We start from the raw sequence: 72,089 nt of genomic DNA on the forward strand, positions 1-72,089 counted from the left end.
GACAAGTGGCCTAGGTTTGTCAAACGACTGAGATTTTGTCTAAAGACAATAAATGAAGAACCAGAACAAGTAAATGAAATAACAAATCAAGCTGAACAATCTACAGTACAACCAAGAAGGAGAAGCCCACGACTGAAAAGACTGAATAACAAATTCAGAGGCCCTAAATGGACTTACGTCATCCTTGAGAAATAAGTGACAAAAGTGTTGACAAATTAATTGCTGATCAGACTGCTGGAGAAGTGAGACCCACTTGAAACATTTCACAGGTTAAAAGACTGTGTAAAAGCTATAAAGAGGGGCTAAGACTCCTTGGTCAGAAATGGCTGATCATACTGTTAATAGAAGACCGAAAAGAAACTGTTTGAAAATATGCTGTAGAATATGCACATGTAGTATAGTGATAGTACTCGTAGTATGGTTAGGACTGAAAATAGCCATTCCTTACATAATGAGCAGAGACATGAAGAATAACACTAGTGAGCCTGAAACTATAGATACACTTAGAAGAATAGATACACAAGAGAAAGCACTTAGCATTAAACAACAGAAGGTAGGTTTAGAAGCATCAGATGAGGAAGGATTATATTATACTAGAATTAAAAACAGAACTCACTTAAATGTATTTGCAAATCTATTAGTACAATATGTAGAAGCTATGGAAATAGAAGATTGCTATGTGTGTATGAAATTACCTACAACAGTTGCTGAAGGAGTTACGTATCATCATTTACACCTAACATATGGCATTTCATGTAGTATTTTAGCTAGTTTATTCTATAAGAAAGGACCTTTGCAGTATTATTATTCTAATTCAGAAGTGATATTTTCTGAACTTCCTATACGTAGTAACCTGAATCCTGTACATACTAAGAGTGGTGTAAAACGTCATATGGGTTAATACTTTCTAACTATAGGTACAATAGATATAGCTGAAGCACACAAGAATAATTTAACATGCTTATTACGTGAAAAAGAGAACATATTTTTGAATATGGTTGCGAAAAGGAGAGAGAATTTCCAAAGAAAGGCAAATGATAAGAATCATAAAATTCCTAAATGGGCTGAAAATATAGGGTTCACCCCAAATGGCAAGACTCATGCTGCTATGTTGCTGGATTTTGAAAAGAAAGGGAAACTTTGTCTCCACAGGGAAAGAACTAGTTCTTATAACAATATATTCATTGGTTCCAGTGAATGTGAACACAATCATAGGTAATTGGGGGTTGAGGTTTCAAAGATGGAACTGAACCTGTGTTTCCTGGAATTTATTTTATATGCGGAAACAAGGCTTATTACAAACTGCCAGATCATTGGTATGGGAGCTGTTATTTTGGAATAGTCTTCCCAAAGATATATCATGTAAACAAAATCACTGGAAACAATGAAGAAACTAATGGATTAATATGTAGCAAAAGAGCTAGTTTTGGAGAAATAGTAGGTGATATATTTAGTGCATTGATACCTACAGTGGGAGTGGCTCTGAATACACAAAGAATTTGCAAATTGTCAACAGTAGTGGTTCGTTTATCGACTGATACTGCTGGAGGGTTCTTAATGGTCAATACCGAATTGGTTGCGATCAAATCAATGGTTTTATAAAATCGACTTGCTCTTGATACATTATTAGCAAAAGAAGGCGGAGCCTGTAGAATGTTGAAAGCGCAACATTGTTGCCCTTACATACCTGACAAAAGTGTTGAAATTAAGAGGTATGTAAGAAATATTACTAATTTGTAAAAAAAAGTTTAAACCACTGGAGGTTGATAGTGCATGGAAAGACTTACCGATGGTCTCTCCTCTATAGGTAGTTGGCTTTCTACTGCAGGGAAAAGTTTTGTAGGTAGAATACTGATGCCAATGGTGGGAATAGGCCTACTGATTTTAAGGATAATAATTTGTTGCAAATGTCTTAAGCACAAACAGACATATACAGTAAAGAGGGAAAAAGAGAAATATTGATTAACTTGAGTTAGAATAACTGAATGAAAACATATACAAGAAAGTGAAAAACTTTCACATGAATAATGAAAAGAAACAAAACAGAAAGTTTGAAGAAATTGAGCTGGGAGAAATGTGAAAGTTGCCATCTGTTTAATTAATTAGTGATGATATAAAATATCATCAAAGAGAGGATTGATGGAGCAAGGTTGCGCATGTAAAGCGTCTTGCTTGTATTCAACCCTCTCTAATACCTCTCTAATACCTCATAATCTACTAACTAACATGTTTGTCTTATTAATATTGCATTTCACTACATGTTAGGTATCTAGAAGAAGCTTGCTTATGTGTTTCTACTAACAATAATCCGCTTGCACTAAAATGGCTGCTGCTACGCGGGAGTTTTAATCTTTACTGAGTTTGTGGTTATTATAGGAGTGCAAATGTTATTTTTCTACCTATTTTCTGGCTAACTCCCTGATCCAATCGGTCTCTAGATACCGGGGACTAGGATTGGAAAGTCAAATGGTATAGGACCTAAAATGGTTAAACAAAATCTTGATCAAGCGTAGGTTTACCTGTTCAAAGTGTGTGTATGCTGATTTCTGGGCCCAGGTGAGTATGGTAATAAAAATCTCGGGCAGGTGAGCCCGCGCTCCATCATGAGTATGCAGCTACCACTAGGGTCTCGATTAATTTGTCAGAAGTAGAGGAGGCTATCAAACAGAGTCTGGGCTGCAAAGCCCCAGGCCCTGACAGTTTGCCCATCGACCTTATTAAAAATCAACCAGATTTTTGGGCTCCCTTATTGTTGAATGTTTTTAATAATTTAACAGTTTCCACTATACCTAACACGTGGTCCACCGGTATTATTGTGCCGATTTTTAAAAAGAGTGATCGCTCCAACCCAAGCTGTTATAGGCCGATTTCCCTGATCGATAACACTGAAAATCCTGGGGATGGTCCTGTACAATTAGATTAGGTTGTGGGCAGAGGAAGACCAGATTTTTCATCCTTGTCAGTTGGGGTTCTTTAATATTGCCACTGTTGAGAAGTGCCTCAACCGTAACTTGATTAAAGCTAAAAAATCATCTTTATACTTAGCCTTCATGGATCTTACCTCGGCCTTCGACTTTGTCAACAGGTCTTGGCTTCGGACTATCCTTTTAAATTACGACTTGGACGAGTCCCTTGCACATTTTTTAGCTTATTTACATAAATACCTGCATGCCCTGGTGCGTATCAGCAGGGGCGGTGAGGTATCGAAAGATATTGAGGTAGGTAGAGGGCTCAGGCAGGGTTGTGCCCTGGCCCCTCTTCTTTTTATCCTTTATATTAATGATCTGAATAAGACATTGGTATCACTCACCCATGATGTCCCTAGAATTTATGGCAACAAACTTCCCGCTCTATTGTATGCTGATGATGCAGTGCTAATGGGCCGCACCCCAAAAGCTCTTCGCATCTTGGTGAGGGGCTTTGTTGATTTTATGGCTAGTCTGGACCTATGCACCAATTTTAAAAAATCCTTTTTAATGGCGCGTGGGTCGAAGAAGTATTTTAACACGTCAATTGTTTTAGACTCAGACAGTTTACAGCGCACTCGCACTTTCCCCTATTTAGAGTTGGTGTTCGCTTCTAATGGACTGTGGGTTGATCATGTGGCGTACAGCAGGAGAAAGTTTTCCAATTCCACTAATATAATACTTGGTTTGCCCCCGCCTAGGAATTCGGAGGTCGTATCTGCCATTGTTAAGACTTTTAAACTTCAATACATTCCAACTGCCACCTATGGTGCAGAAGTCTGGGGCATTACCAACTGTGGTAGCATCCAGGGGGAAGAGAACAGATTTTGCAGTAAAAACCTGGGTGCTCCTATCTCCTCTTCACAGTATGCCTGCTACAGTGAACTTAATTTGCCATACATTTAAGATTATATCAAGGCTTGTCCGGCAGTATGCTGGCTCACAGTCTGGAAGAATCCCCTGAAAAACTTACCAGGGAGATTATATCAGACTGCTTAAAATGCGATAAGAATGCCAGAAACCGGTCCTCGGAAGCTTGTTTCCGGTCCAGGGAAGACATGGCTTGGCAGTTCGGGCTGGACTGTTCCCATGAGGCACAGGGTCAGACTGATTTGCATATAGCCATGTCTGAACTGGGGTGGCAGAGTGGGTTAAAGAACGGTGAGGGATTAAACCCAGATCTTTTGACTGGGTGTGAGTGTTTGATTGATTCAGATGCTCCGTCCATCACCACCCCTTTTGTACCGCTAAAATGCAATAGGGGCATGGAAATACCTTGGCTATCCAATGTTCGTAAAAGCCTAACTAGCCTGAACTATGAGTATTTATTTGCAAATCCTTCTGATTTTGGTATTATAAGTAAGAAAATCCTCCAGAAGGCTTTATACGCATCATACAGAAAAGCTAGATACGACAAAGAGATTCAGAACACCTCTGTTGCTAGATATATGCATATTGAAAACATTTCCCATGTTCCATCTAGCTATCTCCTAAAACCTATTGGTTGTTGGGAAAGGGGTTTGCTTTTTCAGCTGAGGATTGACACAATTACATTTTTGCTTTGCTTTCCTATGGGGTACAACTCTAACCTTAATTTTTTGCCATGCCCCTGTAATAGCCAATATAAACAATCGATGCTGCATTTTTTATTCTTTTGTAGTTACTATTTAAAATACACCAAAAGGTTTTTGATACCATATGTTAAGGCTATACCTGTGATTGATTATAAGGCAGCCTATGGGAAAGTTATTGCCTTGGAAGATGAAGAGCTAACCTTTCGGGTCGGATCCTTTTTTAAAGTTGCAGTGCGCACTCGCAACTCAATGTGCACTCCTTGAAGTCTGTTTAGTTTTACCTTGGCTTTTAATTGTATTTTAACTTTATAAAACAAACTTCTTGATGAATTTGTGTCTTGCATCTGTACCTTTTTTAATGTGCATTGTAATATCGGAGGACCTGTTTTAATTGGAAACTCTTTTAAAAGCTGTTTCTCTATGTATTTGTGATCCCTCTGTTGTGGGATTATTTTTATTGTAATATGTTGTTATTTGACTGTACTTGTATGGATATATTAATTTATCTGAATAAAGATTTTGAATCTGAATCTAGTCCAATGCACTATACACCTCTGTTCTCTATGCTACTCTACTCTGCACCACTCTACTCTATGCCACTGCGCTCGACGCCACTGTACTATACACAACTGCACTCTACTACACTACTTCTATGCCATTGTACTCTGCCCCACTGCACTCTACTCTGCGCCACTTTACTCCACGCCAGTGCATTCTATGCCACCCTACTCTATGCTGTCCTACTCTACTCTATTCCACTCTACTCTACTCTACAATAATGCACCCTGTGCTACTCTGCTCTACTCTACATCACTCTATGACACTGCAATCTACACCACTCTGCTCTTTGCCACTGCACTTTATGAAACTCTACTCTGCAATACTCTATGCAACTGCACTCCATGCCACTTTACTCTACTTCACTCTACGCCACTTCACTCTTCACCACTGCGCTCCACTCTGCACCACTGCACTCTATGCTACTCTACTCTGCACCACTGCACTCTATGCTATTGCACTCTATTCTACACAACTCTACACCATGAACTCTATGCCACTATACTCGACTCCACTCTACTCAATGCCACTGGGCTCTACGTCAGTGTACTTTACTCTGTACCACTTTACTCTCTGCCACTCTACTCTACGTTTTACCACTGCACTCTACACCACTTTACACTATGCCACTGTACTCTGTGACACTACTCTACGCCACTTCACTCTACGTCAGTGCACAATATGCCACTCTACTCTGCACCACTCTATTCCACTGTATTCTACATCACTGCACTCTACCCCACTCTACTCTACTCTGCACCACTCTACGCCACTGCACTCTATGCCACACCACTCAACTGTATGCCACTGTACGCTACTCTACACCCCTCCATTCCACGCCCCTCCAGTCTACACCATTCCAGACCACTCTACCCCACATCAATTCTACTTCACACCACTCTACACCATGCCAGCAGTAGTGGCTGCTAACAGGAAAAAGTGGTGGGGAACAAAAAAAACTCACTTGCGGTCTGCCCCCTCTTCAGCTCCAGACAAAGTACACATAGACTCCCAGACACCCCTGCGATAATCCAGATACTGCTCTCCTGATGATATTACTCAGCATGATATAAGCGCCAGGATTGGGCGGAGGGGGCTGGTTTCATGCTCCAGCAGGGACAAGGAGCCTGTACTTCTGAGCCCTGCTGGTATCTCCAGGCAACAGCCTGGAGATATCCAAATGTGCATGTCAGTTTGGTCGTCCTAAACCTGCCAGACAAATCCACATGCGCACTTGCAGTGTCCTGTACTCTGTGCCCACCACTCCTTCTGCTGCTGTCCATCAGAGGATGGCCCCACCCTCAAGACTCCGCTGTGGCGTAAAATAAAATGATCATAAAGCAGTTTTATTAGTTGCTTTATTATTATTTTATTTTACATGTTTCTGCTGGTTCCAGCAGAGGGGCGACACTTTTCTGCCATAGCGAAGGAGCCGCCCCGGCCAATCCACTATACTCTATCCATTCCAAGCTGCTTGGCAGAACCAATAGCTGTCAGGTAAGCCAAACCCATTGGCTTTGCCCAGGGCTTTAAGTGGGCCGGGTCTCACTGGGTCTGAGCACCGGCATTTTTTTTAAGGGGGCCTCGAAACGGGTCTCTATCGGGCTCTGTTTTGTGCCCCGGCACAGGCGGTCCGTTTTTTTTTCCAGACTGCAGTGGCATCCATGTACGCGTGGTGAGCGTTGCAGGGGGGGGGGAATCCTTTAAAAAGAGTCATTTTCTTTCTGGATTTCCCTTCTCTTTTTGAATCTCAGGAGCAGCACCACTGTCGTGGTGTCACCACCAGGGCTTTCAGTGGAAGTGTTTTCAATATTATATACAAGCCATAGTTGCTGCTTATTGATCTTATGCAACTAACAACCATTGACAAAGCCAATAGTCCTGACTTATTGTAGGTATGACGTGACTTGTATCATATATATCTGGATGCAATGACAGGAACAGCAACATACAAGTTGGGCGGCACACTATGCTAAACACAGATTTTTAGCTTACGTGCTTTTAAGCCACGCCCTTAATTACATTGACTACGCCCCTTTGAGAGACCCACCCAGTTTTTTCAGCCCACTTAAAGCCCTGGCTTTGCCAATGCTTGTTTATTACTATTGATGCTGAGCTCTGGCAGGACACGTCCACTTAAAGCCTTCTCTCTATCCCTACCTATTCCATCTTCCAATGCACACCATACCTACGTTAATGCCTGCAATCATTCCTGTCAGTGCCACCTACAACTAGGGTGACCAACCGTCCGTAAATTTCACGGACAGTCCGTAATTTCGTCCGTCTGTCCGTTGTCCGTGAAGGATTCTTTAACGGACGCCATTTGTCCGTAATTTTAACCGTGCACGGTCGCACATCCCTTAAGCAGCCACAGCTTCCACTCACCTCCCTTCTTGACGTGACATGACGCATTCAGGGCTGTTTGCATCTGAATAGATGCCCCTGCTCTTGAAGCTGCAGCCCCCACCCTTCACACCTCCAGCCCTTGATGAGCTGTTAACAGGCCCGGACTGGCCGTTGCGGGCACCGGGCAATCCCCTGGTGGGCCGCATGGTTGGTGGCCGGTTTTGGGCCCCTGGGGCCGTTTTTGTTACAGGGCCGTTTTTGCTGCAAAAACGGCCCTGTAACAAAAACGGCCGAAAACCGGCCCTGGCACAGAGTGCGGTTGCGCCCCCCCCCCCCCCCCCCCTCCCTCCCTGGGGGGGGGGGGAGTAGGGGGGCCGGCCGAGCACTTTGCCAGGGCCGGTTCTGGTTCCCAGTCCGGCCCTGGCTGTTAAGAGGTGCTCGAAGGTGACTGAGAGGGGGGTGGCTGCAGCTTCAGGAGCAGGGGGCATCTATTCAGATGCAAACAGCCCTGAATGCATCATGGCTCTGCAATTTGTGTGAGACATTCCCTTTCAGATGCAAACAGCCCAGAATGCATCATGGCTCTGCAATTTGTGTGAGACATTCCCTTTCTGCTCAGGGCCCCAAACATCCTACAACCGGTCTGGATTACACAGAGGCAGCACGTGGTTCTCTTCACAGCACAGAGCTTAATTACGTCACTAAATTGTAAACATACATGGATTCTTCAAACATGAAGTATTTAATATAATAAAATTAAGAAATGGGACAATCGCACCCACACTAACAAAGTATGGAGAACAATCGGTTAAATTAGTTCTCTTGGAGTATCTCCTTTAAGTACTGTACATCACAGTGGGGGATGGCAAAAGTAACACTTTGGAAAGAGAGACTGACTTCTCATTGTCTTGTCCAGGAGGGAGTGAGGAGCCCTACCACACCCTGGAAGAGACCAAGATGATACTAGAATACCGCATGCCCACCCCTGTGCCCACCCTGGTGGATCCTGGTCCCCCTCCTGCCTACCCTCCCCCAGTGATGGCTCCTGTCCCTCGCCCCCCCCCCATCTGTGGTGGATCCTGTCTCTGCCCTGGGTGGCTTCTGTCCCAGTCCAGGAATGGCTCTTGCAGCTCAAAAAGGCTCAGCTCAAAATTAATATGAAAAGGTGGGCGAGTGAGTAAGTGAAGGGATGGGTGGATGGCTGGATGAATTAATAAGAGGGTGAATGGATGAATGAAAGATTGAATAGATGGATAATAAAAGAGGATGGGTGGATTGATGAGTGAATGGTGGAAGGATGGAAGGGAGAAAGGGTAAATAGCTGGATGTATGGGTGGAAGGGTAGCTGGATGGGTAAAAGGGTGGATGGATGAGTAAAAAGGTGGATGAGTGAGTGGGTGGGTGAATGGATGAGTGAAAAGATGGATGGATTGATGAATTGTTAAGTGCAAGGGTGAATGGATGGATGGATGAGTGACAGGGTGTATGTAAGGATGGATGAGTGAGTGAAAGGGATGGTAGATGGACTAAAGGATGAATAGATGAGTGAAGGAGTGAAAGGATAAATGGATGAGAGAAAGGATGGATGAGTGATTGGGTAAATGGATGTATTCATGAGTGGATGAGTAGATGGATCGGTGGGTGGATGGATGGAAAGAAGGATGGCTAAGTGAAAGGGTCGATGGAGAGAGAAAGGGAGGATGGATGGATGACTGAAAGGGTGGATGGGGGGAGGATGAGTAACTGAGTGGATGGATGAGTAAGTGAAAGGATGGCTGGATGGGTGAAAGGGTAAATGGCTGGATGGATGAGTGAATGGATGATGGGTAGAAGAGTGGATGAAGGAGTGTACAGATGGATAGGGTGAAAGGGTGGATGGATGGATAATGGATGGATGAGTGAAAGGGTGGATGGAGGGATGGATGAGTGAATGGATGGATGGGTAGAAGAGTGGATGTATGAGTGTACAGATGGCTAGGGTGAAAGGGTGGATGATCGGATAAAGGTTAGATGAAGGGATGGATGAGAGAAAGGATAGATGGAAGGATACATGATGGATAGGTTTGCAAATGGTTGAATATGTTTGGATATGGCTGGGCTTACTTATATACTATTGCGCGACCTCTGATGTATCTGTAAAACTTATCCAATTGTCCTGAAGTTTTGTCCTGAATTTTGGCCTCCTGTCCTGAATTTGTGTCCTGAATTTTGACCCTTTGTCCTGAATTTGTACACTCACCGTCCTGAATTTGCACCAATGCCAGTTGGTCACCCTACCTATAACGCCTCTCTTCTGCTCTCTTATCTTCTGGTTCAGGGCCCTCCATCATCATTGCTTCCATTTCCTTAGCTTTCAAGCTGCCCCTTGTCGTGACTGACACTCTCAGGCAGCCCCAGCGATTCAGCCAACAACATTTTAAATGCTGGTATGTTCAGCTAATGCTTACAATGTAGAAAGTGGAACTACTACTTCCAGAATGCTATGTGATCTTATCTAACAAGCCCCACGCTGCGAAAAGTGTCACGCTTCGGTAATTCCCACTTAGCAGCTCTGCATGTCCTAAGGCGTGTTCTCTCTAGATGTAATGATGAATCCACGTGTTGCTCGGCTGCCTTTTGCTGTGGTTACAGTGTTTGCAGTGTTGAATACGGTATGCATGCTAGTGTTTATCTTTTGTTTGCAGCCTCGCTGTGATTGGCTGAATGGTGGAGACTCCTCCCATACCGGAAGTGCATTCCTGGCATGCTCTGTGAGCGCGCTTTTTGCACGCAGACGCTGGGTCCTCACTCTCTTGCCTCGCGCATCCTTTCCTGTGCTCCAGGCAGGTCCCCTGCAGAGTGAGTATGCGACCCCCAGGATACCACGGGAGCGGGTAGGACAGGGGCGGTGTGCAGTATGAGCAAAATGGGAGGGGTGGGAGCAGGACAGTCCCACTAGACTATTTAATTATTCGTTTTCGTATAGCGCGAACTTTAGCCGGTGTCAGAAGAGTACAGAAAGTTACAAGGCAGATGCATAGATGGAAAATTGCTCTCGGGTGATTAGGAGGCTTCAGGCCCCTACCCTTTCCGTTTGTACAACAGATCGCAACCGCCCCCTTAAAACCTGATTAAACGCCGGCCCTGCAGGCAGCTACCAGCATCAACCCCCTCACCTCTTTCTTCCTCCCTCCCTCCCTCTTCCTTCCCTTCTTCCCTCCCTCCCTCCCTCCCTTCTTCCCTCCTTCCCTCCCTCCAGCAGCATCATCCCTCTCTCCAGGCCCGCGGTCCCTGTAGGCAGTAGTGTTTAGTCCTCCCATCTGCATCACTACAGTAGTCACAAGAGGCCAGGTAGGTCAGTGTCATGAAGCCTTTGACCCAGTGTAGTATGTGGAGTGTTTCTATAAACTTTGCTCACAAGCAACAAGAAAATAAAACGTGATAAACTGTTCTGACTATACATTTTCCACAACAACCTTTACAATAGTTAAGGTGTTCAGCCAGGCAGTCTCTGGACTTGGGGTGTAGTTCATGAAACGGCGGGTGCAGTCTGCCGTGCAGCAGGACTGGCTTTAACACTGGTGGCGCCCTGTGCGACAATGTCTGTTGCCCCTTCCCCACAATGACCACCTCTGCCACGTATTCCCTCACTAGCCCTTCAACAGTGCCCCTCAAGTCTCCATAACAACTGTCTCTAAGATTTATTTAGTTTTATAGCACCACTCAGACCCGTGTAAGGTGTCAGAGCACTTTATATCACACACACATTGCACAGAGACAATCGTATGTGTGTAAATCAGTGTATAGTAAATGTTACATCCGACAGGACTACAAGGTGTAGTGTAGGAGTGACGTGTCATCAATATTGGTAGACAATATAGTTTGAGTCCTTATTCTGGAAAAGCACAAATTCAGATTTTAAAAAAATGAAACATCATTGTAAGGGGTTCTCCTTAATAATATGAATTGTTTTGTACCCAAATGAACCCTTTTCGCAAGATTAGGATAATGAGACAGGGCAAAAAAACATATAGCTCTAACATATATCTTGCAGTTTGCATGCAGCTCTTTGATGTCAGTTAATAGCTCAATGTTCTGTATTAGGATTTTGACTTATAAAAGATAATTTACCAAAGAAGTTCCCTTTAGAAGCCGTAACCCACTGACCTGTTTACATTATATGCACTTTGCTATCTGCATAGTACACGTTCTTAGCAGCAGGCATTTTAACCCTTTGCATTACCTTAGGATGAGCAAAACTTTCCACTAGGCAAACCTCCGGGATGATTAATCTCCAGAGTTATCTTGACATTTTAATTGATGCCTGAAAATTGCTGAAGGCCATGAACTTGGCAGCAGATGCTTCAATGATGATATGCTTGCACCAATCGCACTGCCCTAGAAGTGCAGCAGTCTATCAGAATTTCACTGTAACTTGTAAACTGCAGGTTACACAAGGGCAGTGGTCAAAGTGGGGGACAAAAAGTAGGGGAACTGTGGGCGGAGAATCAGAGCCAGAATAACCAGTGAATTTGATGAGTTGGCGGAGTCAGAAGTTTGACCAGAATGCGCAAAAAATCACAATTGTTAGTATTTGCTTGTCATTTCACTAACCAGTTACAGCTTAATGTTATTTAATTCAACCAATTGATACACATGATTAAGGTTTAATATGGTTTATTGACGTTAAAATACATTCACAAAGTGGGATATATTTTCAAACACAGAATGTCCCAAATATGCTTTAAAGTGTAAGCACAAGCCATTTGTCTCCAAGCCATAGAGTTTCTGTCATAAACTCTTCTCCCTTTTTCCACAAGAGCAGTTCAAACATGTATGGCAAAATATCCTGGTTTCCAAATGCTTTCTATATAATTATGGCTCTGCCATATTTTCCACATAATACATCTGCATAATCTGAAAATTTTAACTAATAAATTGTAGCTCAAACTGATCCAAATTGACTAAAAATGTGCTTTGTGTTGCTGCAAAGTGGACAGTCCTTTGCAAAGTTTGACTGATCACCTTTCTCGCTGCTGCATTTGTATGTTACACTGGCACTAACAAGGCAGAATCTTTGCAGAGACTGTTAGCATTTGAAAAAAATGGCAAAATAATAAAATATACTACATTTTGCTGAAGTCTTTTTTTTTTTTTTTCTTTTTTTTTTTGCTGCGTAATTTAGTCAACACTGCGGCATAACGATGTCCTCGTTTGCCCCAAAACAGGCAGCACATATTAAAGTGAAGTTTGCGAACTTAGTTTGGTGTGTGTGCAAAACCTGCATTGCCGATCCCTGGTGAGTTGCAGCTACTACTGCTAAATCGAGGCCAATGGAGGTATCAATGGGTGACGCGGACTGGCCTCAAGTGCAGGGCAGGCTTTAGCGTTGGTGGCACCGTGTACAACAGTGTTTCTGGGTTTCTCCAATGACCATCTCCGCCACCGATTCCCTAACTATCTCCATTTAACTGTGCCCCTCACGTCTCCATAGCCACACTCTCTCTCAGATGCATTTAATTTGATTTACAGCACCACTCATGCCAGTGTAAGGTGTCAGAGCACTTTAAATTACACAGAAACAATCGTACGTATGTAAATCACTATATGAAATATTAAATAAGACAATGGACATCAAGGTGTAGGAATCGCATGACAACCACACTAGTAGGCAATATGGTTTAATAGTTATTTGGTCTGGAGAAACACAAACTCAGAATTGAAAACATAATACCATGGTTGGGGGTTCTCTTTAATAACCAGCATTGACTTCTATCCAAATTAAAAAAAAATTGCAACATCAGGATAATTAAACACTGGGTGGGGTGGAACATAACGCTCTAATTTATACCTTGCAATTTGCATGCAGCTCTTAGATGACAGTTAATTGCTCACTGTTCTGTGTTAGAAATTTAACTTATAAACTGCAAGTAACAAAAAGCTCTATCTGACAAAAGCAGTAACCCACTGATCTATTTACATGATGTGCATTTTGTGATCTGCATGGTGCATGTTCTTTGCTGCAGGCACATTAAGCCTCTTCACTAACTTTCCATGAGTCAAAACTTCCACTAGACAAAACTCTGATCTCTCTCTAGACAGAACATTAATCACCGGAGTTATCATGACATTTTTATTGTTGCTTAATATTGCTGCAGGCCAGGAAGCAGGCAGTAAGTGCTTTTTAAAACCATAATATACTTGCAAACACCACGCCCCCACTCAAAGTAAGCGCCTGGTGCGGTCGTACTGGTCGCAACGCCCTAGAGCGAGCTCATCTCAAGTGTCCTGAGACCTCAGTGACAGTCACTGTGGCTCTAGGGTGTGCTAGTTCATATGCCTTTCCGCAAGACTGGAGGTAAACTTCACTATGGATTGTGGCAGACAGGCTTAACCTTCAAAGCCTATCTGCCACAATCCATACTGAAGGTTAAACCACACTTGCCACCTCTAGGGTCTATCTGCTGGTGCTGGCACTAGGGCTTCAAAGGTCTTGCAGAGCCTTCTAAGGTCTAGCATGGGAATGTGCTCCCTCAGGTTATTGGTCTGAGGGGACTAGTCATTAACGCCGAACCTGGTTTCCCAGTTCAAAATTTGGCAGCTTTGACCATAGTGTCACATCTCTCCCCCACTGAACACCATACTGCCTTCAACTACAACCCAATTGTGTCTGCTATAAACACCTGGATGCGTCTCAATTCAAATTATGTTACAGACAGGAGCGATATGCTGCCTAAAATTCTTTTTACAACATCCTGGAAAAAGCAAACTCTTAGAGAATGCAAGATTAAGTAAAGCATGTGAAATGTAAGCTGGAACAATATGATTACCTTGGAATGGAATGGAATGGAATGAGGATTTGTAAAACTCGTTGGCTACCCAGGGGCGTCCCCGCGCTGTAAAGAGCTTGAGCTGAGCTGGAGAGGCTGGAATAGGTGGGGCTGAGTGACGTTTTAAACCAGAGTTTTGCTGAATAGCCAGGTTTTAAGAATCTTACGGAAAGTGAGAAGGTTGGGTTCAGATCTGATATGGAGGGGGAGGGAGTTCCAGATCCTGGCTAGGTTGTAGGAGAGCGAGCGGCCTCCGCATCTAGCCTTCCTGATGCGTGGTACTGAGGCGAGGTGGGAGGTCGCAAATCTGAGGGAACGGGTGGGCTGGTAGGCTTTCACAAGGGGGGAATTGATGGAGGGACCTGTTCCCCAGTAAGAGCAGTGTGCGATGCACATGCTCTTAAATTCAATTCTGGATCTCACCGGGAGCCAGTGAAGATCTTTCAGTCTGGCTTTTACTGAGGTTCGGCGGGGAATATCCAGGAGAATTCTTGCCGCACAGTTTTGAATGACCTGGAGTTTGTTGAGTGTGGATTGAGGTGCCCCAAGTTATAAAGGCATTTCCACAGTCGAGGCGGGAGAGGATCCGTAATACTTTTACACTCCCTATTCAGAAATCAGTAAGTGCTTTTGCCCAAAAACTTAAGGGCATGACTACAGGGCCCGGAAGGGACCCATTTCAATGTCCATTGCTTATATCCTTACACTGTGTAAGCAGTATGATTTAAAAAGACCACATCCTTGAACACAGAGCCGCAGTACACATTTTGTTTCCCAATCCACCCATCATTCAGGCAATTGGGTACCCCCAGGATTGGTGCACTTTTCCACCTGGAGAAATTAATGCTGTTCAAAGAAGGACAAGAAAACAAAAGAAGCGCTTCACTGGCAAACTGTGTAAACTGAGATTAATGTGTTTGGGTATGAATAAATCAATCTGGCCACTTTGCGACCACTCTGTCTTGCCTTGTTTAGTTATTTATTTTTCATATTTTGAACCTTTTATTCTAGAGGCTGCACTTTGGAATAGAAAAATGTCAGGAAAAGTCGACATTTCCAGCAAAAGTTTTTCTTTTTTGGATCCATTTCACAAGGGAACTAATAAACTGGAAGGAGGAAAGAGAGGGTGAGAACTGTTTCTTGAAGTCATGATTTTGAGTAAGTGAGGACGAGCTAGACAGAAAGAAAGGGAATAAGAGAATAAAAGAGAGTTGGGCAGCTGCCAGCGGCATTGCAGAAGTTGACACAGTTGTTGTCTTCTCTGGGCAAGAAGGAAAAAGCAGACTCCTTTTCCTTCTCTGTACACCCGTCTGTCCCCAAACTGTCACAAATGTTGAGCCTTTTCAGTAGGCCGTGGCTATTTCTGGCGTCCTGGGACACATGTTTAAAATAAAAAAGTAGGGGTACGGAATCTATTGAATTAAAGAAGTAGGGGCATGCCGTGCCCTGCCGATCCCGCCACTACGACCACTGCACAAAGATCCCTCCAGCGAAAGCTCTAAGCCCCGTAGCTCCCTTTTAGTTTCTTGCATATGAATCAGTGACCTGCAGGTTTCACTTGGTGCTCTGCATGAAGCACACTGGACCTCTGAGCTACCCATGTTGCTAATCTGTGGCCAGTAAATTACATAGGGGCCTCTGCAGCAAGTGCATTAACCAAACAATCGATCGTGTACTAAACCTTGAATCCTGAGACTTGCAGAATAAACACAACTTTGCAGGAGGTGCACTAACACACCAGTAGGCAAGGCTAAGCTCACTGACCAGCATGAAGTGGGAATGCCTCACCATATGTGAGGTATACACTGCCACCTCCTACACAACAACACAGACTCCTGCCTAGGGATTTGGAGACCTACCATGTGACCTGTCCTTTGTCACTAACTCATGGCCTCGCTGCAAGTCCCATGGATCTAGGTTCTGGCTGGTTGTTAAATAGATGCACCAGGGATAGGATCGACCTTGATCAGGTGCCTGCCAAAGGTTTGAGGCTAGGCTATTACACAGTCTCTGAGCGTAGCATCCTTTCGTTCATCCCTGTGAGTGACCCACCCATGCAGGTTCTATACCTGCAACACCTCGGTCGTTCCCTGCGAGCCCTTTCTTTGGGTTCTGCTGCAGCCCGAAGTATTTAGCACTGGTGTCCATGGGCCACAATACTGGTGCTCTCACCATCGGCCACAATACTGGTGCTCTCCAACTGGAGAATCAGACTACTCCTTTTGTGTACTTGACTCTTTCGAGGTAGTGTGTATTGTGGACTGTGTTATCATATGGGGCTGTGTTCTGGCAGCTTTATCTTTCTTTGGATGTCCTATTGAATGTGTGGGCTTTCTTTCATAAATGAGGGAAGGGGCATCCTGGCCCTTACCTGACTGCCTGTCCCTCTGCCAGGTGACTCTTTGGTACCACCTGTCTTTCGTCCTCCAAACAGCGGCTTCTTGGCCCTTTTAGGCCTGCAACGTTTTCTGCTCTCCCTCGCTGTCTAAATTCTGTGTCTCTTTTGTCTTAGGTTTCCTTTCTGTGCTGCTTTTTTCCCTCATACCTCTTCTTTTTGCCCCTCTGTCTCTTCTTTTTGCCCCACGTTCTGCTGCATCTACCTCTTACTGTGCCCATTTTCTTGTTTTTATTTCTCTTTTTGTTGTCATCTCCACTGCTTACCCCTATCAACTATCGTCCCTTTCCACCTTTGCCTTGCTCCTCGTGAACCCTAGCCCTGCCGTACCATGCCCAGTGCTAGGACCCCTTGTTAGCTAACCAACCACCGCAGACTGAGACTCCATTCACCCGTCCCCGCACTGCGCCAAAGCCTTCCCTACATGGACAGAAGTGGCATTCTCCTACCCCACCTGCTACTTCTCCTGCCCCACTTCCACCCCCACCTCAACAAACTGCTCACCCAATCACTCCAAGCCCTGCACCACCTCACACAACACACACCTCACCCTCACTGGCCTACACCTAAACACCTGCTATATCTCCAAACACACCATAGTGGTTCTGGAATTCCTGCACAACCTCACCATGCTTCGGACATAGCGGTGACCATCCCCCCAGACGAAAGATGACAAGACAGATCCAAGAAATCTTGAGGAGGTATTATCATCTACAAAGAGGAACTCAGCTGTTCCACCACCTCAACTCATACAGCGACCAACTAGAACTCATGGCGTTCAAAATCAGCACCTTGAACATCACAACTGTAGGAGAATCGCTAATGTACTGCCAACCCTCCCACCACCACCACCACAGACTCAGATCCAATTTCTGCTCCACTTTCGCTGAGCTCTTCACCTCGCTGGCCCTCTCATCCAACGCCTTCATTATGATTGACGACCTCCACTTCACATAAAGGACCAGTCTGACCCCCACCCACCCCTCTCATGTAAGACCTCCCTATCTTTGGACTTACCCATCTAGTAAATAACCCCACCCAGTTGGCCGGACGCCTCCATTACCCCTTCCTTGTCAATTTTCCTAATATCTCAGTTGACAAGCACATGCCGCTTACGCGGATGGTCCTCTACATTATTCGCTTCTGCCTGCACCTACCCAACCAATCTATATACCCCTACACCCAGACCGCCCAACACAAATACAACGAAAAATGCCTGAATAAATGAATAAATAAATCCGGTACCAACCCCTTAAGGGTCTAAAGGCACTGGGGCCGTCAGGGAGATTAAGCGAGCTATTGCCTAGAGTCCCATGATGCTGAGCTGGCCCTGGGGATCAAAGTGTGAGCCCGATCTCCGGAGTCAGCCACCCTGGCCGCTTCGCCACACCTCTCCCTTATTTGGGGAGGGGGGGGGGGCATCTGGATCTCAGAACTCCAGCCCCCTTGCCCCTCCACCCACCAACAAAACCTAGCATGATCAATCATGTGCTTAAACACGTAGATCACTTCCTTTGTGGTGTCCTGTCTCCACTCAAAACCACTGCCTCACCTCAGCCAAGCTGCGAGCAAGCTGGTTCACCAAGGACATCCGGCTCACGAAGCGTCAGTACAAGCAGCCCACCAACCGGACATTTCCATCCTCAGTCTTTCACTCCAACAACAAAAATTCCAAGGAAACCAAGGACAGTCAACACAGTGGAAACTACCAACACCATGCAGGACCTCCATCTGATCTATTTCCACCATCTATATTTCTCGATCTGCTCAGCCCTTACACCCATTCTCAACTCTTCAATCTCCACTGCTACCTTTCCAGACTTCTGGAAACATGCCACCATTATACCACGCTGTAAGAAACTGTGAATCCCCTTACCGTAGCTACTCACTGGCCCATCGCCTTCTTCCCAGACATGGCCAAAATTGTGGAGAAACAAATGAATGCCTGGCAAACTAACTACCTCCCTGTAAACTGTCTCCTGGCCCCCACCCATTTGGATTTAGACCCAACAACAGCATAGTAAGAAACCTCATTCCTGCAATCGGTTAAATCCACCTCATCATGGACAAAAGGAGCACAGCAACACTCATCCTTCTATACCTCTTGGCAGCATTCAACACCATCTCATACACCACCCTCATCCAACGCCTCCACGAGGCCTGATTTTGAGGCCCAGCACAACAATGGATCGGCTCCTTCCTCTCAGGACATATCCAAAAGTGTAGCTTCTCGTCTGATGATTCCAACCTGATCTCCTCCCTGAGCCCCACACTTTTTACCATCTACATGCTCCCCCCTCCCCTCCCCCCATACCAGCATCATCAAGCAAGCAAGGAAATACTACACACAAAATTCGCCATGACGGTGCAGCCACTCTCAACCAGTCAAAAGTCAAAGTAAATTTATTGTTTAGATAATTAAAACCTTAACAATACTTCATAGTAAAAAAACAAATAAGACGATCAATAAAATCTGCCAATTTTTAAGACATAGCATGAATTTGTTACGAATGAAACGCCATTGATTTAGTCTATTTTCATAGATGGAATCCCAACCATTTCAGCCGTTTATGGTTCTGTATGCCGACCTATAAATATTTGAGGCACTCGCATACCTTATGGGGAAACATGATTACCACCTTCTAGCTAGATATTTTTGTGTGAAATTTTCAGTGTCTGTTTAAAGGAGTTAAGAAATGTAATCCATTTACAATTGAATTGAGGATCCGACAGGTCTAGCTCTTTAATTGTTGCAGCTCTACAGGTCATGGTTCCTCTAGCATTTAGAGCTTTTCTAAGTAAAGTGACTTGTGCATTGTGAAATTTGGGGCATGTACAAATTATATGGATAAAATAGTCTTTGTTGCTACCGCAAAGTTGGCATGATATAGGCCCTTTGTGCACCCAGGTTGGCTGGTCCGCAATCGACGGTAGTTTCCCAAATCGTATAGCCATCAACTTTCTCTTTAAATAGAATGAGAGTGTAATGCTCAAGTAAGGTGCCGGTGCAAGAGTCTTGTAAGTATTAATCACCATCCAGGCATGCAACCTTGAGCTGAAGATGTTTTATCAAGTAGCAATGAGTGGAATTTTGTTGTTGTACCAGGCATTGTCTACTCCCTTGTTTTCAATATCATCTCCTAAGCAGAAGAGACTCTGCTCATGCTCTTTGTCAGAAGACACCTACACAACCAAGCCCATTTTATCAGGCGCATGTCCTCTGTAGCAGACTGGATGAAAAGGAACTGCCTCAAGCTCAACAGCGAGAAAACTGAGGTAGTCCTCTTTGGCAAAGACAGTTTTCCCTGGTCCCCGGGTTGGTTGCCCGCTAAGCTACGTCTGTCTCCACAACAACATAACACAGCTAGGAATCTCAACATCGTGACTAACTGAAGTATCTCCATGGCGATACAAGTCAACTTACTTCCACACTCTCAGACTTCTGAGAAAAAATGTCAAATGCCTCCCTATGGACATCCGCAGTACCATCATGCAAGCCCTCATGACCAGCAGGTTCGACTATGGGAACGCCTTCTACATTGACATCAATACCCAAAATGCAAGGCCCTAAGACGGGACCAACGGCTCGGACGTGACATACTACATTTCAACTTTGAGCACCACACTACAAACTGTGCCACTACTGCGATGTGCCTCTCCCACTGCTCTGTCTAGGGGAGACAGGAGCGCACCGCACCATTGTTGTCTGCCCTGGCAGAAGAGCATTGGCAGCTGGCTATTCAAGTTGTGTTGTTCCGGTGGGCAGCCGGTCCAACCGCACGCGCCTGTGGCTCCCCTACAGCACCTACCCAAAAGACAGTAGGTGGCTCACTATAAGAAAAAAAGTAAGAGCGCTCTGCTGGGTGCTATACTAAAGGACAATACTTCAAAGAAAAGACCAACAGTCGTGGCTGCAAGGAAGCACCACGCCTGGCTCAACTGAGAAGGATCACCCCTTAAGCCGTATATTCAACCACATAAATTGGCTTTCTTGATTGGTGGTGCCCTAAGGAAGCAAGAGCTCTAATTGAAAAATGGCGGTTGTTGTCCCTGTTGGATTGCCAGGAGTGTGGGGGCCCGAAGGAAGTCCTGAGATATTAGAAATGCTAATGTTAATGTTATGGGTGTCTTATATAGCGCTCGGCCACTCCAAGGAGTGTCCCGGCGCTTTCTAACCCACAGCACACTACAGAGGGGAGGCAGAGAAAAAGAAGAAACAAGCAGATCACTGTCCATAGAGCCACGAAGACCCTTTCTGAAGGCAAGCAAGTTCGAAGTACAGCGGACCGACAGAGGGAGGGTATTCCATAGCTGGGGAGCCAAGCGTTTGAAAGAGCGTCCCCCTACCCTTGCTTTCCTAACAGCAGGGACAATGGCAAGACCAAGAGATTCCGATCTAAGGGATCTAGTTGGTTTGTAGAAAGCAAGACGTTTCTGAATATATTCAGCTCCCACAGCATGGAGTGCGTTATGCGTCCGCGTAAGTGTTTTAAAAACAATCCGCTTCCGAATCGGGAGCCAGTGTAGGGAATGTAGGAGATCCGAGGCTCTCGCTCGGCGAGGTAGGCCAAAAATCGCCCGTGCCGCCGAGTTTTGGACCACCTGAAGTTTTTGTAGTAAATAGTCAGGACGACCCAAATATAGAACATTGGAGTAGTCCAACCTAGAACAGATGAGAGCCTGGACCGTGGTCTTCCTATGCGCCAACGGGAGCAGGGGAAGGAACATGCGTAACATTTTAAGGAGACCATAGCAAGTGCCAGTCAGACCGAGGATCTGGGATTTGAGCGATAGGCTGTTGTCAATTTTGACCCCCAAATTCTTAGCAACCAGAGAGGAGGATGCGGGAGGGGACATATTCACAGGCCACCAATCCTGCCAGCTCGGGTCAGCCTGACAGCCGAAGAAAAGCACCTCAGATTTATCTGAGTTGCACTTAAGGCTATTTCTCTGAAACCATTCGAAAACAGCCCCAAGACACCCACGGATGCTCTCTCACATCTCAAACTCAGCCCACTTACCACAAGTGAAAAGGAGCTGGGTGTCATCAGCGTATGACACGATCTGAGCCCCAAAAGACTCAGCCAGTACCGCCAAAGGGGTCCTAAAGATATTAAAGAGAGTCGGGCTCAACACCGAACCCTGAGGGACTCCGACCTCCAAAGGTGGCACTTCAGCTGAGTATGGGGGGGGGGGCCCAGACCGTCTGTCGGGGGCGACCAGCTAAATAAGATGTAAACCAACTCAACACCGTCCCTCTCAGACCGATCTCATGGAGTCTACCGAGGAGACCCTCATGAGGGACGGTGTCAAAGCCCGCCGACAGGTCTAACATTACAAACATGGCCCTTCCTCCTGCGTCCAGCACTTCCTTAATGGCCTCATTGACCTCCAAAAGTGCTGTCTTGGTGCTTAGGTTGGATCGAAAGCCCGACTGGGTGGGGTGCAGCAAGCTGTGGGTTTCAATGAAAGTGGAGAGCACAGTATGGACATGCTTTTCCACTATCTTTGCAAGAGCAGGCAGGAGGGAGATCGGCCTATAATTGGCATGTATCTCAGGGTCAAGGCCAGATTTTTTAAGAAGTGGAACAACCATCGCCTGTTTCCAAGCCATAGGGACCACACCGCTAGTCAATGACGAATTCAAGATAGGATTTATTAGTGGGTTCAGAACCTCCGCTGCCCTAGCCAGAAATCTAGCAGGGCAGGGGTCAGAAGGTGAGCCTGACTTGAGTTTAGCCAGGAGATCCTGAGAAATAGTCAGAGAGAAAAGGAAACTCAGAAAGAAAGGGTCCAGGTCCAGCTATCGAATTTGGCTGGTCCCTCGGGATGGTAACAGCCATAGGGCTCAAAAGGGAGAAAGAATCTTGAATCCGCTTAATTACCACTCTTTTAGTATCCCAGGTGTACTGAACAGTGAGTGACCTGGACACAGTACCTTCCTCGAACTGGTGTTATAGTCTGAAGGCTTGGGGCGGAGGGACCTTGTATCCTGTGGCTGTTTTGCAGCTTGACATGGACTTGCACAGGGCACTGTACTGAACTTCGAAATCTTCGTTGACCACGATAGTGCTAGCAGCCAATCATTGGATGTTATTTAGCGGTGGTGCCATCTTAAAATGCTTTATTGTGCTGGGTTTTCACCTTTCGAAGCTGCCCTTAGCTATGGTGGTGGCACAGACACTTATTGACTGCGCTCGCTGTGTTATGGTAGGCACCTGCTGATTAGGGGACGGGGGGTGTTCAGATTCTGGGTGCGCTGATGCACAGACCATTGGAGGTGCTTCTATGGCAGGGGATCCAGGGTACATTTAGGGGGTTTCCTTATCTATGAGATCTGTCATTTGAGTCCTCCCTATTGGTTGTGAGGCCCTTTAGAGGGTGTCATCAGAGGCTTTTCAGCTGCCAATTCTGCATCGATTTGTAAATTTGTGCCTAGTATATCGTAGTGTGTGTATTAAAGTACTTTTTTGCAAGTAAAAACACTGACTAGGCAGTGATATACAAAACCTTTTGTTGTTTTGCTGAATCTCCAGCCTAAAACACCTTTCCTTAGCCAGCCATGGACTGCTCTGCCTCACTACCCTCCATGCCAAGTGCAAAGGAGGGCTAGGCTCCCAGTTAAGAGCCTTGCTCTTAACTGTGGGGGGTATGTGCCTTTCCTCATCACAAGACCCCATATGGCTCATATACTTTACAACCTGCTAGTATGTAACTTCTGCTTCTGTGCAGGCTGGTCTAAGATGCACTGCAGCCAGGTGGAGACTGCTCCTGCCTCCCCTATAGCTATGGATTTGATGCTGCTCAATCAATCAATCAATCAATGACACTTATAGAGCGCGCTACATACCCGTAGGGTCTCAAGGCGCTGGGGGGGGGGGGTGGGGGGGGGGGGGTGCCGCTACTGCTCGAACAGCCAGGTCTTCAGCTTCTTCCTGAAGGAGAGGTGGTCTTGGGTCAGGCGCAGGTCGGTCGGGAGGGAGTTCCAGGTCTTGGCGGCCAGGTAGGAGAAGGACCTTCCTCCTGTGGTCGCTCTTCGGATGCGGGGGACGGCGGCAAGGGCGTGGTTGGCTGATCGGAGGTGGCGTTTGGGAGCGTAGAAGTTGATCCGGCTGTTGAGGTAGCTCGGGCCTTGGTCGTGTAGGGCTTTGTGTGCGTGGGTGAGGAGGCGGAAGGTGATTCTTTTGTTGACGGGGAGCCAGTGAAGGTCTCTCAGATGTCCGGAGATGTGGCTGGTTCGTGGGATGTCGAGGATGAGTCTGGCTGGATCCGCTGGAGTCTCTTCTGGAGCTTGGCGGTGGTACCGGCGTAGAGGGCGTTGCCGTAGTCCAGTCGGCTGGTGACGAGGGCTTGGGTGACGGTCTTCCTGGTCTCGGTGGGGATCCACCAGAAGATCTTCCGTAGCATGCGTAGGATGTTGAAGCACGCCGAGGAGACGTTGTTGACTTGCCTGGTCATGGAGAGGGAGGAGTCCAGGATGAAGCCCAGGTTGCGTGCATGGTCTGTCGGTTTGGGTGCGGTGCCCAGGGCGGGAGGCCACCAGGAGTCGTCCCAGGCGGAGGGTGAAGAGCCGAGGATGAGGACCTCCGTCTTGTCAGAGTTCAGTTTCAGGCGGCTGGTCGTCATCCACTCGGCTACCTCTTTCATCCCTTCGTGCAGGTTGGCTCTGGCGGAGGCGGGGTCGTTGGTCAGGGAGAGGATCAGCTGGGTGTCGTCGGCGTAGGAGATTATGCTGAGGTTGTGTTTGCGTGCGATGGCCGCGAGGGAGCTCATGTAGACGTTGAAGAGGGTGGGGCTCAGAGATGACCTGTATCTTGAATTTGATGCATGCAGCTTCCGATGTCTTGTTTTCTGTGCCACCCTCTGCTATTTGTTTGGTGTTTTCTGTACTCTGTTGTAGATGTCTAATGCATGCTGCTGCCGTGTCCCATGTATTTAATGTCCACTGCGCTGCTTACGAGGTGTTTGCATGCTGCGGCCGTGCCCCATATGTTTTATACCTGCTGCCCTCCTTACCAGGTGTTTGCATGCTGCTGCCGTGTCATATGTGTTTTATTCCTGCTGCCCTCCGTACCAGGTGTGTTTGCATGCTGCTGCTGTGTCCCATGTGTTTTATGCCTGCTGCCCTCCTTACCAGGTGTGTTTGCATGCTACCGCCTTGCCCCATGTATTTTATGCCTGCTGCCCTTCTTACCAGGTGTGTTTGCATGCTGGCACCTTGCCATATGTGTTTTATGCCTTCCGCCCTCCTTACCAGGTGTGTTTACATTCAGCTGCCGTGCCTCATGTGTTTTATGCCTGCTGCCCTCCTTACCAGGTGTTTGCATGCTGCTGCCATGCCCCATGTGTTGTATGCCTGCTGCCCTTCTTACCAGGTGTGTTTGCATGCTGCTGCCGTGCCCCATGTGTTTTTTGCCTGCTGCCCTCCTTACAAGGTGTGTTTGCATGCTGCTGCCGTGCCCCATGTGTTTTATGCCTGCTGCCCTCCTTACCAGGTTTTTGCATGCTGCTGCCGTGCCCCATATGTTTTATACCTGCTGCCCTCCTTACCAGGTGTTTGCATGCTGCTGCCGTGTCATATGTGTTTTATGCCTGCTGCCCTCCTTACCAGGTGTTTGCATGTTGCTGCTGTGCCCCATGTGTTTTATACCTGCTGCCCTCCTTACGAGGTGTTTGCATGCTTCTGCCGTGTCCCATGTGTTTTATGCCTGCTGCCCTCCTCACCAGGTGTTTGCATGCTGCTGCCGTGCCCCATGTGTTTTATACTTGCTGACCTCTTTACAAGGTGTGTACATGCTGCTGCAGTGTCCCATGTGTTTTATACCTGCTGCCCTCCTTGTAAGGTGTGTACATGCTGCTGCTGTGTCCCATGTGTTTTATACCTGCTGCCCTCCTTACCAGGTGTGTACATGCTGCTGTTGTGCCCCATGTTTTTTATGCCTGCCGCCCTCCTTGCCAGGTGTGTTTGCATGCTGCTGCCGTGCCCTATGTGTTTTATGCATTCTGCTCTCCTTATAAGGTGTCTAAATGCTACCCTCTGTCATGTTTTCAGGTCTCGCTAGCGAACGCAGAGCATGCGCTGCTTCGCTTGGGAGACTCTATTGTTGTGGCTTTGGTGAGCGAAGTGAGACAAACCATGTGCTCGCAGGGACAGGCGATGTACACGCGCATGGTGTCTCCTCTCCACTCCCACACGCCCCCACCGCGCGCTTGTTCTGCCAAACTACATCTGCAGTTCACCTCCATTTTACCGAGTGCAGCCCCATTCAGCTACAGCTAGACCCTCTGATGAAAAGGCTTTCTTGTTAGCGCATAGTTGGAGTTGAGGCTTTGAAATGCACCATGCCTTTTATCGGCTGTTTTCTGTATTCAAGAGCACAGTATTTGAGCGCAGTGTTTGCAGGCGCTCAACACTGGCTCCAGGTCATGTATGTAAGGGCAGAGTTTATCCATAACGTAGCTGGTGTTTTGCGGCTCGGGGAAATGAATGCTATCTTGTCTATTTCATATTTTTCTAGACAGACCTTTGATAAACTACTGATATTGTGGTGCTGCTGGATTGAATGAAAAGGTGCGATCCGACCCCGAAACATGTTCTGTGCAAAGATTAAGGCGATGGGAACCGTGAGGTGTGAACGCCTTTCCTTAATGTTGTTTGCTTACGTCCAATGGACTGCTTGAAGGTTTAAAACTCTGAGATTGGTTATGTGCAATTTTCACTCAGTTATTCAGTCTTGGCTACAGAGACGACATGTTCCAGGCACCCTGTATCAAAACTGCATGGAAGCACATAGCCCATCACTTCCTTGACGCTACAAACATATGTTCACACTGGGTGATTTAGAAAGGCCACTCACAGCTTCATTCAAAGGTTAGTGGCCCCAAAATATTGAGAAAAAAAATAAACCATTTTTTAGAACTGTCATAATACGGCCTCATTACAAGCGTGGAGGTATAACGGGACACAAAAATGTCCTGGGTCAATACCACTAAACCTCCATCCTGCTTTAACTAAAAAAAAAAAGCAGACTCCTTCGGTCCCGTGTGATGTCTTCGGGCGGAGCTGGCTTTGAAGTTGTTGTGGTCGTGGAGCTATTGTGCTCTTCTGCAGTCTCAGCACTGGCGCATCTCCGGGACGAGTGATTATGACCGGTTCTTCACAAGTGATGTGATTTAATAGGCGAGTTATTACTACGGGTTCCGAAACTGAAGCTCTTATCGGCTACAGACAAGTACATTGTTATCAAAAGCCCTGCAAGAAGCGGGCTGCGGTTTTACATATGCACGTTATTATTATACACCCTTACTCTGCACAGATTACACTACTGTGCCTTTGCAACTACAGACAACGCTTGGATTGATGGAATTTAATCAGAAGGACTAATCGTCTTAACAGAGAAGGGCGAGCTGGTGGAACCATGGAAGGGGAGGAGGCTGCCTCCGACATTAGATTATTGCTTATCGAACTAGCGGACCCGAGTTCAAGAGCTTTAAAAAGGACAGGCGAGCTGGAAGGCGCTGAATGTATAACTTGATTGGTAAAGCGAAATATACTTTATTACAAACCGTCAACCCTAACTTAAAATACGGACCAATCATGGAAAATTCCATAATTTAATGTACATGCTGAATTCAGACTTATTCTACGGAACCAGCATTCCGTACACATTGTACACAGTGTACTGTACATATTCCCGAGTATGTGATGGTGAGTTTACATTAAAGTGTCCATCCAGTGACATTGAAAACAAGTTGTCTGCTTACCCAAACTTACACTGCCAACGACCACTAACTTTGGAGGTCTGCATGCAATTACACCCCTGAGTGCCTTTGCTTCTTTCCTGGTCGCTTTCCAGAAGAACTGTAGCAAAGTTTTAAAAAACAGAACACTTGGAGTGTATTTCTTAACAGCATGACTTTAAAAAAAGTTATTTCATGAAAAGAGCGTGATTCTTGTCACAAGGCTCGCAGACTGTTTCCAATAATACACTGCACAGCGTGTCAGTCCGGGAAGAGCCAGATAGCCAGACACGGGCTGGATTCACATGGATGCGAGTTTTCACACTGCGTGAGGATATGACGCTGAAATATTAGTGTGAATGGAATCTCCTCGTTTTAGTAGCTCACTCACTTTAACCTGCATGAGGCAATGCTTCTAATGCTGCTGTGGTGAAGTAAAGCCCCCTCCTCACATTTGAACCCTCAGCATGTCATAGAAATGACACTGTTACCGGAGCCTGCCTGTCGCAGTCAGAGAGCTCATCGACTGCCTGTCCATCGAGCAGGCCCGGTGTCTAGTAGTAACACACAGAGAGCAGACACCAGCCGGGACTGTGACCAATGAGGTAAACGGTGGGCGATGGCGATGTGGAGTTATGTTACATTATTTAATTATACTCCCATTCCTAAACTACCTTTCTAGCTAGATAATTCGGTTTTGATCCAAAACATGTCCCAACTTTCATACGCATGCTTTTATTTTTGCATTGTTGTGTTGATTTTTTTTGTGTGTGTTATCATGTAAATTAGACCGAATGCATTCAGACGAGTAGGTGGTTAGACAGGGAATAGAGTTGGAACGAATAAGAACAAGCATTTGCAATTCCATACGTCTCGCATTTACGCTGGATTAAGCTATTGGTATTGTAAATGACAATGCCTTTTATTTATGTTTTGAAAACCAAAACATAAGTAAAGGGCATTGTCATTTACAATGCCAATAGCTCAAACTGCATAAATGCGAGACCTATTGCATTGCAAATGCTTGTTTGTCTGCTTACCTATGTGTCATTTATGTTGAATATATGCTGTTGCCTATGCTTTTGACATATGCTGCTTGCATGTCCCATGACTGTAGAATGAGCCATGTTTTTGAAAGCCTGAGATGTAAAACCGAAACTCGCAAGGGTGTTCAGGGTGCCCCTTCCTGCCCACCCCTGGCAAGGTTGCATGCAGTGCAGCACTCGTTGAGTTGAACCTTGGCTTATGCTGTGTATCATTTGACTGGGACCGAACATAATTATTGCCTTTCCTTTCTATACATCCCAGCCTGGCCGGGCTGTTCATAAATCACACTGTGGCAACAACCAATGTGCGTGAAGCGTGACAGCCTTCAGTGACCGCCACTGTCTGATGCAAAACCAGCCACAAGGTAAAAAGAGAACGAACTCAGGGGTACCTAGGCAGACAGATGGCACAGCAGGGTGTGTTAGTGGGACCCTCTGACACCCCTCTCCTCCCAGTGTCCGATTGTGTTTCTATCTAGAGATAGGGTAAAGCTGCACCATACCTCATTGCTGAAGGTAGCCTGTGTCTTTATGAATATGAACACAACAGGGGAGATGAGGGTCCTAGGTAATGTTTAACGACCAAACATTGCTATCGCCCCTAACATAAGTTACACCAACGAAAAGTAGTAGTGGGTCAATAAAAAGAAAAAAACAAACTAAGTATCAGCATAGGAGACAACGGAGTAATCTCAACTAATCAAATGAACCAGTGAAATCACGCCTAGGGTATTCTTTCTTTGTGAAAAAATTCCCATCAGTCATCGACCGAGACCGCCCTTCATTATCTGGGATCCTTCACACCGTGAAGGTAAAATTGTATACCCACAGCAGATTGGCAGATGTATAAGCCTAATCTACCCTGTGAGTCCCAGTGAACTATATGGTATATGAGGGTGCCGGGTGACAACTGAATAGCAGTGCAAAGAACGTGGAGAAATCAATAAGTGAGAAAGTATGTTTCAGCAGATAAAATTGGATAGTGAAGGGGTAGGGAGCTTTAATGTGCACCACTTCACTCCCAAATCATTAAAAGAGTGTGAAAATAGTAGTATAAACAAATGACTACTAGTGAGTGTGTTAGGTCAACATGTTTCTGCAGACTAAACGAAGCCAAGAGGTATCCTGCTGCTTCATCAGGACCATTAGCGCTACTGCTATATAATAAGTGTAAAAAGGTTTTTTATCACCTGAATGTGATTTTGTTCATTTTTCTCCTGACTGCTGCAGGAGAGAACAGCTCCACCTCACCTGGCCACAGCGCAGGAAATGGGAGCACCGCTCTTCCCATCGGTACTCCAGACGTCCTTCTGGGCTGTCTTGGGGAGGCCTGTGTCTTTAGCCTGGGGGGGGGGAGAGGATGGGGAGGAGCAGGCCCGAATCTAGCGGGTGGGCCAGGCCCACCCAAACAGGGCTTGAAGGCAGGCGCGCAACGGCATTGGACTCAAAGGGCTATCTGTGTGTGTGTGCGCCCGGGCTGAGACAGCTTTCCGTGCGCGCACAGACACACAAACACACAGTTTTTGAGATGATTGAAGCCGCACCTGAGTACTTCACAGGTCTTTAAAAGACCATTGATATGTTAACAGGGCTTTGATTATTTTTTCACCCCTTCCTCTCCACATGGCAAAAGGCGACAAATCCTTTCTTTGACAAGTCACCTTTACCTACTGTTCTGCTGTGTGGATATTTCTTTTTGGATGTGGTGCAGGAGAAAAGAAGTTTGTTTATTCCTATTCACCTTTCCTGACCCCTGCAGCTGCTTATCAGATCAGGCTGTGACACAAAGGGGCATATTAGCAAGAAATAGCGATATTTATCGCTAAATGCGCTTAGCGCATTTTTTTTATCACTGGATATGGTAGCGGAGAAAACCTGCTATTAGCAATGTTTTTCTCCATTGTGCTAAAATATCCAGCGATAGTGGTGAAATGTGTGAATATCGCAGGAAATCCAGCGATATTCACGCATTAACCCCTTGTGTGCTCGTGACGGAACCGTTCCGTCACGAGCCTCGTGGGCTTTGCTGGTGACGGAACGGTTCCGTCACGGCCCGCTCGCCGTGCCTGCGCTGAGCGTTCTATTAGGTGGGCGGGCCGTGATGGAACCGTTCCGTCACAAGCACAGCCCACCCGAGGCTCGTGACTGAGCGGTTCCGTCACGAGCACGGGAGCGCCACGCGGCTCCCCCTTAGCACTGCGGCAGAATAGCCGCCGCAGCTAAGGGGTTAACGCCAATGGGGACTTAACCTAAAAATCCACCTCCCATTGGATAAACAGGTAAGTCATGTTTTTAGCAGGCGTTGGGTTATAGTGATAATCGCGCTTAGCGCGATTTTTTTAATCGCTATGTCTGCCTTGCTAATAGGCGATAGCTGTGTTAGCGACTGCTTTCAGTCACTAACAGTTTGGGTACGCCCACTTTGCATGCCATTAGCGATAAATATGTCTGACATGCAAAGCGGGCCCCAAACAGGTCGCTATCACCTAAAAGCTGTCGCTAACTGCTGTTAGCGACAGCTTACGAATAGGGCAATAAAAATATCGCCCCTTTAGCGGCTAAAAGTGCAGCTAAAGCGGCGATATGGCCCTTGCTAATATGCCCCATACTTCATGGCACAGTAACTAAACTTTATTAGATGCCTTCATATTTTTTACAGTGGTTATTTTTTTAGCTATTTGCTTTTATGTTTTTTACTGTAATGATTTTAATTAATTGTACAGTTAATAAATAAAGTCAACGTGTGTGCTTCATTTGAACAGTTGTAATCATTATCATGGCTGATGCAGAACAACAATAAGACAATACAAAATGCCCGGATATCCCTGGTGATTAATGATCCTGCTGGAGAGCAATCATTTGTCTGTTAGTAGTTTTTAAATGCAGATGAACTGTATTTTATGTGGAAGCTCAGTGGGTTACTGCCTTTTTCACAGAGATCCTTGTGTTACTTGAAGTTCAAAAGTTAAAATCCTAACATAGGACAGTGACCAATGAACCGTCATCAAAGAGGTGCATACAAACATGAATGGTAGAGTTAGAACTTTGCTCTTTTTGTTTTGTCAAATAGTTAGAAGTTCCTCAGTCTTTCATTATTCTAATGTTGCTAAAATTAGTATTTTTGGGCAGATATACATTTTTATCGATAAAGCTGACCCCCATGGAATACTCTTTAAATCCTACGGTTGTGTTCCCCCAGAACAAACCCTCTTAAAATATACTGCCCACCCACATGTGATTCCTACGCCTTGTAATCCTCATGGGCTTATGTGACATTCCCTGCAGACTGATTTACATACCTGCATGATTGATTGTCTCTGTATAATTTGTGCGTAATGTAAAGTACTGTGACACCCTACACTGATATGAGTAGCGCTATACAACAAATGAAATGCATTTGAGTGAAGGGCTACGGAGAGATGAGCGGCGCTGGAAGAGTGTGGTACTGAAGGAGTCTGAGGAGGAGGTCATGAGGGGGAGGGGCTACAAAGAGATGAGGGGCACTGGAGGAGGGTGGTAGTGAAGGAGTCTGGGGAGGAGGTCATAAGGGGGAGGGGCTACTGAGAGATGAGGGGCACTGTTGGAGAGTGGCAGTAAGGGTGTTTGAGAAGGAGGTCAATGGGGGGGGGGCTACAGAGAGATGAGGGGCGCTGGTGGAGGGTGGCAGTGAGGGAATCCAAGGAGGAGGTCATGAGAGGGAAGGGCTATGGGGAGATGAGGGGCACTTGTGGCGTGTGGCAGTGAGGGAATCGGAGGAGGAGGTCAATTAGGGGGGTGCATGGAGGAATGTGGGGCACTGTTGGAAGGTGGTAGTAAAGGTATTTACGGAGAAAGAGGCAATTGGTGTGGCGCTAAAAAAGACTTTCGCGTTAGCGCTAAAGCCGGCCCTGTCATGGCCTTTCTGTATTTGTTTATTTAATTAGCAGTCAGGTCATAAAGGCTACTGTGGAACATACTTTTTATATTTAAATTATATTTACTGCTATATTCAATGTTTTAAGTTTGAAGGTGATTTTACTAGTGTTTTATCAGGAAAAATGAAAGTGGAGCCCGATGGTGCCGGATATGGGGCTGGGGTACAAGGTTAGCTGTGAGATACGGTGCACTGGAGAGGAGAAGTGGATGATCAAGCCTGTAAGGTAGTACGTTGCAGAGTCCGGGGTCAGGTGGAGGTAGTAAGGAAGAGGGATTCTCCCTGAAGGCTTGCACAGAGGGAGCCCGAGAAGTGTCACTTGCCTGATACTCCCACCTCAGAAACCTCCTCTTCCAATCAAAGGAACATTACATGGAAAAAACCACTTTTTTAGCGTATAATATTTAGAAAGAGATTTGGAAAAGAGTGCGTTTTACTGGGCCTTGTAATGTAAGTGATAAAGGAGGGCCAGAAGCAGGCCTGTCCATACATATACGCGACTAATCGGGCTCGCAGTGGCCCACCCAAATGCACCCTTGGCCCACCCAAATAAAAATTCCTGGAGCCGGGCCTGGGAAGGAGGGCAGGGAGTGCCTGTTAATGCTTATTTCAGGGCCAACAATGTAATGCTCTTAGTTTAAAGAAGTCAGCTCAGCAATCCTCTATTACTCATGCAGTTTACATAATTGTCTTACATCTCACTGAAAGAAAGTAATTTGGGAGTGTGTGTGTGGTAGTCGGTGTGCAAAGGTTCAGGCAGTTTGTGGACATTAAACTGTCAATGCTTGGCGTGTGTACGGGCACATTACTGGCAACACTAAGCCTGGGGATTAAATTGACATGTGTGAGGCCGGACAGGGGGAGCCTCGTATTTGAGGTCAGCTGCTTTATAACTGCTGCTTTCCGTCCCTCATATAATTGAGGTATGCTGTGTGAGGGTGTTTGTGTACTTGTGTCCTCCCACACCTCTCCCCTGTGACATATTGTGTGTGGGGCGGGGCTATGCTTCTTATAACTCAATTCTTGGTTCTTGCATGTCTGATAACTGAGGCAGCAGAAAAGTGGCGATTCTTCTGGATAACAATACATTTTTCTTGGCTCATCTGTACCATTCAAAGAGATTTCAGGCAACCGCTTGCAATTCAGCACAGACCCCGTCCCCCAAAATATGGAGTACGGCCTTAACGACAAACATGAGCCCTTTGAATAGAACAGTATCTTGAGGCGTTCAGAAATGTAAGGGAACTGGGAGATAGGAAGACCAAGGGATTCCATAAGATTTAGCAGTTTTGAGGAAATGATGAAAATAGAATTATGAATGATGGGAAGGGGTGCACAGTGACGTGGAAGGCGGGAAACCTCCCCAAACCTTGAGATTTAGCTGCAGCCATTTTGGAGCATTTTGTTTTGCTGCTGCATTTTCTGCATCACGTGATAGTGAGGATGAGAGAAAAAAATAACGCTGCACCAGTTGTCTGCCCACAGCAGCCAGGCCCCCAGATGCACCACCACAACCAGGGCAAGGGAAGGCGGTGTACTGTCTGTAGATAAGAACGTGGCCTTGCATTTATGAAGCATTCAAGGTAGACCTAGTAAGTCCAAGTAGACCCATAAGTCTCTTTTCACAAAGGAGTAGTTCCTGCAACAAGTGCGCAGAGGGAGACCGGTGGTACCCATGGAGAGCCCGCACTCTTACCCTAGGTTCCTTTGCGCGTGAAAGTGTGATGTATTTCTTGATCAAAAGGGAGCTTTCAAAGTACAACTTACTTTCGGATAGGGTTTCGCCTGGCAATGGCGCTAATTCATTTAGTGCAGGTCCCGTCCTCAGAACTGGGCCGCCAATCTCCTGGCCACAAAGTGGAAATATTTACCACCAGGTAAGATCTCATCCCACTAAGACTGTTTCATTGTGCACTTATACAGTGGTTTGTTCCTAAACCTATCACTAAAAAATAAGGGCTTAATACTGAAATAATGGCAAGAGAGAACTCTTTATATCCAATCTGACATTGATAAAAATTATTGTCTTGTAGGATGCTGTCGGGGAAACAGAAGAGAACTGTCATGGGCCTACCCGTGGGAGCCACAGAGGACGTTTCTAAAGCCCAAACCGGAAATGAAGATTTGAGTGTTTCTGAAAAGAAAATTAAAGTGGAGTTTGATGAGCACGAGATCCTAGTGTTGCCCGACGCCTACAGTAGCCCAGACCCACTCTCTGAAAATGAGACTTGCAGTGATGGGGTTGGCGGCTCCGACCACCCACCGTGCTGGTCCTTGGAGCAGTACCTTAACAAGTGCAAGGAATATACCTGGCTCACGGCTTCAAATGGAAAGCTAGGGTGCAAAGTGTGTCGCGATGTTAAAAATATCGAGGAAGAAAGCGAAGGCATGCATGTGTCTGTGGAATGGGCAGACTGCTTGATCGGTGGATTTGGAGCTACAAGAGGAAAGCAGCAAGTTGCCCTGCGGAAAAAAATATTTCAACACAAGAACAGCAATTGCCACCAAAAGGCCGGGGCTATTATTCAGTCAAGGAATGATGAAAGCGTTGCACAGTTCAGTGTTAAGATGCAAGTGAGTGGCGTGTTCCGAACAGTCTACAACATTGCCAAGCAAGGGCGTCCTTTCACCGACCTCCCACTCGACATCGATCTCCAGACCTTGAATGGTGCCGATTTGGGACGTTTACTCCATTCTGACCATAGCTGTGCAGACATTATCGACCATATTGCTGCACAGATGAGGTTGCGGTTGGTTCAGCAGATCCTCCTGAATGAATCCAAGATATGTGTGCTCCTGGATGAGTGCCGCACCTACAGCAACATGACCATACTGATCGTCTCTATACGCGCCTCCTTCGGAGATCATGAAGATCCTTTGACAATTTTCCTGGATCTTGTTGAGCTTCCGGAGAAGACGGCAGAAGTCATCTTGGACAAGTTGTTCTCATGTTTGGAGAAGTACGGCTTTACCAATAAGTACATGAGGACACATTTGATTCAGCTAGTTGTTGACGGTGCTTCCCCTCTTGTCGGGACAACATCTGGTGTTGGGGCACTCATGAAGGAGCGGTTTCCACAATTGGTGGTGTGGAGATGTGCGAGCCACAGGCTGGAGCTTCTAGCCGGAGAAGTTTCGAAAGAGGTGACTGGCATGAACCAACTCACTGTCTTTTTTGACAAGCTCTTTGTGACTTATCATGCCTCACCCAGAAACCGCCGCGAACTTGGGGATTGTGCGCCAGAGCTTGAAGGGAGGCTACTCAAGGTAGGGAAAATCCTAGAAGTTGATTGGGTAGCCTCCAGTGTAAAGTCGGTGCATGCTCTGTGGAATAGTTACGCAGTGCTGAGTAATCATTTCTATGATTCTTCTATGGATAGCAGAAGAAGCGACACCGAAAGAAAGAAATATGCCAGCTTACACCGGATGCTCACTTCAGCAGCATTTGTTGATAACCTGGGCGTGCTTTATGATGCAGTCACTGAACTGGAGGACCTCTCCCAACAGCTGCAGCGCACAGACATGACCATCTACGAAGCTGATCGTCTACTTCACAGGCAGAGCTGTGTCTTTGCTTCCATGACCACTTCACCAGGACTCTTCTCTAGAGCAGCAGCAACTGCCATGGATGACCTGGAATTTCAGGGTGTTAAGTTAGATCAAGTTAGCACTAAAGGATGCATTAGCATAGACCGGGTGCAGTTCTTCACTGAGTTGGCCAACAAAGTTCAGCAAAGAATGACTACCGCCTCGCACGATCCCCACAACACGACCCCCAGCCCTGCTGAAATGGAGTATAATGTGCTGGTGCAGACCATGAAGCTGATGGACCCAGATACCTGGCCAGAGCCGGTGGACATATTGTATGGTGACGTAGAGTTGCAGATGTTTTGTAGCACGTTCCACATCGATGACGCACGAGAATATATCAATGCTTTTAGGGACTACAAGCAGCACAAAGACTGTGAGTTTCCAGAAAAGCTCCAACCGCTGAAGTGCGTTGTAAAAACCTTCACCACGTCCATGTCTGAATGTGAGTGTGTTGTCAGCACGATGAACGATGTCCTCACCTACCTTCGCAGCAGGATGGCCGTCCACCGGCTGTCCTCTGTGCTCTTCATCAAAATCGTAGGCCCGCCTCTGACCGAGTTCAGGCCGGCCCATTATGTCCAGAAATGGTTTGAAAAGGGACGAAGAAGTGCGGACGCCACAAAGGCCATGGGCCGCAGGCCGGCCCCCGCACACACCTCTGCCTTCCAAGCTATCTGGGACGTTCTGTGAGGGGTTCACAGCTCGGTGGATCCCCAGCATGCCTATATCTGACTGTAAACCATCGTTTCCTCCTCAGAGGTCTATTCTAAATAACTTCATTTCATTCTTAACCCATGACTGTGACCAGCAAGGATTACTCTTTTCTGTTGTTTCCTTATTTTTATTTTATTTTGAATAGCTAATTAATTTAGCTGACTTTAAGTGAAATGAGACTGACTGTAATGTTTTGTCTCTGCCTTGTCCCTAACCTAACAATACCCTTGAAATTGTACATTATGATTGCACAAGGTTCCTCTCATCTGTTTGACCAACAGTGGCCAACAAAAGTAAAAACCTTAGTACCGGGTCTGGATTTGCTTCTTTTTCCTCCTCTCCTGAATCTTTTCTCCCTGCGTCCCATCTCCTGGCAACTCTAAGCTTCCTTCCCTGTAGCCTGCCTTCATCCCCAGTCCCTGATTCAAACAAGCCAACCATTTGGAAGAGGAAAGTGGGAGATAAAAAATACACATAATCGGGAGAATGGGTTGCTCCCATTGGCTTCTAACAAAGCAGAAGCAATTTCAGGCGGAAGAAAGCAATTTTCACCTGCTGCTGCCTTCCCCTCCTCATCCCAAAATGTGCGTCCGCGTTCTTCAGCACTTGATAAATGCCAGCCCTGTCTTTGCCTTTTACACTCACCCGTCCCTTTGAAGCCTGCATCCCCCGAGGCCGTTCTCTTTCCATCCTATGACTGTCCCTTCTGTGGTGGCTGCCTCCCGCACAGCATCCTGTAAAGCCTCCTTCCCCCGATTTCCCCCAATATAATGTCCGCTCCCCTCTTTCCCGAGTCTCCATCCCCTCATGCCTGATGCCTGCCTCCTTCCCCAGTCGCCATCATGAAACTGGCTTTCCTCGTCTCCTGCCAGTCAGTCCCCTTCAGGTATCCGGAGCCCGCTGCCATCCTGACACTTGTCTCCTCTCTCTCCCCTTCTCTCCTTTATTTCCTGGTGCCTGCCCTCGCCCCCTCCCTTCCTCCCCCAGTGCCTGTCTCCATCTATCAGTCTTGTTGCTTTATGTCCTGGATTCATTCCTTGTCGCCTGAAGATTGATGAGCCACCCAAATATTTCTCTGCCTGTCTCATTTCCATGCAGAGGAGAAACAAAGTGAAGGCATGAGGAATGGTGCGTCTGTGCCAGCGAAGCCGGGATTGGGAGGGAGGCGGGAGGGAAGGGTGGCCGAGTGGAGAGGAGCCAACCCAGGCCAAGGGACTACATCTCTCAAGAGCCACACACGCGCATTCATTAACCACAACCCCTGATTGTTACTCTTTATTTAGCATCGCGCTGCTTGTTCAGTGTATTCAACAGTTCTAAATACATGCCCAGAGGGAACCCACCTGGATGTGACTGATGGACCCTATCCGACTCCACTGAAGCGTCTGGGTTCAGGTACACTTGAGGGGGGCATGGTACAGAATCCATCAGTTTTCCTGTAGCGCACTAATCACCACGGGGGCTCACCGGGCGCTTGATAGAAGGCTGTTGACAAAAGGTATATCACACATGGTACGTTCACCTTTAACTGCTCATTTGAGGAGGATGACCCCGAAGAGGCTAGCGGCCTTCGGTCACTACGGTCATGCTGTACAGGTACCACTACATGCATGCGTGCAGGAGCAGCAGCCAAAGGTGCACAGAGTTGCCGTTTACAGCCAGACCCAGTCCTCCTGCACTGATGTACCACGCAGTCTCCTTTGTCCTGTAGCCATCCATGTCTTATAATCCCATTCTCCACTGTGCCCCCAGCACACCTTGTCTCTCCGCCTCCTCCACTGAGAACCTAAATGCCATGTGCCCCTGCATTGACCTTTTAAGTAAAGAGTGGTACAACCCCTCTTGAAAACAAGTCCCCGTCCCTACTAAAGAAAACACTTATAATAGTAAGAGAAGAATCCAGGGAGCTTAAGATGAAATCGATACACAAAAAGGACGGGTGAGCTAATCAGATATTCATTTAAATCATAAAGTATGTGGTGGTTATTCCTTCATCCAACATGTCCACCACGGAACAGCAATGCATTGCAGAGGTTCGCTCAGGAGGAGGCAGCCAGCCACAGTGATGCTTCAGAGGTCAGAAGACCTAGCAGCAGCCTCCTACCTTGCTGTGATGTTCATCGAGCCTCTGCTGCAGGCCTTGTAGAGCAACCCCAAAAGGTCCTCGGCGCAGCCCTCTTGCCAAGACTGCTTGGTGAGCATCCCACACAGGGCCTAATTTGTACATTGACAACTGCTGGTGGCTTAAGTTTTCCTGCCGCCCGCTTCCACCTCGGAAACTCGCACCCATCACTGTCACAACCTGTCCCACCAGTGGTGCTGTCTACTACTTGCATTGCAGCCCAACTCTGTCGGAGGGAGTTCAGGGAGGTACAAAACGTGGTGTCAAACGCTGCATTTCCAGCCCAGTTTCACTTAAATTGGTTAAAAAGCCATGTGCTCTGGAATGACACTTAAAGCAATTCAGAAAACCCAGTTTCACATGAGCCGACAGTTACCACGGCAATTATCTGCACTTCTACATCTGTTTTTCTTTTCTTGGTCCACCCTGTGCGTTCTGAGTAGATTCTCAGCCATATTTTTTAGAACTGAGACTCTCCTAGGAAGAAGCAGAATGGAAAAAAAATACACACATCTCACAATCTCGGGCTATTCAGTAGACCAATTCAAGTTGTATATGATCACAAAGCAGTGATGTTTTCGGGTCATGGTATTTGCACTTCTAACGCGCACATATACTGCAAGAGTGTCCCGGCACGCACCACGAGAGAATGAAGAGGAGCCAAGATTGGGGAAATAGATGAGTTTAGTGCGATGGCAATAGGATAGTGGACATGGGCATGAGGGGTTATGGGGCCTTTGGGAGTACTATGGTATTGTGAGCTGTGACTCCCCAGGCAGTGGTAAGGAAACAAAAGCCTGCTTCCCTAGCACCCAAAACCTGTCCCTTCCGAGCTATCGTGTATCATCTTGACATTGAGAGGAGGTTGTGCAAATTCCATCAATGTGTCATGTGGATGGGATCAAAAATTCCCTTTTGGTGTTTTTTTTAACCTGGCTATTGCATATTTCTTTTGTGACAGTGTTGCATGAAACACATTTTTCCTTGTACTTGGGAGCACTCCGACATCAAAATTCTATCTTTCCAGGAGTGCAAAAAATTCTTGCACTAGTTCTAACCACATCCCTCTTAAATCAGTATACGTCTTTAGAGTTCGTTTTAATGAAGAGTTGTGTTTAGAGCACAGTTTTGAATTGTAAACCGTGGCTACCCCCGTCCCCTCAAGGAACTAAGTGCCAGATGTACGACCCTTTTTAGCGGTCGCAAACGGGAAATCGGCCAGTTTGTGACCATTAAAAAGGTGTGTGGAATGTACAAACCCTATTTTGCGAGTCGGTAACCTATTACCGACTCGCAAAATATGGTTTGGGAGTCGCTAGTAGTAAGGGGAGTACCAAGGTTGTCCCTTCCAAATAGCGATCGGACTGGTATGTACTATTGTTTTGCAAAGTGCATCTTCAAGTAGATGGTAAGCCAGTCGCAAACGAGAAATGGACCCCGGGAGACCCTTTTCCTTTGTGTTGGACAGCGAAAATATTTTTAAAGAGCTGGAAGGGGTCCCACGGACCACTGCATACACTTAAAAAAAAAAATGAAACAGAAACGTTTCATAAAAAAAACTGTTTTATTTAAAAAGCAGTCAGAGACATGGTGGTCTGCAGAACCCAGCAGGCCACCCTCCCTGTGAGTGCTGGCCATTCGCAGTGGGGGGGTCACAAATTGTGACCTGCCTCATGAATATTAACGAGGCCAGTCATTTGCTACCCATTTGGGAATCGCAAACAGTGTCTCAGACACTGTTGTACATTACATTTTGCGAGTCACGAAACATCGCAATTTGTGACTCCCAAAATGGAATAATCGTACATCTGGCCCTAAGTGTTACACAGAGCTTTGTTTAATGGAATCCCCAGTGGTCTTGGCAAGAGTTCTGTTAGCCTTGGTTAGGAGGGGGCACTGTAAGACTGTTGTATAGCAGTACTAAAGGGTAGCAGGCTCCAACTATGTGTGGAGCTCCTTAGATTGATCTTGTCCTAAGGTATGGCTGGCGGGACCCCGTCTTGCTTCGTGCTGCCAGTTTCCCCCGAAGTGTTCGCTGCAGGACCATCAACGGCAGTCCAACCACTCCATGCCCTTTGGGGGCCCTTCTATCCATTCAGCTAGGCATGGGGCCTGTCAGGTGTGCACTGAAGTGTGTGATTTGATATCCTGATTTTAATATCATTGTTTTTATTGGATCATGTCCAGCTTTTATTCGTAAACATTTGCACTATATATATATAATATATTGAACCTTGAGGGAGTTGCAGAAAGTTTAGTTTTGTGCCTCATTGTCAGCATGTTTGCATCGTCCCTACGGGACACATAATTGGATTTCTTGCTTTTCTGTCTCGCCTTAAGCAAATCTGTCTGAAAACAATTGTTAAAATACTTTTTATTGTGCCAGTTTTTTTTGCGACACCTGTAATTGTTTTTTTTAACTATACAAATAAAATAATTAATTATAAAAAGGCCCTGACACCTTAACGTACTAAGTGCAACACCGAGTTTCAGAATTTATCAGGGTCCCTTTTGTGAGCAGTGTACAAATCCTGGGGCAACTTGATGTTGAGCGCTGTCCTTTTTTGAGGCCGATGGCACCAGGGCAGCAGCAGCCCCCTATACACTAACATCCTGCTCTATCTGCCTCTTCATCGGTACATGGGAAGGCGAGCACAGCAAAGCCTGCTTACTTTGTAAAAGAAGTTATACAACTATAAGAAGCCTCTGGAAAATTGGAGACTGAAAGTATTTTTTGATTTTGGGCAGGCCATCAAAGATGGGGGAGGCTTTTGTGGCAGAGGAAGAGCGCTGTATATGCCACAAATTATATCATTTTGTTACATTTTTGCCTCCAGTTATGCCATTCCAGTTTGAACCCAGCCATATGCAAATTAGTGATACCCCGAAACCGGTCTCAGGATGCTTGTTTCCGGTCCAGAGAGGACCTGGCTTGGCAGTTTGGGCTGGACTGTTCTCATGAGGGACAGGGTCAAGACTGATTTGCATATGGCTGGGTCTAAACTGGGGTGGTATAGTGAGCAAAAGAACTATGGATTTAACCCAGATCTATTTACTGGGGGTGAATGTTTGATTTGCTTTGGATTCTGACCATCATCTCTGTCTCTTTTGCTTTCTCGCCCTAAGTTGGCAGGGTATGCCCAGACGTGAGCCCTGGGCTCACTGTGTTACTGAATTCAATCTAGCCCGGCTGATGAGGGGTGATGCATCGAAACCGGTCCCAGGATGCTTGTTTCAGGTCCAGGGAGGACCTGGCTTAACAGTTCAAGCTAGACTGTTCCCTTGAGGTACAGGTTCAAGACTGATTTGTATATGGTTGTGTCTAAACTGGGGTGGCATGGTGAGCAAAAGAACAATGGATTTAACCCAGATCTATTGAATGGGGGTGAATGTTTGATTTGCTCTGCATTTCTTCCATCATCTGTGTGTCTTGCTTAATCCTGCAGCAGCATCTCCTATTTCAGTGCTAGCTCCAGCCTACTGTCACCTAGTATGCTGCTAGTCACAGGCTTCTATACCTAGAACAGCTGATTAACTAACATTATCTGATATTTACCGGACTGCCTTAAAAATTACATCTTCACACCTATCCAGCAATACTGCACTCCAAAGAACAGGGTTCTGCTACTGGATAGGCTGTCAACAGTAAAGGAAAACAAATGTTTATCTAGCTGCTTTAATCTCAGCTTATTTTTTAGGTCTTACCTAAGAGAACGCATATGCTGTTTGGAGACCTAATGTTCCCTTACAGTGGTTTGAGCCCGCCCATGCTTACCATTGGTTGGCCTCATTGTCACTCGTTTGCTTTAAAAACATTTTTTTTAGCAGTGTGTGGTCTTTCCTTTCTTTGTCTGTTCCAACCCTAGAGCATGACTGCCTTACTGTCCTTTACAGCTTGCTCCTTTTTTTCTCTTTTTTTACGCACTATGAGAGTATGCACATCTTTCCACTGTCTCATCTACTTCTCTCCCCTCTGCCGCACTCTGTGTTCCTTTTTTCTCACATGTGTGTTATTACCTCTGTGTTGCCTCCTTCCAGCTCCACATTGCTGTCTTTCGTCTGTGTGATTCCCCTAACCCATGCCCCACTTTTGCATTTGCCTGCTACCCATGCCCTGTGTTGCTTCCGCGCTCACCCACACTCCTGCATCATTTTGTAGGTGCATGCACCATGGTACCCCCACTTACAAAATTATGCTTGATACGTGCCCTTACTAAATGATGCAATTGGCCGGATCAAAAGATTTTTTATTTTTAAAAAAATAGTCTTAAACTTAAACCACAAGGCACAGCATAGGGATGCTGTTTTGCATTGCTAAACCAATTTGCAAAGCCAGTAGCTTCCAAAAGCAATATCGACTTCGACCATCCTTGTTATTCTATGCAGCTGGCATCCGGAACCTGAAAGTTTACATGTATTTTGAGTAGTTTATGCATCTGCTAGTTCCATGGGAGAAGATTAAGACAACACATAGGCACTCACTGTCTACAGAGCAGAGTTCAGCATAATATTGTGTGGTTTCTCTTTAAAATCATGCTAAAACTGTTCTTGGAATGTAAGGGAGACGCCATTTGGTGGCCAACTGAGATGGGATCCCCTCCGCAGCCTGTCCCTAAGGTTAGGCATTTGGGAGTGATGTTTGACGATAATCTTTCATTTACATTAGCGCCAAGAAACCGTCCGGTGTAAGTCGCGCTCTACAAGAATTTTTTACATTACATTACATTACTATGTAAATGCGGTGGTCTCCTCGTCTTTTTTCGCCCTCAAAATAATTAAGAAACTTCTTCCTTTGAGCGCAGGAAAAACTCTCATGTGTACATTGGTTTTATCCAAGATCGATTACTGCAATGGCTTCCTAAATGCACAGGAGAAAGTTTTGAACAAATTGCAGTTAGTGCAAAACTCAGCAGCCAGAATACTGTCAGGCATGCCCAAGTTCAAATCTATCTCTCCTGTAATACGCCAACTCCATTGGTTGTCAATCAGGAATCAAATTAAATTCAAGACACTATGTGTTGCATACAGGGCAATTAACAACTCTGGCCCTGAGTTTTAAAGAAAATCATTATGCCTGTATACCCCCAAAAGATCACTGCGTTCCTCCTCAGCCCGACTTCTAACTTTCTCACGTACAAAGAAATCATCATAGGGAGACAGATGTTTTTTAGTTGCCACGGCCAAATTGTGGAACACCTTGCACTCTTACATCAGGGCCAGCCCCTCCCTTCTTACTTTCATGAAGCTAGTAAAAATGTGGCTCTTCAGCCAGTAATTAATTATTCCAACAGCTCTGCATTACTGTCTTTCAGCGCCGAGACACCTTCGGGTAGTTGTGCGCTATATAAATTGCACAAATAAATAAATAAAACGAACGTGCGCCAGATAGTAATGTGCGTATTTGAAAAAGTACGCAAGGGAGATCATTTTCATATGGTCTTTAATCAAATGCACCTACCCATTAATAATAGTCAAATAATATGCTATCTGTAATTTTTAAACTGTCTCAAGTGGTCTCATTTCATTAATATTAATACATTTCAAACATGTGCATTCCTGAACAGAGCACTGGGACCAGGCAAATTGCTTTGCTCTCTAGTCTTCCAAATCAAATAAGGGTACTGTAGGAATTAGGAAGAAATACAATTCTTTTACAGAGAGCCAAGTTAAAGTATGTAGAAATGCCGGAAGATCCGTTCCCTGGGCATCCTATGCTGCTTTCAAACACACAACTGCACTCTGAAGTCTAAAGTTAATGATGGAAAAGGATGATGCTAGGACTGGAAACCAGAAATGCATTCCTCATGAATGGCCTCTTAACTCTGCTGATGGCAGAGAAAAGCATGTGCATTGTCTACTTATTTTAAACACTTCTATTTGTGCCCCCCGAAAGATCTAGCTCCATGCCATTGTAAGACTAATACCTTGTGTGTTAGGGGGCCTTCTCTAAGGAGCCATACTGCTGCTGGCTCAGACAGCTGGTTAAACATAAGAATAACATCTACTTGAAGGGGAAGCACGGAAGCACTTTTTTGTGGATGTACGCAACTTCTGTCAAATAAATACCATGTACTCCTGTTCACCGATATGTGGGCGGAGCTGAAGCCCTCCTTTTGTAGTACTCCTGATAGGTCTTTTACGTTGATCACGTAAGGTCTGTAAACAGCTGCTTTGTCCATCCAGACCTAAAAATAAAAAATGCTACCTAGGTGCAGGTAGAGATAGAAGCGGCTAAATCTGTGCTCTGGGTATCAGTTAAGGTTTAGAGCAAACACAAACTTTTAGATTTCATGTCACTCGACCTTCTGAGTCTACCGATAGGTTGACTTCTCACTCCTTCCGCTTGCGCTATTTCCTCTGCTCCCCTTCCTCCATAGGCAACACAGCCCTATGTTCCTACCAGCCAGGTTTGTGCTTTAAAAATACCAACACAGACATACCTGATTGTGACTGAATTTAGAGGCTTCATTGCTTACAAAGGAATCTGTTTCACATGGCTTGAGCAGGAACTCAGACCTACAGACTGAAGACAGTAGGTAATAATAATAATTCATATTTGTAAAGCATGAACATATGACCCCTTAAGGGGGCCGTTGGGGAGATTAAGTGAGCTATTGCCCAGAGTCGCCTGATGCTGAGCTGAACTGCTGCCAGGGATCGAACCGCGAGCCCTGACCGTTGGAGACAGTTGTTCTGGCCCCTGCGCCACACCTCTAAGAATTCTTTATCCTCATGTCAGTGGCCATACTCAGCCCTCACCCCAGGTCACTGGGGTGGCTTGAGCATATATTGAATATTAGGGCACACAGTCAGTGGTCAAGCCTTGCCCTCATGCACAGTCACTGGTACGGTGTGGGTCAGTGGCCATACACTGACCACAAAGGTGGTCACTGGTGCAGCTTCAGCAGGCACTGTGTACCCTGGCGTAGGGTCAGTGGCTTTGCGTTTGCCTCATCCATGGTTACTGATGCGGCTTCAGCATGCATTGTGCATCAGGACAGGGCCTTTCCCAAAGGATACCTGGGGCATGGCTTGTTGTGCGAGCCCCTCCCCGGCGGAGCTCCTACTCTTTGAGCGTATGAATACTGCGGGTTCTATGCTCCATACTACACTGGTTCTTTTGTGTCATTAAATGTAATGCTTTGCAATGGACATTTATTGTGAACATATACCAGATGAAACTACAATGGACTATCCAATATTATATGTCAAGTATTTATGATTTGTTTTCCATGTTATTTTCTTGTTATAACAAAATAAAAAAATATTTAAAAAAATAATGCTGGTAAGTTACGTTTTTATTGACAAGAAGTCTAATGAACATGTAAATAGATATACAGCGGGCAGGCATGGCACAGTCGGACTGGTGTCGGGCTGGCAGCCCAGTTACCTGATACGACGAGGCAGCAGGAGAGCCCGGAGGGACCCGTACCCAGGGCTCAAACCCTCGGTCCATCCTATAATGCAGGATCATCAGGTGCTTGAAATCCCGCCATCTGTGCCTGGGGCGTCCACACCGAAGCAGTGACACTTCCCCCTACTCTACAGCACCCCACACATAGATTGATTCTGCTATGTCTGTAATGGGTACCCCAATGTGGACGTAGTACCTGATTTTCTCCCAGCTGCTCCAGTGAGTTGCAGATGAGTGCAACGGTTGTCGTAATAGGAGTCGTCGGGTGTGGAGAGGGACTGAGGCGGAAACTACATTGGTTCCCATGTGCAAATGATACTCCATTGTATCTGGCTGTGAAGCGTGCCTTATTCCAGTAATTGTATTGCACTTTATTTGGATTTATACAGTGCTTATTACCCCTGATGAGGCATTGAAGCGATTTGTGGCAGGTAACACGCTAGTCCAGAACCCAAGATTAGTGGTTAATCCAATGGTTACTGTTTATTCTTGGTTATTGGGATTTATCTTATTCTCCCAATAAACACATTCCATGCATTTGCTCCGGTTTCTTTGTGGTGAAGTAGATTCACAGGACTTGGATGTGATCATTAACCGGGTGGGGGCACAGCCATGTGAGTTCTTGCAGTGGGTGGTGGAATGAATTAATGTGATCGTGATAGAGAAGGTTTTGTTTCGTTCCATCGATTTAGATCGAACTAGGGGAAGTTTTGGTCAATGAAATGAGTTGTTGATCATATCAGAAATGCAATGAACTAGATTAAGAGGTACTGGCAAGCGACTTGGAGTGCCTATTCCCAGGGAGAGGGGGCACACAGAGGATGGAGGTAAGAAGCGGGAGGTTTATTTATTTATTTATAAAGTTTTATATAGCGCGAACAAGATCCCGAGGGATATCAGAGCGCTTTACAATAGGATGGGAGGAAGGACATAGATGCAAAATCAACATCAAGTAGGAGTAGAAAACAGGAATGATTTGCATATTCAGGGACAGTTGCACAAAAAAAAAAACCATATCAAATGATATTCCAATGGAAGTAAGAACAATGTCTTCGAGCACGTGTGCCTAGCCCAATTAGGGTAAGATTTTATTCATAAAGAATTTGATGTTGATGCAGAACCCTCTGATTTGTTTTTGTGGTTTAGAGGCATACATGTTGTTAGTGCACTGCCTACAACCTAAAAGCATAAACTTTGTTAGTAAACAGTGAGCAGTGAAAAAAGGACACATTTTGCAAAGTTTGATAAATTAACAAAGGTAGTTACTTAGGGCCAGATGTATCAAAGGGTTTTACCCATTCTGTGTCTATGGGAAAATGTGTTCATACATATGGCCCATAGATACTAATATATCCATTGTTGTGTAGCAGGAAGGTGTCTCACATATGCGCAGATATCACCAATATGTGTCACGTATGGACAGTGCTTTAAATGGAAATATAGAAGTGCAGGTACTCAATAGAGTACCTGTTCGCTCCTGAGAAGGGCCGGTGATCTTCCATTAAATGTATTGCAGCAGTGCTTATGTGTTCAACGTTATCAATGTTCCTCTGAGACAGCACAGCTCCAATACCCCTCCCTCAGTCAACAGTATTGGTTATAAGAACATTCTGAGGGTCAAACCGTTGTAGGGGGATGGTACTGCAAAACGTTTATACTGTCAAAACAATGTTGATGAATATCATCCCAAACAAATGTTTCTTACATTGAAAGAGGTTTTAGGTCAGAGTCCGATTTACATGCAGGGTTTTAGAATGTAGTTGACCGGGGCGTTTTGGGCTAGCATGCAAGCTGGGGATGTAAAATGGTAGAAGAAATAACACTATGCACTTGAGATGGTGCTATATTAAGTGTTTTGATTGGCACTTTAATCACGTGTAACAGTGTACTGCTGCTAGGATGGATTTCTGTTGGGACTGCAATGTCCCCTTAATGGAATACTGCCGTGTACCCTTGCCCTGCGTGCCTGACGACACGTGTAGCTAGTATACTGGCTTTTTATCATGGCCTGGCCATCAGACTAATCTAACGTGCAGAAACCTAGGCCTGTTTCTGACATTGCATGGTCCAGGATAAAATGTTTTGTCATATTTAATAGATGGCCATGCCTTTTTATCAAGGTCAACGAGGGTTTAACACCTTCCATGCTCAGGACGCCTCCTGGCTGTCATGATTCACAGTAGTCGTGTGCTCATGACTCTCCCCTTCTTTCCTTCCCTTCCCTTCCCTTCCCCCCGCCCCAAACCCCTCCCTTTTTTTGTCTTATTATTGTTATTATTATTAGCCTTCCGAACGTTGCTGCACCGCCCACGTGCGGATAATTCCCCGCCTGTGCGAGAGAATTAATCAGTGAGCGGAGTTCGGATGGCTCCCGGCCATCATGAGCACACGCCTATTGTGACTCATGTTGGCCGGGAGCCGTCCTGAGTACCCGAGCACCGCGCCCAGACCCGCCCCGCCCCCTTGCACCGCAGTGGAATTTGCTGTGCCGCGAAGGGGTTAAGGATATAACCCCTCATGTAAAGTATGTGGAAAGTTAGCACCTTTCTCTAACATCCTGTGTGTTTGGGGAGAGTGTGTGCACATGTAGCACATGTGTAGTAGCACTCTGTGTAGAGGAGTCAGAGTACTGAAACCAGTGGAATCCCAGGATTAGCAATGGCATGAATTGGATACCCCTGACAGTGGGAGTGCATTCTTTTTTTTATTTTTTTTTGGGAAAACCTTTATTGTTACTTCAAACGGTTACAAGTATGGGCCTACAACCACCAGGGCCGGCCGCTAATCAGGTCCATCACAGTCAGTTTTGACACGATTCGGCAGTCTGTGAATCGGAGGTACCATAGATTCGGTTAAAACTTGTTAATGAGCGTACCAACTAAATTACAGGATTCAAAAGGCTCCATTTTATAATATAAAAAATGAAAGGATCAGGTGCCATACGATAACACAGAGTCGCAGAAAGGGCGGGCAAAATAGCAAAACATCCACAGTTAGAACGATCGCAGTTAGAACAGTGGCGCTTAGGCATATGATTCAGGATAAACAAGCATACAGTCACAGTTCGCACCAGTTAAACGCCAGCCCATTGACACTGATTATACTGTAGAAAGTATAGGCACAAATAAAGAAAGATCGATAATTGACACGAGTGGACCCACTATGCTGACCCGAAAAATGAAAAAACAAAAGAAAAGACAAAAGGAAGGAAACGAAAGAGAAAAAAAGGCCATAGAAACAAATAAAGGCAAAACAAAAAATCCCCTCCCCCAACCCCCCACCCTGCACCCCTGCAGATCTGCAGATGACTACGGCCTACCCCCCCCCCCCCCTAGCAGCATGCCTGTCGCCCCAAATAACTGAAACCCGAAATATAGAGAGAACGAAGAGATATAAAAAGTAACTAAACCCTGACACTAAAAGTAGAAATGGAGGAGGGCATTGTCGTACACATTCCCGGTCTCCCCCCCACCCCTGCCGTAACAAAGAATCCCCCACAAAGCAAACGCTATCGAGCAAAACATGAGTAGAAGATTACACCGGAGGAAACTATAAACCCCGCCCGGTCTCTGTTAACCTTATAAAGCAAATCCCGTTACCGATGAAACCACAATAGTAAACCCAAAACAACAGTCTCAGCCTTGACCCCGTCGATCAAACTTGTTGACTCCCTCTGGTAAGTAGAACTCCATCCACCAGTTGTCAAAATATACATAGAAGTTGCCGAAACATAGTTTGCTGGATGGTGAAGAAATGGCAAACCCCAAAGTACATGGCCGGTTCCAACGGTGCCCCTCCCTGGCTCAAAGGCCCAACACTGTTTCCTCCGCCATCTTGATGAACCAGCTGGGAAGGGGGTGCAACGCAATTCACAGTCTCGACCAAAAGTTTCCAGAGTGGGAACAGCAGTTAAATGTTCCACCGGTAGCGAAACCAAGGATTCCGGCCATACAGTCGATACACAGATCGCAGCATGTTCGATCAGTTCCACTTCTGTAGGGGCAGGCACAGCTCCATGCACAGGGTCTGAGTGCACTGCTGGGGTGTCTATCGGGAGTAGAGCTGGCCGTCGAGTCCCGTGCATTGGATCAGGGTCCGGTCCCGATTGTCTAATTCCATCTGCTGCTGACATCAGTTTACAGACCTGGGCCTCCATAGTCACCTGAAGTGCCTCGAGGGCTGCCAGCACAGACCGCAGTGACGGGCCGCACTCAGCCCGCTCCTCCAGGTCTCGCATGACATCAGGCATAGTGATCCCCTCGGAGAGCCGCTCTCCCCGGGGGAAGATTAGGCGGAGCAGGGTTGAACCATGAGGGACAGATCGCCAACATACGTTCGTGCGCGCCAAGTCCCCAACCCAAAGGCACCGGCGAGGCGAACACTAGGCCTCCGGGTCAGGGACCCCCGCCACACCGCCTCGAGCGTCACACGTCTCCTCACCTCCGATACGAGACCAGGCAGCAGACCGGCAGCAAAGCAGTCCTAAAGATGTCGAAAGTTCCATGGACCGGACCCTGCCGCCCTCACCAGTCCGCTGTTGTTCAACTGGGACCCGGCAGGACCAGCACTCGAGACTCCGGCTTCCAGACTGGGTTAGGCCTCGAGTCAAACCTCGACATTACTCCACTCCACAATGTCCGAAAAGTCGCGGGATTGCTCCATCGGACTGCAGATTAGTTCATGGACACGGATATGTGGCGGAGAATTAGGATAGATGACCGGATCTTCAAGCAAAAGACGGAGGTCGGCGGAGCCGGGAGACTAAGCAGCCATCTTGTTTGCCATCGTAGCTCCTCCCCCCGTGAAAGTGCATTCTTGTTGCTCGAGGGTGGAGATCCCAACATGGAAGTGATGCACATGGAGACAGGGCTACGTTTAAAAAAGCCGCGTAGTTTGTTCACACATGTCTACTGATTAGTTCTTCCTGAACACTGGCATTTGCTAGGAGGTTGATGTAAAGGAGTGGGACTACACATGTGCAAGGTGAGGACATTTCCAGGTCATGCCTTCCCCTGAATACTACGTCAGAGAGGAGAGATTGATGACAGCCAGGTGCAAAACGTCACACTTCATTGTGCCCCTGCTGTGAGAAGACTTCACATAACAGATGTATCTGAACTGCATCCTGAGAAGGACACTTGAAAGAGAACACCTCAAAATAAACAATGCCAATATTTTTGGCAGTCTGTGCATGAAAGACTGAAGGGAGGGAAGGGGTAGGGAAAGTACGCACTGCTAGGCTATTTTGAAGGAAACAACATACACAGCATATTACTGACATGTAATCATTGTTCCTATTATTACCAGCTCTCTAGCTGATAGTAAAACTGGTGACAGGCAGGTAATAAAGGTTGTGGCTGGCGCTAAGGAAGGTCGGGTGTGAATAACAAGGCTGCATAGTCAACCCCCCCCCCCCCCCCTCATATGAGAGTTTAATACACCAGCATGCAAAATAACCAGCAGTTGTTTTTCAATTATGTTTTTTTTCAATAGAAAAATCACAAATCTTATCAAACAGTTGAATTCAATTTCCTTCTAGGGTCACATATACATTTGTTACACAATGAGATCGTATGTCCATGAGTGTTTGCGAGAGTAGATGCATTATTGAGAACAACCACTCAACTAAATCAGAAAAAGTCTATGCCTAGAGTATATGTGGTATTTTTATCTAAATTGTGAATATTGATGTGGGGGAAAAGATTGATTTTTCAGTCTCCTTGATTTATATATGTTTGGCTTTCCAAGATGGTACACTTGCATTAATGTATAAAATTGTATTAGAATCCCAGCATTAAGTACACCTCCTACTACTGAATTCTTTTATGTTCTTTTGTTTCATTTTTTTATTTTGACTGATTCCCTTCAATGGATCTATTTGAACAATCATCTAATGCATGTTTGAAAGGTTTTCTTAAACAATTTCTTCAGGAGTGTTGGTGGTGTACCCATGTCTTGAGGGAATATGGGATTGACATATTGCGTATTAGTGTTTAATCCACCACCAGGCACTCCCTCGCTCTTTATCTTACTCTTTCAAGTTCTTTTAAATCTCTGCTTTCTCCCTTGTTTTTCCATCTTTCTGTTGTTCCTTGTTCCATTGTGTGTTTTTCTTGCTCGAACTCTGGGTGAAAGTCTGATGAGAAAAAATAAGTGCAACCACCAATTTAAATTAAGTCAAATAAAGCGCTGATGCTGTGTGAATTTTTAAAACGAATGAGCTTCATCTAAAGTCAATGAACTCACGAGTGAGTCTGTGTTACATTTCTCAAAGAGATGCGTTTGACATCTTCCCCTAGGGTTATTTCTTTGATAAACCGCCATGTACAGCATCCCCGGTCATGTTACTGTTTTGTATAGAGTAGGGTCAGACCTAGTGCAGATAAAAATGCCAGAGGTTCACGAAGAATAGATAAAATGACTTCCTTCAGTTTGGTTCCATTGAGAACTGGTCTCATTCTCCAGAAAACATACTCAGAACATAGACATAACACTACAGATGTGAAACAAATTGGCTACCCTTCTTCAGATATGGCTTGCAGAACTCCAGACGAGGCCTTGAGACCTAGATCTGACATTTAGGAGGACTTCAGACCTGGACACAGTGCCCCAGATGTACAACTCGAGAACTAGCCACAAAGTTTCAGCTACGATACGCCTACGGACACAACATCACAGATGTGAAACATAGAACTGGGTCCAGTACTGGAGGGGTTCCTCTCCAGAATAGGGCAATAGGCTCCAGATGAGGCCCGCAGATGTGGACACAGTAGTCACTTTGGGTTTCCAGCATTTAGGGGCAACGCTGCAAATAAGGAATTCTGACCTGGACACAAGGCTTCCGATGAACGATTTGAGAGCTAAAGACAAAACTCCAGATAAAGATTTAAGAATCTCTTAGAAATGAGGATCCCCCTAATTGCAATGAATGTTTCCCTGAAGAATGATGACGGCTACAAAAACCCATGGAAACAACTCCTATATTCACACAAGGTACGAGCATTGACATTTTAACCAGGGGTTGCACATGTGAACAACCTATTACATTCAGGCTCAAGCCGTGCTGGCTGCTTTAGAATTAAATTCAATAAAATATTTTTTCGGTTGATAGCCAATAAGTGATATTTTTTTTTATAAGCATGAAATCCTGTACAGATCAACATTAAAAATACATATTGCAGTATTATTGCAGATACAAAGACCTAATTCACTAAGGAATTAATCTTTTACTAATCTTAAAAGATTGCTTTAAGAATGGCGCAACAGCAAAACAGACATCAATTGTTTTAGTTTTTTGCAAATATAGTCGTGCCACTGGAATTATGCGATTCTTTGGCTGCTGCTTTTCGCACATAATTATCTAATATTGGATTTGCACATAATTCATCATCTACTGCATAATCTGCAGATTTTAACCCCAAAGAAATTCTAGCTCAAACGGCTCAAAAAGTTACTAAAAAACATGGCAACGTATTCGCTCGCAGTGGAGGGCCCTTTCCAAAGGTTATCTTTTTATCATTCAGTTAGTTATTTCTGTATTTGGTTGTTACATTGATACTAATGAGGTGAAGACTCTTCCCACACAATGTTATAATGTGTAATTATTACAAAATAATGAAGCAATACTATCAAAAAATGTGCTGCATTATGCTGTATAATTTGTGTTTTATTGCCATATAATTCTAGTTTCACTGAAAATAGAAAAGCAACACTATGACTTAATTCATTAAAGGATCTATACATGGCCCCTTTGCCTATGATCACACCTTGCCTTTCAAACCCCTGTAACCAGGCAAAATGCACCTTGGCGTAATTGTTTTGCATTGCTTCAAGGATTTTATATGGCATTTAACCCGCTGGCTGTACAGGAGCTGACACATTGAGGAGGGCCAGAAGCTAGACAAAATGGCTGCAGGAAGAGAGCGATTAGAGGCACGACTGTGGCAGATAAATAAGGCCATTAAATTGTGCTTGGAACAAGCTGATGTGTGCTCGAAAGGAGTTACAATGCTGCTGTTTCAGCCCTTGGCCTCACCCGCAGCTCTGCATCTCCTGACAAGGTGCCAGTTTTGTGTCCAGTTCAGTGTTTTTTCTGTACGGTGGCCACTTGTCCGCTGGGAACTGGCCTGAGGTCGCAATCTAACTCGCATTTATCACACCCCGGCCACTGAGCACATCGCCCGACGCTGATGGATGTGTTCACTGGAGCAGAGTCAGCGGCGGGCGGCCCTGGTGACTGCAACGGAGCACCAGGCCCATCTGATGGTCTCACCACCCCAAGCTGCGGCTTGAATTATAAAATACAGCAATAATCAGGGTTCCGTGTGCCCTTCTGGGGCCCAGTGCCAATAGACCTGCTGCACCACTGGAAGCTACGCCCCTGGTGCTATTACTCCAGGACTGTGGGATGAATTCCAGCCCGCCCTGCAGGTTTCGGTACTCGCCTGGTTTCCATCAATCAATCAGGGTTTTGTAGAGCGCACTATTCACCTTTGCGGGTCTCAAGGCACTTGGGGGGCGGGGGTATGAGCAGCTCCATTGGGGTCAATCGGAGAGCTAGGTCTTGATTTCTGCAGCCATGATGGCTCGTATCCTGCACTTTTGCTCTCCTGCCCCTATCTCGCCACCTCCCCGCCACATATTAATATCCTTCCCACCACCCCACCCCATTAGTTCTCTTTAAGGACCTAAGTGGCACAGGTCCGAGCCCCATCCAAGATCCTTTGTGCTCCATATTTAGAACAAGAATGTCTTCTTGGAACTAGAATGGGGAGCTTGTGGTCCTCAGGAATGAGGGGAGGGGTATTCTGGGTGGGACTTGTTCTCTTATTAACCTGTGAAATATTGTTATTTTTCATTCTGGTTTTGTCCCTTTAAAAATTACTGTAAAAGCGTAAATCAGATTGTGTACTTATTGTAGACCTGTTGAAGCATGTCTGTGTATTGTGAGTAGAAACGTTTACCTGTTTTCTTGCTGGTTACAGGCTTGCCTCACTGTGCTCTGACTGTTCAGCAGTTATGTGAGGTAGCCTGATTTACAAAATATCTATTTTATTAGGGCCACTCGTCTGTCAAGTCTTAGTATGCTGCTTGGAACCTCTATTATACGTTTAACTCTAAATAGTCCGACTTCTTAGTCCAGACCGTGATGGCTGCATTGAGCTTTCGTCGGCAGACAACTTTGCTAAGGTAATTTGTGAAGTCAGGCACAAGTAGTCGCCGGATGAACCCGTCACACACGGCAACTAAATGAAGGTACAATGCTCCACATGAGGACCGTACAACTGGTCACAGTACTCCACATGTAACTCAAAAATGGGACCGGATTCCATCAGATGGCTCCTGAACTGGACACAATACCACAGATATTACGGGGAGAACTATGCCCAGGATTTCACTTATGAACCTTGAGACTGGGTAAACCAGACGAGACCTACAGAAGTGGTCACAGTACTCTCAATAAGTCCTCCAGAAGTGGTCACGGTACTCTAGGTGAGTCCTTCAGAAGTTGTCAGAGTACTTAAGGCGAGTCCAGCAGAAGTGGTCAGAGTACTCAAGGTGAGTCCAGCAGAAGTGGTCAGAGTACTTGAAGCGAGTCCCACAGAAGTGGTCAGAGTACTTAAGGTGAATCCAGCAGAAGTGGTCAGAGTACTCTAGATGAGTATTCCGGAAATGGCCAGTGTACTCCAGATGAGTCCATCAGAACTGGGCACAGTACTCTAGATGAGTCCTCCAGAACGGGATGCAGTACTGTAGATGAGACACTCAGAGCTGGTCCAGTACCCATTGGTGGAGAAGTGTGGCTAACTGGTTAGAAGCTGCAGACCCTGAAGCAGAGGTCGGCCTGGGACCAGGGTTCAATTCCCGACGCGGCATGGTCTTGGGTCAATGTCCGTGGACTCGATAATTCTCGCTTAGGTGCCTACGCTAACCATGGGTCCCACTCTGCAACTCTGGGCAATAGCTTGCTTAATCTCCACAACTGCCCTATCAGCGCCGGGGATGCCTGGCTTCACCTTGGGGGTGCCCTCTAACAGAGAAAGCCAGTACGGGTTCCCCAGCGGTATACAGCGCCAGGATGCCCCGAGTGATGGGGTAACAGTGCGCTTTACAAGTATACATACATTTACATTTATGTGACCTCCAGAACTGGTAACAGTGTCCCTTTGTAACCCGAGGACTAGGCGTAGTACTCCTGACCCGAGGACTAGGCGTAGTACTCCTGAAGAGTCCTACAGGACTGTACGGTACCCCAGATAATGCCTCCTGAAGTGACACAGTACCCCAGAGTAGGCAGTGTGGGCTAGTATTTCGGGCCGGCTGGCACTGCACGATGGGTTAGGTTGAAATGGCCAGTGTGGGGGACTTTTTTTAATCCTGGGGTTTTTGATGGGACTGAAAAAACACAGGACCAACTGTCAGTGCCAGATTGCCTGAAACCAGTGCAGCACTGAGAGCAGGCCTCCAGAACTGGCCACGGTATCCGGAATAGGCCTACAATACGCGTTCTGTGCTCTTCTGAATGATTTGTGGACATTTCCCCTCAGGACTTGCATTGATGCCCTGGACGCCGGTGTTTATCTTGTGGGGATATCGGTGTCTCTTTTCTCTTATTTTTTCCCTCCCTGCGTTCCGTCTATGTCTTGTTGTACTATGTTCGTCTTGGAGGGGCAGCTTATTTTCTTTATTATTTTGTTTGCGGACCGTCCCCCAGGCCCTACGTGATTACAGGCTTCTGCGGTCCGTGTCCGCTGTGTGTTTTTAGGTCTCGCCTAGCGAAGCAGCGCATGTGTTGCTCGCCTTGGCGAGATCTATTGTTGTGGCTTTTTTGGCGGCAAGGGACAGGAGATGTGCATGCTCTGGGACAGGCAATGTGCATGTGTACGGCTCCTGCCGTTTTCAGGACAACGCGCGCATGGCACGCTTTCACTCCGATACTTTAGCCTGGTTGAGTCCTTCATGCACAGGGTGCCGGGAACCAGCTGTTACATGAATGCTGCTGCTTCTGTTTTTTATTTTTTTTAATTCCCTTTTCCTTCTAGTATGTTTAACTTCAACTGTTTCTGTGCTCCGTGATTGGCTTCCTTTCATGAATACAGAGACGTGCAGCATATTCTAGAAGGGCAGGGTGAACTGCCATAGTTCATCAGGATGTGTGACCTTAGCTTTACAGACTGAACTGATCCTGCGTTTGAATTATACAATACATTTCCAACTACAGTTCTTACGTTGTTTCAGTGTTCGGTGATGATGTATTTTCCCACTCGCACTATTTTTTGTAGATGTGTTTACTGGAAACGTTGGCCTATTATGGCTGTGGTATTGGTATCGTGGGCTTAAGCCGGGGCTATTTCCCTTCTGCTCCATCATTCAGAGGGCACACTCACCTCTGGGCCCTTCCCTGCAGGCACTCCGCTTCTCAGTACTGGATATTGGCATCCTATGGGTCCGTCCTTGGGCGTTGGCTCATTCCTGGCCCTAGCCCTGATCCCCTCCAAATTTCTCTCTTTGCTTGCTTGTGGAGTGTAAGCTCTAGGTGGCGCTATTCTGCCGGTGGTGGCCTGGTGGGCTCTGTTTCTCAAATATTTGACTTTCCAATAGATAATAGCTCCCACTGATTCCTTACTCTGGCTATTTTCAGACATCAGGTTTTAAGCTCCATAAATAGTATCTTAGACCCATGTTAGTGGAAGACTCTCATTACATTGTTTGTGGTGCTTGGGTGAGCATCATAAAATCTGAGAGGCTGTGGCCTAATGGCCAGAGCTGCTGACTTTGGAGCTGGGGAACCAGGTTCGAGTCTTGGCGATGGCTCAACATCCAGTGATTCTGGGCAAATCACTTAATCTTCCCGTGCCTACCAAAACAAGCATTTGAAATGCAGTAGGCCTCGTATTTACGCGAGTTTGAGCTATTGACATTGCAAATGACAATGCCTTTTATTTTTGTTTCCTTTTTAAAACATAAATAAAAGGCATTGTCATTTGCAATGTCAATAGCTCAAACTCGCATAAATGTGAGACCTATTGCATTGCAAATGCTTGATATCCTTTGCTGATGGGGGCCCCCTCCTGAATGTGAAGAGTGGCCCCCAAGCCTTTCATATCTCACAGATATTCACTGTGGGCTGTTCTAAGATCTGAATGTTCTTAAGCCAAAGAAATCTATGTCTGGAGAAGGCTGAAACAAAACCACTTGTAGTACATATAGAATACAATATATTTGCTATGAATGGGGCAAGCTCCAGTACTTGCGAAACCTAAGAAGGAAGTGTCCGTTGAAATGAGATAGCCATAGAGTGAATTTTGCACCGCTGATGGTAAGCACAGCACAGGGATACTTTCACTAGGTAGTGAAAGGGAAGACGACTTGGAGCAAAGTCAATGTCTGGGCAGGGATTTCTCAATCCGAATGCATCTGCATGTTATTTTTGTGAATCAGACCCTGTGTTTGTGTCATTTATGGTGCTATGCTGTTTCTCACCCTCTCATAGAGTAAATCTTGACTTTTTGATGTTGTTATCCTTACAGACTCAAGTGCCCAAAAGGAGTGGCTTAGTTATGCAGTTAGAGTGTATTAGCGCCTAATGTGAGAAAAAGATTTGATGCAGTGGCCTTGTAGGAGATAAAAAGGTTCACACCTTGATCTGTTCTGTAGTATGTCAAGGATCTCTCTAGCGCCAGGATACCTTGTTAAGGAAGTACCATTTTACCAATCTTATAAATGAATGTATTAATTCTTCTGCTTTCTGACCAGACTGGATTATTGTAAAGTGCTATTTTTGGGTTCTGACAAAACCCACATAAAGAAAATGCAATCATTACAGAATGCTGCAGCGCGGCTACTTTTAAACCTTCCCAAGGGCCATCCTACGTCTCAGGCAATAAGAGCATTACACTGGCTCCCTATTCAGCAGAGAATAGATTCAAGTCATTTTGTCTGGTGCATAAGGCCAGCTATGGGGGCGGCTCAGAAGATAGCCAGGAAATGTTCAGGCTCTACACCCCTGTGCGAAACCTTCGGTCTATTAATCTGGGCCTGTAATGTATTCCCAAGTTTCAAAGAGCTAGATGGGGGGGAAGGTCTTTGTCATGCTGTGCAGGAAAGCTGTGGAACAAACTGCCAGTGGCTCTGAGATTACAACCCAATCTATTGCTTTTCAGGAATGCTTTGAAAACGCGGCTGTTCACACACCAGTGATTCCAGCGTGTCCCAGGTCCTACATAAACACTACAGCGCCAAGACTCCTCGGCATTCGACCGCTTAATAAGACACATATCATCATCGTCATCTGCTGTCTACTAAAAATGCTTGAAAAAGGACTAGGTAGACCACAGAGACGGATATCTGGCCCTGCAATCAGCTCATACCCTGTGAGGGAGACCCCAGGCGCATTCCCCCTAGTGACGGTACAAACCCACAAAACACGGAGTGGACTCCTTGAAGAGTATGAGACACCAGGACTGGCACAGCTAATGGCTGACTCTTCCCTCCTTCCGCAGCAAGCCGAAAGTAACCCAGATGCAGCGTGGCTGTAAGGCGGGACGGGAAACTTCGTCGACCAATCAGGGGCCACAGTAGGAGGTCAAGAGTGGCAGAAAAAGGAAGGAGACGGGACAGCAGGCACGTCTGCAGGAGAGAAATCGGAAGAAGATTGCAGAGGGACCTAGGAGCTGCAGAACAGCAACGCAGACGCCAGAACGAGATAAACCGAAGTGGAGAGCCCGGAGACGTGGAACGAAGAGTAGTGGATCCTGGAGGATGTACAAGCCACCACAACTCAGGAGAGTTGTGGCTCTTAGTGGTACGTGGCAGGCGAACGGACTTGGGGAGGGGGAGGGAAGGATACACGGGTGGCGGGAGTAATCGGGGGAGAACGGGTAGCATTAGGATAGCTGCAAAAACCACAGTTGATGGACAGAATGCAGAACAATGTCATACATTCACCCCAGTACAGAGATCTGGGCCTAAATCCATCGGGTTTTTTTGCACTCCACGCCACCCCAGTTCAGACATGGCCATATGCAAATCAGTCTGACCCTGTGCCTCATGGGAACAGTCCAGCCCGAACTGCCAAGCCATGCCTTCCCTGGACCGAAAACAAGCTTCTGAGGACCGGTTTCTGGCATTCCAGCTGTCTTCAGCCCGGCTTGCTTGAATCCAGTGGTGTGGAGAGCATGGGACTCACGATCGATTTAGGCCCAGATCTATGTTCTGGGGTGAATGTATGACATTGTTCTGCATTCTGTCCATCACCTGTGGTTTTTACATTTGTCACCCCGAGTGGGATGTGTATGCTCAGACGTGAGTCCCATGCACTCCACACCACTGGCTTCAAGCAAGCCGGGCTGAAGACGGCTGGAATGCCAGAAACCGGTCCTCTGTAGCTTGTTTCCGGTCCAGGGAAGGAATGGCTTGGCAGTTTGGTCTAGACTGTTCCCATGAGGCACAGGGTCAGATTGATTTGCATATAGCCATGTCTGAACTGGGGTGGTGTGGAGTGCAAAAAAACGATGGATTTAGGCCCAGATCTCTGTACTGGGGTGAATGTATGACATTGTTCTGCATTCTGTCCATCACCTGTGGTTTTTGCATTTGTCACCCGAGTGGGATGGGTATGCTCAGACGGGAGTCCCATGCACTCCACACCACTGGATTCAAGCAAGCCGGGCTGAAGACGGTTGGAGTGCCAGAAACCGGTCCTCGGTAGCTTGTTTCCGGTCCAGGGATGGCATGGCTTGGCAGTTTGGGCTGGACTGTTCCCATGAGGCACAGGGTCAGACTGATTTGCATATGGCAATGTCTGAACTGGGGTGGTGTGGAGTGCAAAAAAACGATGGATTTAGGCCCAGATCTCTGTACTAGGGTGAATGTATGACATTTTCTGCATTCTGTCTATCACCTGTGGTTTTTGCAGCATTAGGATAGCCTCACAATGTGACCACTTTTGCTTATAGTCCTATGCACGCCTACCCCAATTCCAGCAAGCCTTGACCCTTCCCTAATACCCTCACTATACCCTACCTGAGCCTCTATAAAGACTAAAGCGCACATTTCGCTCATAAAAGACCCCCCCCAACGTGGTTGGTGACGGTATCCTATAAAAAAAACACTAGGTTCTGACCGCTGCTTTCTTTTGTTTTTGGGCCTACTCCGGGATCCCGGCACAGCAGCTGAAACCCGTAATCGGTTTCGTGACCACCCCAGAGAGAGAGAGAGAGAGAGCAACCGTCAAGTTCCACCAAGACCAGGAGGAAGCATTCTACAGCGCCCTGGTGCCAGCAAACCTCCCTTTCAACCAATCCAATTTGATTTGGCTGGACTGTTCCTTTATCCCAAATTATAACCTTACCCGTAATAAAACTCTCATTATTGACCCCATACGGCCTCCTCACTTCTGCTTCCGACAATCCCTCCGACATACCCCTTATCAGGTGAACTGACCCTCCAGTTTAAAGAGAGTGCCAGGTCTGACTTAGTCAATGCTTTTTATGGATTAAGTATGCTGCTGGCTTTTAAGGGCCAACAAGTTGGACCTCTTCTTGAATACTGAAACATGGATTCCTGAAGCAAGCCACCCTTTGGCGAAGGATGTGTTGCAGGACATTTTTAAATGCTAAAATCTGATATAAGGGGAGCGGTAGTGGGTGTCATCTGTCATGACATTTTAGAAATGTAAAAGATCCAAACATCTCCACCTCCCCCCACCATTTCCGTGTTTAGGATCACTGTCCCCACAGATAAGTGTGCATATTGGAACTGAAGGGCTACAGAAGATGCCCTGTTTGCCGATTACCCGGGAAGTCGTATGGTGGAAGTAAATAAGGATAGAAGGAGGATGCAATAGCTCATAGAGTAATGGATTTTGTGTGACTCCAGGCAGTGCTGTTGTCTGATAGGCTGGCGGTTTGTATGGAACTTTCTAGAGCGGAGGTTCTTAACCTGTGGTCCGAGGACCCCTGGGGAGGATGACGACTACTCAGGGAGTCCATGGCTGCTTGGAAAATTAAACAATTTTAACAGATTAATAAAGTGGATATAAATAAAGAAGTGAAATGTTAAACAGAAAATTTAAAAACATTATGTAAATGCGAAGGAATTTGAGACTGGAAGCTAAAAATTAAGATCATATCTTCAGATTGAATTGTGGGAGCAGTGCAAGCACTTCAAGCAGAATATACTATGGAGGATCTGTATCCTCAATTGAATTTCAAAAAGCTCCAACCTTCCCATAACAATTAAATTCCTTATTTCATTTTTATATTTGTTTGAGAATGAAATAAAATATTTCATCATGTGTATACTTGTTGATGAATGCTTGTTTCTGTAGTTTTTTGTGTATTGCTTTATAGTTCACCGCATCAAAATTCTTCAGGCCGATTTGTCTGTTTTCCAGTAATGACTCAGTGGGTGTCCCCGGATTCCAATAATGAATCTGTGGGGTCCTGGATTACAGTAATGATTAAGTGGGGATCCACAGAAGTCAAAAGGCTAAGAACCACTGGTCTAGAAGGTTTTAGTTAATTTCATAGTTGGTGTCATAATCTTGTCTTGGTCCATGATGCAGCACTTCTGGGCCTCTGTCCAGCCAAGCCTGGTATAGGTTGTGGGTGCCTGACTTTATTCTTGAAGGGATGCACCCTGCTTGTCCAGGGGTCTGACAGGAAGGAACAAGTCCTAGGCCTTATGGAGCAAAAAAGTGGGCAAAATCTGCAAGGCTCTTCTGTTATTTGTCCCTGGTTTCAGGAGAAACAAACGTGCAAAACACAGAGAAGATTTAGCAGAACCAAACTAACAGGTGGTGGGGGCAGTTATCGAGAAATGCACAACGAGGGGGAACTAAGGGCTAATAACCCCTGCAGTAGTTACTAGGCACTGGGGGCTAAATTCGGGAGAACAAGCAGGGTTAGTGGTGGTGGTCAGGCAGACGCAGCATACTCTACCGAGAAAAAGACAATTTACAAGAAGTGTTTCGATGCTCTTGAAACTCTTGAGTGGGGGCTCATTTTGCATGTAGTACCTCAGTATACCACATTGTATTCAGCAGTGACCGAGCATAAGACCAAGCCAGCTTGTGAGCCTACTGTTATGTTCCCGAGTTAGGCCCATGTAGCGATGCAGCTTATTTCCTACATTGTCCTCACAAATGACATTTCGAGCTGTGACCTTTTGCAGATATTTGCATGCATGACTATGTAAGATTTGGTTCTTTGTAACTAAACTTGTTTTTACATCTAGCTTCGCACAACATTATCACAATGCCCTGAACATTCTATCCCATCAGCTAATGAGGTTGGATCGTGCCTTGGAGAGATTCTTGGCTCTACACCCACATACTCTCTACGTACACTTAGAGTAGGGTCCGCATAGTAGATTACTGCTTTGTTTATATGCCTGCATAAATACATTGTTTATCACCATGGTAAAACTATATCTACTATTTACACTTTTGGTGCTTGTATTGTTTGGGGGAAAAGTCCACAGGGCAAGGTAATCCATGCTTTATGAATGGGACAATGTCCCAGATGATTCCTGAAAACATCAGTTCCCCAATACACTCTCTCCCCTCTTACAAGCCTATCCTGGACATAGTGTGCCATGAAGGTGTAGTTCTGGGACAAGAATTGAATTGTCCATTACCAAGATTGACCACTTGACAGTTTTACTTAGGATCCACTACCAGACACGCAAAGGAATCTCAACCAGGTGACATCTATCAGATTGGTGTGTAGTTGAGGTTATCCCAGGCAGAACATCTTTGAGATCGCTGTGTAATCTATGGTTATCCTAAGTAGAACATCTATGAGATCACTGTGTAGTCTATGGTCTTCCCATGTAGAACATTTATGAGATCGCTGTGGTGCTATGGTTATCCCAGGTAGAACGTCTCTGAGATCGCTAGTTCTCCTTGTGTTTGCTTTGTTCGCCCTAAGTTGTCAGGGTATGCCCAGACGTGGGTCCTTTGCTCACTTTGCCACTGGATTCAAGCTAGCCTGACTGAATAGGGGCATTACCCCGAAACCGGTCCCAGGATGCTTGTTTCCGGTCCAGGGAAGAGCTGACTTGGCAGTTCGGGCTGGACTGTTCCCATAAGGCATAGGGTCAAGACTGATTTGCATATAGCTGGGTCTGAACTGGGGTGGCGAAGTGAGCTAAAGAACGATGATGGATTCAACCCAGATCTGTGACTGGGTGAGTGTCTGAAAAGTTTCTGCGCTCCATCCATCATCTCCTTCGGTTTGCTTTGTTTGCACTAAGTTGGCAGAGTATGCCCAGGCGTGAGTCCCTTGCTCACTTTTCCACTGGATTCAAGCTAGCCTGGCTGATGAGGGCTGTTAGCCCGAAACTGGTCCCAGGATCCTTGTTTCCGGTTCAGGGAAGACCCGCCTTGGCAGTTTAGGCTGGACTGTTCCCATTAGGCACAGGGTCTAGACTGATTTGCATATAGCTGGGTCTGAACTAGGGTGGCAAATTGAGGTAAAGAATGATGATGGATTTAACCCATATCTGTGACTTGGGGTCAGTGTCTTAAAAATGTCAGCACTCCATCCATCATCTCCTTGTGTTTGCTTAGTTTATGGTTATCCCAGGAAGTAAAGAAACTTAAAACATATCTATCATCCACCTCTGGATCTAAACGGAGATTGGAGGTCTTCTGCAGCAGTCCTGGAGATAGTCATGGATATGACCCAGTGCAGCAAGGTGTGGATTCCAGAACACTCTTACCTTGTGTTCCTGTGAACTGAAAAGCGGGGGAGCCAAGGCAAGCCTCTTAGAAACCAAGAGGATAAAACCAGGTAGAGGGAAGAAGGGATTTTGATGCAAAAAAAAAATCTGAGGGTTCTAATACTAGGCAAATACAGCAGCAAAGAGCTATTCAATATCGTGAAAGAACTCTCCACTCCTAGCTCCTGCACCAACGACATCCCGCCATCGCAAGCCCTGTGCGACACCCTCGCGGCCTTCTTCCACCGCAAGATCACCGACATCCATAACAGCTTCTACCCCTGGACGCACCTTACGGGCCCCGCCACGATGAACCCCCCCAAGCCCCACGACCATCTGACCACTTGGACCAACGTGAGCACCGAAGACATAACTAAGACCATGAGCACCATCCACTCAGGCTCCCCGTCTGACCCTCTGCCCCACCACATCGCCAACAAAGCTGACAGCCTCATCGCATGTTACGCACCCCACCTGCGTAACATCATCAACCACTCCTTCGAAACGGCGACCTTCCCGGAGAGCTGAAAGCACACCGAGATCAATGCCCTCCTGAAGAAACCCAGGGCTGACCCGAGCGACCTCAAGAACTTTCGGCCCATCTCCCTCCTTCCGTTCCCAGTGAAAGTCATGGAAAAGATCGTAAACACCCAGCTCACCCGCTACCTAGAAGACAACAGCATCCTGGATGCCTCCCAGTCAGGCTTCCGCAGCAATCGCGAGACCGCCCTCATCGCCGCCACAGAGGACATCAGAATCCTACTCGACAACGGCGAGACAGAGCCCCTCATCCTCCTGGACCTCTCTGCCGCCTTCAACACCGTCTGCCACCAAACACTACGCACACGCCTCTACGATGCAGGAATCCGAGACAAGGCCCTGGACTGGACCACCTCCTTCCTCACCGACAGGACCCAGAGAGTCCTCCTCCCCCGTTCCATTCCAGAACCACCAAAACCATCTGCGGCGTCCCCCAGGGATCCTCCCTCAGCCTGACGCTGTTCAACGTCTACATGGCCCCACTCGCTTGCATCGCCAGACTTCACGACCTCAACATAATCTCCTATGCCGACGACACCCAGCTGATCCTCTCCCTCACCAAGGACCCCCTCACCGCCAAAGCCAACCTACACCAGGGCATGAAGGCCGTCGTTGATTGGATGGAGGCAAGCAGGCTCAAGCTGAATACGGACAAGATGGAGATCCTCATCCTCGGGCCCAACCCCTCAGCGTGGGACGACTCCTGGTGGCCAGCATCACTGGGAACCCCCCCCGGGACCAACCAACCACGCACGCAACCTAGGAGTATCCTCGACTCCAAGCTCAGCATGAGCAACCAAGTCAACGCAGTCTCCTCCTCCTGCTTCCACACCCTCCGCAAGATCTACAGATGGATCCCGACGGACACACGGAAAACCGTCGCCCATGCTCTCGTCAGCAGCCGACTTGACTACGGAAACGCCCTCTACTCCGGAGCCCCGTCCATGCTCATCAACAGACTCCAAAGAATACAGAACGCCTCAGCACGCCTGATCCTTGACGTCCCACGGAGGGACCACATCACCCCACACCTGAGAGACCTGCACTGGCTCCCCGTCGACAAAAGAATCACATTCAAACTCATGATTCACGCACACAAAGCACTCCGCAAGACCGGCCCTGCCTATCTCAACAAAAGACTCACCTTCCACGTACCCAACAGGAAACTCCGTTCCGCCGACCTGTCCCTGGCCGCCGTCCCGCGCATTCAAAGAACCACTTCCGGGGGAAGATCCTTCTCCCACCGCGCCGCCAAGTCCTGGAATGCCAAGAAACCAAAAAGGGCGCGACTCTGCTGGTCTCTTCACCGGATCGCCCCTCTGCATCTTGGTATTTGTAGTGCGAGTCGCACAAAGAACTGAGAAAGAGTTCAGAGTATATCACCTTAGTTGGTGCTAGTATGTTCTTGAAAATTCCATCATCTCTAGACCAGAGACATGGCCCGGGTTTCGGGATTTATATCCCTCATCAGTAGAGAAAGTTCAGGGGTGGTGAAGAAAGCCGCCGTACAACCATCAAGGGCTTCGTTGCCTGCTAGGCACGCAGGTGCGTCTCCTAAAAGCTCGTCAGCTTTGGGGGCCCGCAAGAGCCCTTAAATAAGAAACCAAAAAGGGCGCGACTCTGCTGGTCTCTTCACCGAATCGCCCCTCTGCATCTTGGTATTTGTAGTGCGAGTCGCACAAAGAACTGAGAAAGAGTTCAGAGTATATCACCTTAGTTGATGCTAGTATGTTCTTGAAAATTCCATCATCTCTAGACCCGAGACATGGCCCGGGTTTCGGGATTTATATCCCTCATCAGTAGAGAAAGTTCAGGGGTGGTGAAGAAAGCCGCCGTACAACCATCAAGGGCTTCGTTGCCTGCTAGGCACGCAGGTGCGTCTCCTAAAAGCTCGTCAGCTTTGGGGGCCCGCAAGAGCCCTTAAATAAGAAATCAAAAAGGGCGCGACTCTGCTGGTCTTTTCACCGGATCGCCCCTCTGCATCTTGGTATTTGTAGTGCGAGTCGCACAAAGAACTGAGAAAGAGTTCAGAGTATATCACCTTAGTTGGTGCTAGTATGTTCTTGAAAATTCCATCATCTCTAGACCCGAAACATGGCCCGGGTTTCGGGATTTATATCCCTCATCAGTAGAGAAAGTTCAGGGGTGGTGAAGAAAGCCGCCGTACAACCATCAAGGGCTTCGTTGCCTGCTAGGCACGCAGGTGCGTCTCCTAAAAGATCGTCAGCTTTGGGGGCCCGCAAGAGCCCTTAAATAAGAAACCAAAAAGGGCGCAACTCTGCTGGTCTCTTCACCGGATCGCCCCTCTGCATCTTGGTATTTGTAGTGCGAGTCGCACAAAGAACTGAGAAAGAGTTCAGAGTATATCACCTTAGTTGGTGCTAGTATGTTCTTGAAAATTCCATCATCTCTAGACCCGAGACATGGCCCGGGTTTCGGGATTTATATCCCTCATCAGTAGAGAAAGTTCAGGGGTGGTGAAGAAAGCCGCCGTACAACCATCAAGGGCTTCGTTGCCTGCTAGGCACGCAGGTGCGTCTCCTAAAAGCTCGTCAGCTTTGGGGGCCCGCAAGAGCCCTTAAATAAGAAACCAAAAAGGGCGCGACTCTGCTGGTCTCTTCACCGGATCGCCCCTCTGCATCTTGGTATTTGTAGTGCGCGTCGCACAAAGAATTGAGAAAGAGTTCAGAGTATATCACCTTAGTTGGTGCTAGTATGTTCTTGAAAATTCCATCATCTCTAGACCCGAGACATGGCCCGGGTTTCGGGATTTATATCCCTCATCAGTAGAGAAAGTTCAGGGGTGGTGAAGAAAGCCGCCGTACAACCATCAAGGGCTTAGTTGCCTGCTAGGCACGCAGGTGCGTCTCCTAAAAGCTCGTCAGCTTTGGGGGCCCGCAAGAGCCCTTAAATAAGAAACCAAAAAGGGCGCGACTCTGCTGGTCTCTTCACCGGATCGCCCCTCTGCATCTTGGTATTTGTAGTGCGAGTCGCACAAAGAACTGAGAAAGAGTTCAGAGTATATCACCTTAGTTGGTGCTAGTATGTTCTTGAAAATTCCATCATCTCTAGACCCGAGATATGGCCCGGGTTTCGGGATTTATATCCCTCATCAGTAGAGAAAGTTCAGGGGTGGTGAAGAAAGCCGCCGTACAACCATCAAGGGCTTCGTTGCCTGCTAGGCACGCAGGTGCGTCTCCTAAAAGCTCGTCAGCTTTGGGGGCCCGCAAGAGCCCTTAAATAAGAAACCAAAAAGGGCGCGACTCTGCTGGTCTCTTCACCGGATCGCCCCTCTGCATCTTGGTATTTGTAGTGCGAGTCGCACAAAGAACTGAGAAAGAGTTCAGAGTATATCACCTTAGTTGGTGCTAGTATGTTCTTGAAAATTCCATCATCTCTAGACCCGAGACATGGCCCGGGTTTCGGGATTTATATCCCTCATCAGTAGAGAAAGTTCAGGGGTGGTGAAGAAAGCCGCCGTACAACCATCAAGGGCTTCGTTGCCTGCTAGGCACGCAGGTGCGTCTCCTAAAAGCTCGTCAGCTTTGGGGGCCCGCAAGAGCCCTTAAATAAGAAACCAAAAAGGGCGCGACTCTGCTGGTCTCTTCACCGGATCGCCCCTCTGCATCTTGGTATTTGTAGTGCGAGTCGCACAAAGAACTGAGAAAGAGTTCAGAGTATATCACCTTAGTTGGTGCTAGTATGTTCTTGAAAATTCCATCATCTCTAGACCCGAGACATGGCCCGGGTTTCGGGATTTATATCCCTCATCAGTAGAGAAAGTTCAGGGGTGGTGAAGAAAGCCGCCGTACAACCATCAAGGGCTTCGTTGCCTGCTAGGCACGCAGGTGCGTCTCCTAAAAGCTCGTCAGCTTTGGGGGCCCGCAAGAGCCCTTAAATAAGAAACCAAAAAGGGCGCGACTCTGCTGGTCTCTTCACCGGATCGCCCCTCTGCATCTTGGTTTTTGTAGTGCGAGTCGCACAAAGAACTGAGAAAGAGTTCAGAGTATATCACCTTAGTTGGTGCTAGTATGTTCTTGAAAATTCCATCATCTCTAGACCCGAGACATGGCCCGGGTTTCGGGATTTATATCCCTCATCAGTAGAGAAATTTCAGGGGTGGTGAAGAAATCCGCCGTACAACCATCAAGGGCTTCGTTGCCTGCTAGGCACGCAGGTGCGTCTCCTAAAAGCTCGTCAGCTTTGGGGGCCCGCAAGAGCCCTTAAATAAGAAACCAAAAAGGGCGCGACTCTGCTGGTCTCTTCACCGAATCGCCCCTCTGCATCTTGGTATTTGTAGTGCGAGTCCCACAAAGAACTGAGAAAGAGTTCAGAGTATATCACCTTAGTTGGTTCTAGTATGTTCTTGAAAATTCCATCATCTCTAGACCCGAGACATGGCCCGGGTTTCGGGATTTATATCCCTCATCAGTAGAGAAAGTTCAGGGGTGGTGAAGAAAGCCGCCGTACAACCATCAAGGGCTTCGTTGCCTGCTAGGCACGCAGGTGCGTCTCCTAAAAGCTCGTCAGCTTTGGGGGCCCGCAAGAGCCCTTAAATAAGAAACCAAAAAGGGCGCGACTCTGCTGGTCTCTTCACCGGATCGCCCCTCTGCATCTTGGTATTTGTAGTGCGAGTCGCACAAAGAACTGAGAAAGAGTTCAGAGTATATCACCTTAGTTGGTGCTAGTATGTTCTTGAAAATTCCATCATCTCTAGACCCGAGACATGGCCCGGGTTTCCCGTCGACAAAAGAATCACATTCAAACTCATGATTCACGCACACAAAGCACTCCACAAGACCGACCCTGCCTATCTCAACAAAAGACTCACCTTCCACGTACCCAACAGGAAACTCCGTTCCGCCGACCTGTCCCTGGCCGAACCGCGCATTCAAAGAACCACTTCCGGGGGCAGATCCTTCTCCCACCGCGCCGCCAAGTCCTGGAATGCCCTCCACCTAAGACACACCACAGACCTCCTGGCCTTCAGAAGACTGCTCAAGACCTGGCTCTTCGACCACTAGCTGCAGCTGCCCCCCTTCCCCCCAGCGCCTTGAGACCCTAGCGGGTAAGTAGTGCGCTCTACAAATTCCCTGATTGATTGATTCAAATATTTTAAACTACAAATTTGTCTAAAGATCTTGTCGTTTCTCGCTCCTGCTGCCTCTTACTCCTGTCTGTAAGATCCATACACATGTCTCTGAAGTAGCCTTGGTTAATGCAGCGCTAGAGTTTAGAGCTGCCGGGTACAGCTGATTTCTGCAGACCTTACACTGGCCTAACCCTGCTGTGGCAATGGTTTCACAGTAAATGGGCTCTCACGGCAGGATGTATGATTTTGTCTGTTTAAACTTTGTTGAATAATCCTGTGCAAAGTACCTGATCGTGGATTTTTGCCTGTAGTGTAATTAACTACATGTACCATAGGCTTGTGTTCCAAAATGCTTTGTGCACCCCTCTTAGCACTTAAAACGTAGTTCTAGATTCCTCCGGAAGCCATTGGAGTGATTTCAGTTCTGACTTTACGTGCTCTTGCTTCTGGAGTTTCAGGCACATTCTGCCTGATTGTGCATTTGTCTCATTTTCCAGCACCTTTTGTGGGATGTCAGGATGTACACCCCAGTCCAGCCGTGCAGTTACCAAGATCTCAGGCCCACATGGTGGGTTGCATGAAGAAAAAAGTGAATCTTTCTCAGCAGTGATACCTGCATAATGATGTCTTTGACCGTGACATTCATTTTAGCTGATAATATCATGTTGATGTTGAACAAAATCTCCCCGGTCTGATTGTGTTGGACTTCCCAGACTCTGAAGCCATTCGGAAGGGATTCGCTCCTGGGACCATGCTAAACGTCAGGCTCATTGCCCCTGTTTGTGCCCTGTGCCTTTGACTGGGTGCACCTGATGGTGACCAGTACTCTTTCACGGTAAATGCGCTGTTCCTAGTGCAGGCAAGTCCTTCACTGGAAAGAGCGCAATACTGAAAGAGCAACCGACTGCGAGCAGCCGCTGATTCACCTTCCACTGCAGGCAGATACCCAGGCTCACTGGGAAGAGGAAGCAGGGATCCCTGCTGCTACACCCACATGCAGGGTGATGCCCGGGGTCCCTGGGACCTCCATGGTTGCCCTCTGAGTGGCACACTTGGGGGCAAACTAGGTGAGCATCAACTCCATGGGGCTCACAATCAGTGCACCTCCTGACAGCTTCTTTGCCCCTGTGCCCACGACTGGCACTCCCCATGCAAGTAAGGGAATGCCCCTTTCTGATCACATTGACGGACATGCCGTGGTCCATATTACAGAAGAGGCCATGCAAGCGTCTGGGCTCCGCTGTGTCCTGAGAATGCAACAAAATTCCAGACATGTCCGTGTATTACATAAGCCGAGCTGAACTTCACCAAACCCAGGGGTCGGTCTCAGACCCACGCCATCCAAATAATGCTTTCTTGCTTCTACATGGTTGAGTCATAAATGCTTGAAATGGTCTACGGCGCTTCGGGGGCCATAACTATGAGAGGGGGCCTGCAACACTAGCTCAGTAGAGTAATGAGAGGCGCTACCCTTCCAGAAAGCGCTAGTTCATGGTTCTATCAAGAAAATACTGCCTGCGGCGCTCTGCCTTCAGCCAGTCTA

The 72,089-nt window shown here is 46.6% G+C and overlaps 1 protein-coding gene across 1 annotated transcript; it reads left to right on the top strand.

Annotated features, from left to right (window-relative positions):
* Nucleotides 1–10,204: 10,204 nt before the first annotated feature.
* LOC147717593 (E3 SUMO-protein ligase KIAA1586-like) lies at nucleotides 10,205–36,962 on the top strand. The gene is made up of 2 exons (XM_086924383.1): nucleotides 10,205–10,282; nucleotides 34,381–36,962. The coding sequence occupies exon 2, from the start codon at nucleotides 34,382–34,384 to the stop codon at nucleotides 36,626–36,628; it is 2,247 nt and encodes a 748-aa protein (XP_086780509.1). The 5' UTR covers nucleotides 10,205–10,282; nucleotide 34,381; the 3' UTR covers nucleotides 36,629–36,962.
* Nucleotides 36,963–72,089: the final 35,127 nt, after the last annotated feature.

This window comes from Lissotriton vulgaris, chromosome 5 (assembly GCF_964263255.1).
Source record: "Lissotriton vulgaris chromosome 5, aLisVul1.2, whole genome shotgun sequence".
In the NCBI taxonomy this organism is placed as follows: Eukaryota; Metazoa; Chordata; class Amphibia; order Caudata; family Salamandridae; genus Lissotriton; species Lissotriton vulgaris.

Bases quoted from the DNA above. Each gene is read 5' to 3' on its own strand.
- LOC147717593 (XM_086924383.1), top strand. From the start codon at position 34,382: ATGCTGTCGGGGAAACAGAAGAGAACTGTCATGGGCCTACCCGTGGGA.